Here is a 72,089-nt window from a genome sequence, read left to right as displayed (position 1 = left end):
ATGAGGCCAGTGGCAGGTTGTAGAGAATTTCAGTGGCTTTCTAACAACATAAAATTCACTAAATTTGGTTTAGCCAATTTGAAATGGTTGAATTTCAAAGTTTGGGCAGTATTGAATTTTATTTGAATTAATTAAACTCTGTTTGAATTAAAAGGGCCGGCGGGAAAACTAACTGGGCCGAAATGGTTTTAAACGGCCCAAGCCAGCCCACCACGCGTCTGTGCCCGCGTGGGCTGCCTGACAGGGTGGGGTCCGCCTGTCAGCGGGCGTTTAAACCCGAAACGGTATGGGCGAAGCTGGGGCGTTGGATTAGATCGCGGATCTACGGCCGTGGTTCATCGTCGTCTCCGACGAGAACCCGATGGTGCGGCGGCGGCAGTAGGGGGTGGGAGAGCTTACGGCGGCTCCAGCAAGGTATGGCAGTGTGCGCGAGGTAGATGTGGACGACGGCGGAGCAGCTGGTAGCAGTGGCGGAGCTCGAGGTGGCCTGGATCAATGGCGATTGCTCCAGGGCTTCCGCGGCTCCGATCTTGCAATTGGCCTTGCTCCGGCGATGATCGAGGTGGCTAATGGTGCGAGGCGAAGTGGTGAAGGGTGGGGAGTGAGGTGGTGTGCTCAGTTGCTTCCAAGGAACTCTCTATTTATAGGATTGAGCAAGGGTTGCGGGGCAGGGTGGTGGTCGACATGCTCACGGCGTCTCCGGCGAGCTAGCGAGCTAGGCGAGGGTGCGGCAGTGTTCTACGGTTCCTGGCGAAGCGAACGGTGGCGACAGCTTGGTCGGGCGGCGTCTGGATTGGTCGCGTTGCTTCCACGACTGCCGCGGCGTTCACGGGATGTGGTCGTCGTCTCCGGCGGCGGCGGTCACGGGTTGGTGCTGGGCGCGTGTCTGGCGCGGCTGAGGTGTCACAGCGGTGCGCTTGGTGAAGAAAGGGGGTCCAGGGCGTGAGCGAGGTGGCTGCGCGGCGCGTGGCCAGTGCGCGTCCATGGCGCGCATGGTCGCGACGCGAGCGGCATGCCGGGCGATTTTGGGCGCGCGATCTCCGGCGAGCTCACGGTGTCTACGGCGACAGGGCCATGCTAGGCGAGGTAGAGAGGTGAGGTGGCGAGTGTGGGCGCCAGGGCCAGGGCTGAGGTGCAAGGATGAGAGGGGGGAGAAGAACATGGCCGGCATGGGCCGGCAGGGCCATGTCTTGCTTGTTCTCTCTCTCTCCCTAGGGTTTCTATGCTGGTGTTAGTGAGAGAGGGAACCAGGGGACCAGTAGGGAGCTAATGGGGTAGTTAGGGTTAGGTTAGATCACTATTTCAAATAGTGTGTAATAGTGTCATATTTGGAAAATGTGAAAATTGTCCAAATTTGAATTAATTCAAAAGGTGAAAGTTTTTGAAATGTGAGTGTTGCTATTAGTTGTAAATGACCAGAGATGATTTGAGGTGGTGGTGGAAAAAGTAGAATTCAAGAATTGCAAAAATTGACAAGTGTGAGATTGTTCCACTTGTTAAAATGTTGCAACTTTGGATGAGCATAGCTAATGATCAAAGATGAATTTGGCAGGGGGATCTTCATCAAAGTTGTTCACCTTGATGTTGACTTTGAAATGGTGCAAAGAGTTAGCAAGAATTGGTTTGGGAAAATTGACTTGCAGGGGCTCAAAGTGGTGATCAGACTATAAATTTCAGTTTTGGCCATTATCATATGTGAGTGGGAGTTGTATTTGGATTTCATTTGATTGGTGATTCTTTGATTCCAAAAGTTGTAATAAGTGTTTATTAACATTACTCAACTAATGGTGAAGACCAAATAGGTCTAGGGTCAAAATTTATAAAAATGCCATAGAGCATATGTGGGGGTTTTTAGGGTTTTGCACTTTATTGGATTTTCTTCTTCTTTGATTTATTTGGTTGGTGATCTTCATATGATCACACTAGGGTTTTAGAGCATATCAAATACCAGTAAAAGCAATCATCATGGCATATCACTCAAATGCACAAGTCCTATGCATGGTACTATATGTAAATAGAAAAGTTTTTGTTGGTTTGAAATTTTGCTTTTCTGGAATTTTCTAACTTTCTTTTTATTGAAATTTGGGGTGTTACAAACCCTTCCCCCTTACAAAAGATCTCGTCCCGAGATCGAAAAGAAAGTTAGGTACTAAAGAGATCTGGGTACTCCTTCTTCATGAAGTCTTCGCGTTCCCATGTGGCTTCATCCTCGGTATGATTGCTCCATTGGATCTTCAGAAACTTGATGCTTCGGGTGCGGGTGGTTCGGTAAGCTTCTTCCAGGATGCGAATCGGCACTTCGCGGTAAGTCAGATCCTTGTTGATATCCACCGATCGGTGATCGATGTTCTTGAACACTTCGGTCTTCTCCGGGACTTCAAGGCATTTCCGGAGAAGTGAGATGTGAAAAACGTCGTGCACAGCCGACATTTCTTCGGGCAACTCCAGTTGATAAGATACTTCACCTCGGCGGCTGAGGACTTGGAAAGGTCCTACATAGCGAGGTGCAAGTTTTCCTTTCAGCTGAAACCTTTGCATTCCTTTCAAGGGGGATACTTTGAGATAGACGAAATCTCCGATCTCAAAGGTCATCTCCCGACGTCTCTTGTCGGCGTAGCTCTTCTGTCTGGATTGCGCCGTTTTGAGGTACTCGCGGATCTTGTGGACTTTCTCTTCGGTTTCACGAAGAACGTCTGGGCCGAAAACTTGGCTCTCTCCGACTTCTGACCAGTTCAGGGGGGTACGGCACTTCCTTCCGTACAAGGCTTCAAAGGGGGCCATCTGTAGGCTGGCTTGATAACTATTGTTGTAAGAGAATTCTGCGTAAGGTAGGCAGTCTTCCCACTTGGATCCGTATTCCAGTACGCATGCTCTAAGCATGTCTTCCAGTATCTGGTTTACTCTCTCAGTCTGTCCGTCGGTCTGAGGGTGATAGGCGGTGCTGAAATTTAGGCGGGTGCCTAGTCCTTCATGCACTTTCTGCCAGAACCTTGAGGTGAACTGTGATCCTCTATCTGACACTATCGATTTGGGGGTTCCGTGCAAAGCGACTATTCTGGAGATGTAGAGTTCAGCTAACTTGGGGCCTTGATAGGTAGTTTTGACGGCGATGAAATGGGCGACTTTGGTCAATCTATCGACCACTACCCATATGGAATCATTGCCTTTGCTGGATTTGGGCAGTCCGGTGATAAAGTCCATTCCTACGGAGTCCCATTTCCATTCCGGAATCTGAAGGGGTTGCAACAGTCCGGCGGGTCTTTGGTGTTCTGCCTTGACTCTCTGACAGATGTCACACTTAGCGATATAGCTACCGATCTCTCTCTTCATTCCGTGCCACCAAAATTGTTCTTTCAGGTCTTGGTACATCTTGGTACCTCCGGGGTGGATTGAGTAAAGTGTGTCATGGGCTTCTCGCAGGATGACTTGTTTCAAGTCAGAGTCCGATGGTACGCAGAGACGTTCTTTGTACCAAAGAACTCCGGCTCCGTCTATGGTGAATCCGGGGGCTTTTCCTGCGGCTATCTGTTTCTTGATTCCGTCAATGCTAGCGTTGTCTTTCTGGGCTTCCTTGATCTGACCAACCAAGGTGGGTTGCAGTTCTATGCTGGCTAGGAATCCTTCACTTACAAGTTCAAGTCTGAACTGTTCAAACTCTTGATGCAAGCTGGGCTGTTCGGTTGCGAGCATGGAGTTCAACTGGCACGGCAGTCGACTCAAAGCATCCGCTACCACATTGGCCTTGCCGGGGTGGTAGTGAATCTCCATGTCGTAATCCTTGATCAATTCGATCCATCGGCGTTGTCTCATGTTCAGCTCCTTCTGGGTGAATATATATTTGAGGCTTTTGTGGTCGGAGTAGATCTCGCATCGATTACCCATGAGGTAATGACGCCAAACTTTCAGGGCTAAGACCACGGCTGCAAGCTCGAGGTCGTGGGTTGGGTAGTTCTGTTCATGTTGCTTGAGTTGTCTTGAAAGGTAGGATACAACCTTGCCTTCTTGCATAAGTACGCATCCAAGTCCAGTCTTGGAGGCGTCGCAATATACGTCAAAGGGCTTTGCGATATCTGGCATGATCAGGATTGGGGCTGTTGTCAGTCTACTCTTGAGCTGTTGAAAGCTCTCTTCGCATTTGTCGGTCCACTCAAACTTTCTGTCCTTTTTCAGCAGTTGGGTCATTGGTCGAGCGATGCTCGAAAAACCTTCTACAAATCTGCGGTAGTATCCGGCTAATCCAAGAAAAGCGCGGACCTCGGTTTGTGTGGTTGGGGCTTTCCATTCCATAACAGTTTTGATTTTGGCGGGATCTACGGCAATTCCTCCTGCAGACAAGATATGTCCCAGGAATCCAACTTCTTCCAGCCAAAACTCGCACTTGCTAAACTTGGCATACAACTTGTGCTGTCTAAGGGTTTCTAGGACAATCTCCAAATGCTGTTCATGTTCCTCTTCGGACTTGGAGTAGACGAGGATGTCGTCGATGAAAACAACGACAAACTTGTCCAAAAAGTTCATGAAGATCTTATTCATGAGATTCATGAAATAAGCGGGGGCATTGGTCAGTCCAAACGACATGACGTTGTACTCATACAACCCATATCGGGTGGTAAAGGCAGTTTTTGGAATGTCGGTGGCTCGGATCTTCAGTTGGTGGTATCCAGTTCTAAGATCTATCTTGGAGAAAACTCGGGATCCGGTGAGTTGGTCGAACAAGTCTTCGATCTTGGGTAAGGGGTATTTGTTTTTGATGGTGACATCGTTAAGCTTACGATAGTCCGTGCATAAACGATTTGCACCATCTTTCTTGTCGACAAACAAGACGGGGGATCTCCAGGGGGATGCACTTGGTCTAATCAAACCTTTGGCTAACATGTCATCTATTTGCTTCTTCAGCTCCACAAGCTCTGTTGCGTTCATGCTGTAGGCTCTCTGGGCGATGGGTCCGATTCCGGGATTAACTCGATGATAAACTCGATATCCCGATCCGGGGCATACCGGGTAGATCATCTGGAAACACATCGGGTAGCGACAAACGACCCTGATTTGATCCGAGTTGGCTTGGATACACTTTGGTTGCAGGTAAATTTTCTGGGTAGTTTTTCAGAGACGTGCTCAACTACGATACCGGTGCTGCTAGTCATGGTTATGGCTTTCTTGGCGCAGTCTATCAATCCATTGTGCTTGGACATCCAGTCCATTCCTAGGACAACTTCCAAACCTTTGGTTCCAAGTATGATTAGATTTGCAAAGAAATCTACATCATGGATTTTGATTGGCACATTTTTGCAAAATTTTCTAGCTTTGGTGGTTGATCCGGGGATTTGAACTATCATAACATGCTTCAAACTGAGGGGTTGAATTTTACTTGTTGATGCAAAGTCTTCGGTGACAAAGGAATGAGATGCTCCGGAATCAAACAACACTCTAGCAGGGATGTGGTTGACAGAAAACATACCCAGCACAACATCTGGTGCTTCCTGGGCTTCTTCGGCGTTCATGTGGTAGAGGCGGCCGTTGCGGTTGTTGGGGTTGTTGGGGGCGAACTTCTTGCCGGTGGAGACACGGCGTTGCTGCTGAGCAGGTGCAGCGGTGTTGCCGGCGAGTTTGGCGAGACGCTTGGGACACTCGTTGGAGTAGTGCCCCACTACACCACACTCATAACAAGTGATAGTGCTCTTGTCCTGCTTGTTCGCAATGGGAACGGCATTGCTTCCGGTTCTGGGGGCGGTGTTGGTGTTGGTGTTGTTGTGGTTAGGGGCTCGGGGTGGAGCGCGGTTGTAGTTGTTGTTGTTGTAGTTGTTGTTGTAACCTCCTGGCTTGGAGTTTCCTCCGCTCCGGTTCTGATAACCGGGGCGAGAGTTCTGCATCTGGGGTTTGTTGTTTCTCGGAGTGAAACCTCCGCTTGAGCTAGGGCGAAACTTCTGTGGGTGGCTTGATCCACTCTGATTGGCCATGAGGCGCTTGCGGTTCTCATTAGCTTGGTTTAACTTGCCCTCCATCTGAATGGCGGAGTCAACAAGGGCTTCGAGGTCGGCGAAGGGGATGTTGACGAGGACAGTCTGCATCTCATCATGCAGTCCGTTCAGGAATCTCTCCTTCCTCTTCTCAACGGTGTCGGTCTCATCAGGGGCATACCTTGACAAGGTGAGAAACTTGTCGCGGTATTCAACCACCGTCATGCGACCTTGTTTCAACTCACGGAATTCATCCCTCATCTTCTTGATAAGACCCGGGGGTACATGGTACTTGCTGAACTTGAGTTTGAAATCCTCCCAAGTCATGAATTGACCTCCGTTCATGGCACGGGTGCTTGTCCACCAAGCGCGAGCTGGTCCAGCGAGATAGTGAGTGGCGAACAACACCTTCTCGTTGGCTTCCACTCCAGCTACCTCCAGATTGTTCTCCATAGTCTGGAGCCAATCGTCGGCGTCGAGGGGCTCCTCGGTCTTGCTAAACACTGGAGGGTTGGTGTTTTGGAAGTTCTTGAGCTTGGACCCGGGGTGGTCATGATTTCCATGGCCTTGGTTGGCGATGTTCTGCAAGGCGATGAGGTTGGCTTGGCGCTCGGCTCTTTCGGTTTCCCGGTCTGCAAGCATGGTTTGCAGAAGTTGCAGCATCACGTCGTTGGTGCGATTTGGAGGGGCCATCTGAAGATATAGAAGATCATGAGATAAGAGGGAACATTCTATGGTTCATTTTGGTTAAGTTTGAAAATCATTTGAAAACTTGTAATCTTTTCATGACGAACATAACATTCATTCATTCATGCAACACATAGTACAAACTACACACATACTTCATGGTTTTAGGAACCATTCTCATGCTACGATACAAGGGACGGGATACCACTCACACCTACTATAAGTGGAACTAGTGCAACTACTCCTCATCATCGATATCGATCGGGACGTAATCGTCGGGTCCTGCCTCCAGAAACTCATAGTCCTCCTCCTCGGTGTTCTCATCATCCTCAAAGTCGTTGTCGTCGCTCAGGAAGGCGTCTCCTCCCCGAATGTCGATGCCTCCATCGTCATCCTCCAGCTGACGAATCTGATCCTCCTGGGCCTTGACAGTGGCCTCAAGTGACGCGATCCGGGCGCGAAGGCGACGAATCGTAGCGTCCTTCTTGGCACGCTGCTGGCAAAGGCTCTTGCGGTCGTTGTTGAGTAGCTTGATCGCCTCACCCTGCTCGGTGATGTGAGCATGGGTCTGGTTCGCGTAAGCGCGAGAGGCGTCGAGGTCCTTCTGAGTCTGGTAGAGCATGAAGTCCAGGTGCTCAGCATGGTGCCTCAACTCCGGGTGCGGCTGCAGCTCCATGGGCACTCCCGCGGCATCACGCCTCACAAGGTGGGCGTAGCGAGAGGCGAGGATGCGCACCACGTTCTGTCCACAGAGGCGCGCAAGTGCCTCCTGTAGGCCACGTGCGAGTCCGTCGAGCCAGTTGCTCTCGCGGAAAGAGAAGAGGATCCTCTCAGAAGTGGGAGGTTCCGTCTTGCCCCTCAAGTCGGCAGTGATCACCCACTGCAACTCTCCTCCGGGCGTGTCGTCCAGCTGAACCCCGTGAAACTCGGGGTGTGGGCGCCCAAGGAAGTCAGAGACGGCGTTGAGGTCGTGCTCGAAGATCAAGCTTCCTCCGTTCCCAAGCTGGTAAAACTTGGTGTTGATGGGTTCATTCGGCTCCATCTGAAAGAGAATTGGATGAGTAAGTTAGAGAGTGCAAAGTGTGGCAAAATTTTAAGTTGATTCAAATAAGATTTACATGATTCATCAAATTTTGGCAAAGTCTCACAGACAAGAGTAGTAAATTTTCACAAATAGTTTCTTTCATTTGATTTCAAAGTTAAATTTTTCAGAACGCCCATTCTAACTAAGGTCTTCTAAGGTCAAACAATGGCTCTGATACCAACTTGTCAACACCCGGATTTTTAAGTCCGAATGCCTATTATGTCATACATCGCAATCCCAGGAATATTGTTGTTGCGAGGCATAATAGTTAAGTATCACAGTCATCATTCATTACAAACCATAAGTCTTACAAATTGGAATCACATGATCCATATTACACAAATAGTTGATCTATTGATCAACGACAAACACGAGTTTATAGTTCAACATAGCGGAAGCGTAAGATACAAGGACTCTCTAGTCCACAGGCCAACGCTTGACGTCGGAAGGCGCTTAATTGTCGTAGGCGTCCTGCTGGTCATCTCCTTGGTCTTCTTCATACTCTGGCCATTTGAATAGCCAGGGACAAAGCCGTGAGTACGTTGAGTACTCGCAAACTAGTACTAATGTAAGTGCTAGACATTCTAGTATGGTTTGCTAAGCTCTAGTTTATTTGCATAAAGCTAGTTTTAGTTCACAAAGTTTGAGAAAAGCCTGTTCAAGTGCTAACTAACTCAAGTAGGAACATTAGTGTCATTCCCACCATTCAAGTGGTGATTTCAATTCAATCCACCACAAGTCATTTCACCATCATCTTTAAACATCATTTTCAAAGATATGACATCGGAAACTGTATGGCCTTTCCAACCGTCCGTAACCGTGGACGCGGCTATTCGAATAGGTTTACACTCTGCAGAGGTTGCACACTTGTGCCACAACATTTGATTTCATGGTGTACCAACTGTTGTGACCCGGCATACCACTGCATGGTGTAGTATGCAAGTCTGATATAACACCAATGAAACACAGTTCCACGGGTATTATATCGCTCAGAGTGGTACAACAGAAACATATGCGGGTCCAAGGCATGTCTATAGAATTACAACATCGACTCTATACAAAAGATCCACACAGCCTCCTACTTTACAATGAGGTAAAACTGCAAATAAACTCCAGAAGAACGACTCGTGATCTAAGCCTATCACGAACTCTATTTGTAGAGTATTTCACTAACTGCAGAGGCTAAGGATAGACTCTAGCTAAATAGGAGCTAGGTTTAGGAAGCTAGTTCCCTTCTATGGCTAAACTAGGTTTTCTCCTTTAAAGGATGTGGTATTTGACTCCTCTGACAGGTTCCTGTATCTTGAAGTAGTTGTTGACTCCTCGTTCTTCGAGTGCACTGTAGATCCTCCTTCGATGCCTCCATATCTAAGCAGGGGATTTAAGAGTGGGATGAGTACGAGCGTACTCAACAAGTTCATTATAGGAAAGAGGTGTTTAATGCACTAGCTACAGCATTAGACCAGAAAGTCTAATACCAATGCAAGTTTTCATAACTATTTCTTCAAAAGGTTGCTTTTATTCAGAAGAACTATGTCCGTCAGCCTTCACCGGTTTACTAGAACTTCATGGAGCTCCTTTCCGGCCGCGTTCGCAGTTCCATATCCCGGAACAGGGAGTGACAGGTCACGGTTCTTTACACTCTGCAGAGGTGTGTTGCTTTACCCATAAGAGATCTTAACCTTGTTGCCAACCGAGCACGTTACCCGTCCACACTTCCTTTGGTGTGAGGCCCGGTATAAGGTCTAGCCAATCATGTTCCTCCGCTACCTCGAACACCCACCCTTTGTTGCATGCGCCGACCCTGGGTCCACGTCGGTCCCACTATTCCTGTAGATTTCAAGGTGGACCCCGACCACGACAATGATCTTTGGGCTCTACCATACACTCCTACGCCGGTAGCTGCAACCCATCCTAGACCGCAATACCGTGGGGACTTAGGACTCCCCAGCCTCACCATCTTGCTCCTTCGGGCGACAAGTGTACTACGGACTATGCCGTGGGGACTTAGGACTCCCCAGCCTCACCAGCTTGCCCCCTTGGATTACAAGTGTACTATGGTAAAGCGCATCCGTTGATGAACGAGAGGTGGAAACACTTTTGACTACTCCGTCCCACTCCGGATCTTATGGTTAACACGGGTATTACAGCACAAGAATCACTGGCGACATTTGTTGTTTAATCCTAGATGGATATAAACCCGTGCAATGGAACCTCCACCATATCAACACAATCCATGGTTCCATTGCCCACCACATAGTCATATTCATAGTTATGAAAGTAGTGGTTTTGATTTTTATGCAATAGTGATAACCATAATACTTTGCAAGTAATTTGATAGAAATACACAAATGACATGAGCAAGTGATGAACTTGCCTTTCTTGACTGCAAGATTATGCAGGCAAGGTCTTCGATACGCAATAACTCCAAATTCTGAAATAGCATCATCGTCCGGTAAGGACGATGTTTAAAAGATTGGCAAGGATGCAATAATGCATAAGAATGAGATGCAATCGCTCTAAGCGTGACCTAACCCCGATGATTTAGGATTAGTGAGTGGTAATGATCAATCAGGGTGTGTTGCACTTTTAGAGTGATTCACAAACAAGGTTCTTATTCAGGTGTGATTATTTGGTATTTTAAACATGAGCTGCAATATATCATAGCAATAACATTAATAGTACACAACAATAGCATTTGGTATAATGTTATCAAGTAAAGAACAGTGGTTAGTTTTAACACTATATGGCATGATTAATGATTAATTATCATATACTTCAAAAGAATAACTTTTGAAGAACATGTTCTTAATAAAGAACAAGTATGATAATTAGGTTGGTGGGTTCTATGGTTAACTATGGTTCCAATTGGTTCTGGAGTAGATATTAGATGGATCCAAACAAGGTTGGATTCATCAATACCAGGTGGAGTTATGCCTAGGCATCCTAAGCAATTAATTACACATGGGTGCTATCAAGATTGGTTTATCTTGCTAGTGATAGCTGGCTAGGGTTTATAGCTCCTTATAAGCAAGGTTGATGATGATTCCTTATTTTCTTCAAAAGAATAACTTTCGAAGAACATACTTCTTAAGTAATAAGAAGTATATCAGTTAGGTTTGAGGTTGTCTAGGTTTTGCTACTGGATCCACTAAGTAAGGTATGGTGGCTCCTTAAATAGGATGGTTGATTAATATCCAACACTAATAGGGTTTAGTGGAATTTGGTTAGGTAATGCTCAAGATTTGGCATAGTTGCTCCTGAGGTTCATCTCACTGGTGTGATGCTAAGCATGGTTAATTAAGGTTGAAATCTCTAAGGATAGGGACTAGGTTTTACACTTGGTTGATCCTAATTGATCAGCTAGTTGTATTTGGATGAGAACAGGGAATAGCAATTAACTAGTGCTATGGTTTCTACATTTTATGTGGTCATGGCAATTATTTAGTTGCTATTATTGTTCTATGTTTGAAAAGAAAGTATCATGGTCACATGTTAACTTGGTTTTAGGTTTTGAAATCATTTAGGGTTCACATGTAATAATGGATCTAGAGTTCCTAATGGAGTTAGGGTTTTAGGGTTCCACATGAGATGATGAGATTCTAGTTTTATTTCTTATGGAACTAGGGTTTACTAATTACCCTATAATTTTTGGATTAATAACTTCATTAATAAATTTGAAGTTATTAATAACTTGGAAATAGAAATGATATTGGATTTGGGATTTTATTAATTTTCAAGAATTAATAATTAAGGTAATTATTAATAAGGGTTTAAATCTCTCTAATAAAGATTTAACAAATTAACAAATAAAGAAAAAATAGCTTTAATGTTTTCTTTATTTTTCTTATTGGTTTTTATTTATTTTAGAAGGTTTTACTATTTATTGAATTTTAATTCAATTTAGAATTAAAGAAAAGGCTTATTTAATAAGTATTAAATAATGAATTTCTAGTTAAAAATATAAATTTCATTTTATATTTTTATTGGATAGATTTTTCTTTTATAAGAATTTTGATATCTTATTTGTATTTTTCTGAGCTTTTATGAATTTTCTACATTTTTTCAAAATTTCAGGTATTTTCTGTAATTTGAAATTAAACCGAAATACTAAACACACCCGAACTGGTCTACACCCAGTGGCTGACTGGTGGGCCTTAGGCCACGCCAGCTGCCACGCAGGCGTGGACCAAGTCCATCTACTGACGAGGCACAGGAGCACACTGCCGGCGAGGCAGTTGTTGCCGGCGACGGCGATTCCGGCCGGTAGGACACGGACGAATGGGCGAGCTAGACGCAGCACTACACGCTGAACAATTTGTAGGCGGCGCCCCCAGCGAATGGTCACCGGAGTAGCTCCGGCGAGCACATGCCGCGGCGGTGAACTCCGGCCAAGATGCAAGAACTTTCTACAGGCGGATATAGGATGCAATAATAGGCTCAGGCGAAGCGCAAGCTCACCAGGAACCTGTGGGTATGCTTGGTGATGCGCGGGGTTGTCGGAGTCGACGACACGGCCATGGATTCCGGCGAGGTGCTGCGGACGAAATCGGTGAAATTATCCCGGCTGAGATCATCCCGGACCAATTCCTCCCGTGGGCGTAACTTGTCGATGACGGCGGTCACGATGGTAAGCTTAGCTTGGCTCGGGAAGGCCTCTCACCGGCGGTAAGGGAGACTGGGGCGGCCATGGTTTCGGGTTGGAGAAAATTTAGCAGGGGAGGAAGAAAACTGGGGCTAGAGCTCGTCCCGGGGCTTTTATACGGCGTTCGGACGATCCTCGTCACGTCGTTGGTTGCGGAGAGGGTGCCAGCACGAAGGGGAAGACGATCACGACGTCGCCGTGGCCTCCAGCACGATGGAGAGGATGAGGATGAACTCGTCCTCGCTATTTTGGACGGAGGGGTACGGCTGGGTTTTGGGCCGTGCTGGGCTTGCGGTTGTTGGGCTGCTCTGCAGGCTTCTGCCGGGCTGCCACGGCCAGATGAGGTCTGGTAAGCCTCTGCTCCATTTTTTTCTCTGTTTTTCTTTTTCTTCTTATTTTCTGTTTTTGAATTCTGTTTTTAATTCAATTTTTTGAATGCTTTTGTATTTGCAGGTATTTCTTATTTGTACAATACAAGGATTAGCCTAAGATACTGCAAATACCTTGGTTATGTATTAGAAAATTTAATATGGGTTCTATAACATTGGTTTTATTGTTATTTTTAGGATTTGAATTCAGCTATCCATATGGGCATGAATTTGAATATTATTTTTGAAGAATGTTAAATTGTTTTACATATGATAGTTTTCTTACTTAGTGATATATAGAATTTTGTTGGTATTACTTGGCAAGAAACATTCTCAAGGTAATACTTATTAATGAATTTTAATAAGGGAGTGTCTTAATGACATGAGTTCATGTACTAAAATATGTCTAAGGACTTGACCTCTTATTTGGGAATGTTGTCACTTGCACATATTTCTATGTGAGCACTTGCTTGGTAAGGTTTTGTAGTTTTTATTATAACCATGTTTCAAAGGTATCACTAGGATTATATTTAAATAGCACCTTGAAGTACTTAGAGTAGGTATTACTCTCCTCATAGTTAGTTCTTAGTTATTAAGTCAAATGGTTGACATGAGTGGTTATTCACCTTACATGGGCTTTTAATTATGGAGCTTAGCATTAGATGTTTCTTATGTTTATAATTGAAGCATTGGATTTAATTAATGAACCATTAGAGTTCTAATGATATCTACCTAATGGCAATTAGTTTGAATAATAGTCATGGCCTAGGTTTATATTATGATCACCATAGTGATGCATAAACTAGGGTTGAGATGAAATTCTAATTTATAGAATTGGTATTACCTTATATTGCATGTGCTAGGTTTAATCTCCCCTAACCATGATAAGATGGTTACTTGCTTAATATTTTATGTGCTTCTCTTATTACTAAGGATTTGGGAATTGGTTTAATCTTCTACCAATTGGCTTCTATTATTAACCTCAATTTATCATTTAAGTAACTACATTGGTTATAGTTCTTTTTATAGTTAACTTTGGTCATTTGGGTATATGGTTTCTCACCAAATAAAGTATAGTGTTTAACTCTAAGGTTTTCTTATGTTTCTTAAATGAAGGATATGTGGAATGTAGATATGGTATAATTCTACTTATGATCACCAATTGAATCACAAGTTAAGGTTGGAATATAAGCCTAGGGTTGCCTACTAGTTACCTCCCTTTGATTTCATGTGGTGAATGAGATCTACTTATCCTATAAGGGTTTATTCTCCATACCTCAAGTTCTTAGGGTTTATGATCATCACTTAATTAATAATGATCAAGGTTTGGCTTCCTAAGGATCTCTCATTAAATGGGGTTCTCACTTCCATGATCAAGCATTGTCTAGATCAATCAAGGTATAGCACTTGTAATTTACCTTCTTGTATGGGTCTACTATGATTGTCTCTTTGGTTTATATCCCAGGAGAATGCCTGAGATATTATATTAGGGTTCTACTTAATCAATGATGATATTATCATCTGGGTATATGGGTAGTTCTCTCCCTTAAACTCAAGTGTTGCCTCAACTAACTTGAGTGTAACACCATATTTGATCTCTCTTATATAAGAATGGATTATTCTAGGTTATGGTGTACTCCTAGTACTCTAGTTCAATGGTTGTCCTTTATTCTTAAATAGATTAGGCTATGTTTTGTATGATGGGTCTCTCTCATTTTGGAAAAGGACTTTAATACTAACTTAGGGTTAGGCTCCATAGGGATTGATGTGATCATCAATATCTATGTTTAACATCAATGGTTTCTCTCTCTAGGAATGTCTTGAATAATATCCTAGAGTTCCTCTTAAAGATAATGATTTGAATACTTGGATGTATATCCAAGGTTTAGCTCAAGGTTGGTTATTGCCTCTCTAACAATCATTATAGAACTCTCACCTCTCTAGGTTTGGTGTATAATAATATAGGTTAGATAAGGATATATATTTTGAAAGTTGATCTCCTTGTCTTGTTTCTAAGATTAAGGTAGAATTAATACCATGAGGTTCATGGTAGGATCAAGGTTTAGTTTTGTACATGGAGAAGACAAGTCAATAATGGTTTCTCCATTTTATTGTTATTTGGTTTGTAATTGAATAGATGTTCATATGCTATGGCAAGGTTTACCATATTATGATCTGTTTTGAGATCAAGCAATTGATCATTGAGTAAAGTGTTGTTGTGTTGATTATTAGTTCCAGTTGATCTAACCCCTTAGATCAAATTATCTCTACCCAAGACAAGGTTTTAGCAAAGTCACATTGAGGTTTGTAGCGCTTGACTTGATGAGCTACTTCAATTCCACCAAGGTCAAGTGAAACTTCAGTTACTGTGACTGTTTTACTTTAAAGCGCGAAAATTCCCCAGATTTTCTATGCATGAATGCAATGCACACATCTGTTTCCTCTATTTTTGTAACCCCAATACCTGGGATATTACAGTCTCTACCCCTTAAACTAAACTTCGTCCTCGAAGTTTGATCTCTCTCACGTTTCGGAGTGTGGTTCTGACTTATGCAGACTTAAACTTTTCTCGAACTCCGTAGTGATTTCACTGGATATAATTGAATATACCCCTTATCCAGATTCTTCCTGGAATCCATTAGTGTTTGACATCAAACAACTATTACTTCCTTTACTTCCATGATTTCCTCCAATATTATAGGCTTGTTTCCTTTCTCATTGAAGAATCAATGATGGGATTTCTTCTTGTCCTGACAGTCTTAATTGAGGACTAATTGGATAACATTCTCCTAATTGATAAATAGGTCTTTGTTTTCCCTTACTACCAAAACTGCAATAATGGTACTAAGTAAGGTACTTACCGTGCGAATGTTCGTGATGGTTTATTTCCCTAGGAATGGATTAGACTCATTTAGTCCATCCAATCATGGCTTATTATTGATACCTATATCTATTTTGGTTTCTTTAGGTTCCATGAAAGGAATCATTCTATTAGTCTGTGGTTCTGGTATGGTCAATTTCCTTCGGTCTTTGGCTTTCTTGAGCTGTATTTGGTCTATGATATTTCCTTCGACCAACTTCATTAGACTTAGTTTACTTGAGCTTCCGTACTTCTGAGTAAATTTTACTCACTTTCTCAAGTTATAGTCCACTTCTTACTTCCTCGAGGTATGATCCTCGGCTTCTGGTCTGACATCTTTCTGAAAGAAATGTCCAATAATCTTATGAAAATAAGATAGAACTTCCTCTCAGTTCAGACCTTCTGCTTCTATCAAGCTTAAAGTATTGAGTCATTGTATATCCATCTTAATCTTTACTCTACCCCTTAGGGTTTTCTTATGGTCTTCAACTCCTTTTCTTCCAACCATTGGGTTTATGGTTAGAATATTTGTCTAGGTCTAATTTATGGTTTATATTTTTCTAAGGTCTCGCGAAGAATGTTTGTGGTGTATCCACTCAATTTGTGGACATCCAATGTAAATCCTTCGACTGAATGATTATAGGTCATTGTTATTTGGCTGACAAAATTTTATTTGTTTACAACTTCTTGGTAAAAATAATCCAATGGTGGACTACTTGATACCAATTATGGCTATTTGTTATTTAAAAATGAATTCTATTATAGGTTCTTATCAACTGGACGAGACCTCCTCTACTTTATCTTGTAGTATTGATACTATATCAATTGTGGTCTTCTAATATCAACTATGGTCTTCTTATATCTGCTATTGTTTCATAGGTCATCTTCCTTTCTTCGAGGGTTTATTGTTGCAAGAAAACCACTAGCTAACACTATGATTATAGTATTCAAAGTGATTTCCCATGCATTCCCTCTTCTATATTGACTATGGATCTGCTTGAGCTTCTCCATAATCACCATATTTCTCACCTTCATGCTTCTTTCGTACTTAAGTACTCCTCTGTTGAGGCAAAGCATGAGTTTTGGTTGATACTACCTCCTGAATGTTGTGGTTGCTTTCCACAACTTTGTTTCCTTTATCTGATGAACCTTCATCTTGTATTCAGAATCTTCAGAATTCGTCACTTCCTCACCCGAATACCATTACCCTCTAGATCTATAGCATCAATTAAGGGCTTGATATTGCAACATGCATTTGCATATCAACGTCAAACTTCATGTATGGATCTAGTCAAACAATGAAAATCCAATAAAATCCAAGAAAATTCAGCTTTGTGTTTATAGTACACACCATCATAAGCCTGAATATAATAGTTGAGTAAGACATCTCTAAACATCAGGCTCTGATGTGTAGTATATAACACCACATAAGATAGGTTTATATCATGATACTTAGCACGAATATTTGGGATTCTACTATTTGTCTCAACATTTACCTTAATTGCACATTTGCAGTGAGATAAACTTGAAACAAAGTGGTCTAGAATAGTTGAGGTTAACCTAATTTTGTTTGGAAGTACTACTTAACTTTTATTTTATTGAGGACTATCTCACATGATATGTCTAGGTTCTAACATTGCTACTCTAAACACATAACTATTGAAATATAGTTGCTATATTTCCAAATATTTCTATCATAAGACTATGGTAATGATGTGCTTGGCACACTTCCCATAGTTTTGGGAACACAATTCTTGCACTATTGTTTAGCACTTGGCTTCTTATTGTACACATTTTAATTATTTATGATGTTTTAGTCCATCACATAATGACTCTCAAGTGAATCATCTATGATTAACAATTCTACCATGTAAGTAGACATATTTTATTCCTATTTCTCTTCCTTACCTCTCATGATTGACTCATCATGGTCTATACTACTTCATATAACTCATATTTATCACTTACTATCAGTGGTTTTACAAGCTTGGATAATTTACTTACCCATTACTTGTATCAGTTTACACCTTCTAGTAGGCTATCTTTCTTATCTTTGTTACTTGATATCACTTCTATTACAGGTCTGAATAACTTTTACTTAACCATAATATGTGTTGGTATACATCTTCCACTAGGATATCTTCCTTATGGTTGTATCCTCTCTTTGGACTACCATGTATTGTATACCAACAGTGATCTACTAATCTATTGTTTTTAAGGATTTAATGATGTACTGCATGTTTGGGATTAGCTAACTAACTTTACTTAGGAAAGATAGATAAAAAGGTTGACTCAAGTGTGTCTGGATTATTCTCAAGTGAATATCCATCTCAAGTCATAAGAAGTATTTGGTTTACCTAGGACAACTTCCTATAGACACTACCAATCCTATAGGTCTCCTTTAAAGGGTTTTAATCCTAGGGTCAAAGCATTTGCTCTGATACCAACTGTTGTGACCTGGCATACCACTGCATGGTGTAGTATGCAAGTCTGATATAACACCAATGAAACACAGTTCCACGGGTATTATATCGCTCAGAGTGGTACAACAGAAACATATGCGGGTCCAAGGCATGTCTATAGAATTACAACATCGACTCTATACAAAAGATCCACACAGCCTCCTACTTTACAATGAGGTAAAACTGCAAATAAACTCCAGAAGAACGACTCGTGATCTAAGCCTATCACGAACTCTATTTGTAGAGTATTTCACTAACTGCAGAGGCTAAGGATAGACTCTAGCTAAATAGGAGCTAGGTTTAGGAAGCTAGTTCCCTTCTATGGCTAAACTAGGTTTTCTCCTTTAAAGGATGTGGTATTTGACTCCTCTGACAGGTTCCTGTATCTTGAAGTAGTTGTTGACTCCTCGTTCTTCGAGTGCACTGTAGATCCTCCTTCGATGCCTCCATATCTAAGCAGGGGATTTAAGAGTGGGATGAGTACGAGCGTACTCAACAAGTTCATTATAGGAAAGAGGTGTTTAATGCACTAGCTACAGCATTAGACCAGAAAGTCTAATACCAATGCAAGTTTTCATAACCATTTCTTCAAAAGGTTGCTTTTATTCAGAAGAACTATGTCCGTCAGCCTTCACCGGTTTACTAGAACTTGATGGAGCTCCTTTCCGGCCGCGTTCGCAGTTCCATATCCCGGAACAGGGAGTGACAGGTCACGGTTCTTTACACTCTGCAGAGGTGTGTTGCTTTACCCATAAGAGATCTTAACCTTGTTGCCAACCGAGCACGTTACCCGTCCACACTTCCTTTGGTGTGAGGCCCGGTATAAGGTCTAGCCAATCATGTTCCTCCGCTACCTCGAACACCCACCCTTTGTTGCATGCGCCGACCCTGGGTCCACGTCGGTCCCATTATTCCTGTAGATTTCAAGGTGGACCCCGACCACGACAACGGTCTTTGGGCTCTACCATACACTCCTACGCCGGTAGCTGCAACCCATCCTAGACCGCAATACCGTGGGGACTTAGGACTCCCAGCCTCACCATCTTGCTCCTTCGGGCGACAAGTGTACTACGGACTATGCCGTGGGGACTTAGGACTCCCCAGCCTCACCAGCTTGCCCCCTTGGATTACAAGTGTACTACGGTAAAGCGCATCCGTTGATGAACGAGAGGTGGAAACACTTTTGACTACTCCGTCCCACTCCGGATCTTATGGTTAACACGGGTATTACGGCACAAGAATCACTGGCGACATTTGTTGTTTAATCCTAGATGGATATAAACCCGTGCAATGGAACCTCCACCATATCAACACAATCCATGGTTCCATTGCCCACCACATAGTCATATTCATAGTTATGAAAGTAGTGGTTTTGATTTTTATGCAATAGTGATAACCATAATACTTTGCAAGTAATTTGATAGAAATACACAAATGACATGAGCAAGTGATGAACTTGCCTTTCTTGACTGCAAGATTATGCAGGCAAGGTCTTCGATACGCAATAACTCCAAATTCTGAAATAGCATCATCGTCCGGTAAGGACGATGTTTAAAAGATTGGCAAGGATGCAATAATGCATAAGAATGAGATGCAATCGCTCTAAGCGTGACCTAACTTGATGATTTAGGATTAGTGAGTGGTAATGATCAATCAGGGTGTGTTGCACTTTTAGAGTGATTCACAAACAAGGTTCTTATTCAGGTGTGATTATTTGGTATTTTAAACATGAGCTGCAATATATCATAGCAATAACATTAATAGTACACAACAATAGCATTTGGTATAATGTTATCAAGTAAAGAACAGTGGTTAGTTTTAACACTATATGGCATGATTAATGATTAATTATCATATACTTCAAAAGAATAACTTTTGAAGAACATGTTCTTAATAAAGAACAAGTATGATAATTAGGTTGGTGGGTTCTATGGTTAACTATGGTTCCAATTGGTTCTGGAGTAGATATTAGATGGATCCAAACAAGGTTGGATTCATCAATACCAGGTGGAGTTATGCCTAGGCATCCTAAGCAATTAATTACACATGGGTGCTATCAAGATTGGTTTATCTTGCTAGTGATAGCTGGCTAGGGTTTATAGCTCCTTATAAGCAAGGTTGATGATGATTCCTTATTTTCTTCAAAAGAATAACTTTCGAAGAACATACTTCTTAAGTAATAAGAAGTATATCAGTTAGGTTTGAGGTTGTCTAGGTTTTGCTACTGGATCCACTAAGTAAGGTATGGTGGCTCCTTAAATAGGATGGTTGATTAATATCCAACACTAATAGGGTTTAGTGGAATTTGGTTAGGTAATGCTCAAGATTTGGCATAGTTGCTCCTGAGGTTCATCTCACTGGTGTGATGCTAAGCATGGTTAATTAAGGTTGAAATCTCTAAGGATAGGGACTAGGTTTTACACTTGGTTGATCCTAATTGATCAGCTAGTTGTATTTGGATGAGAACAGGGAATAGCAATTAACTAGTGCTATGGTTTCTACATTTTATGTGGTCATGGCAATTATTTAGTTGCTATTATTGTTCTATGTTTGAAAAGAAAGTATCATGGTCACATGTTAACTTGGTTTTAGGTTTTGAAATCATTTAGGGTTCACATGTAATAATGGATCTAGAGTTCCTAATGGAGTTAGGGTTTTAGGGTTCCACATGAGATGATGAGATTCTAGTTTTATTTCTTATGGAACTAGGGTTTACTAATTACCCTATAATTTTTGGATTAATAACTTCATTAATAAGTTTGAAGTTATTAATAACTTGGAAATAGAAATGATATTGGATTTGGGATTTTATTAATTTTCAAGAATTAATAATTAAGGTAATTATTAATAAGGGTTTAAATCTCTCTAATAAAGATTTAACAAATTAACAAATAAAGAAAAAATAGCTTTAATGTTTTCTTTATTTTTCTTATTGGTTTTTATTTATTTTAGAAGGTTTTACTATTTATTGAATTTTAATTCAATTTAGAATTAAAGAAAAGGCTTATTTAATAAGTATTAAATAATGAATTTCTAGTTAAAAATATAAATTTCATTTTATATTTTTATTGGATAGATTTTTCTTTTATAAGAATTTTGATATCTTATTTGTATTTTTCTGAGCTTTTATGAATTTTCTACATTTTTTCAAAATTTCAGGTATTTTACGTAATTTGAAATTAAACCGAAATACTAAACACACCCGAACTGGTCTACACCCGGTGGCTGGTGGTGGGCCTTAGGCCACGCCAGCTGCTACGCAGGCGTGGACCAAGTCCATCTGCGACGAGGCACGGGAGCACCGCCGGCGAGGCGGTTGTTGCGGCGACAGCGATTCCGGCCGTGAGACACGGACGAATGGGCGAGCTAGACGCAGCACTACACGCTGAACAATTTGTAGGCGGCGCCCCCAGCGAATGGTCACCGGAGTAGCTCCGGCGAGCACATGCCGCGGCGGTGAACTCCGGCCAAGATGCAAGAACTTTCTACAGGCGGATATAGGATGCAATAATAGGCTCAGGCGAAGCGCAAGCTCACCAGGAACCTGTGGGTATGCTTGGTGATGCGCGGGGTTGTCGGAGTCGACGACACGGCCATGGATTCCGGCGAGGTGCTGCAGACGAAATCGGTGAAATTATCCCGGCTGAGATCATCCCGGACCAATTCCTCCCGTGGGCGTAACTTGTCGATGACGGCGGTCACGATGGTAAGCTTAGCTTGGCTCGGGAAGGCCTCTCTCACCGGTGGTAAGGGAGACTGGGGCGGCCATGGTTTCGGGTTGGAGAAAATTTAGCAGGGGAGGAAGAAAACTGGGGCTAGAGCTCGTCCCGGGGCTTTTATACGGCGTTCGGACGATCCTCGTCACGTCGTTGGTCGCGGAGAGGGTGCCAGCACGAAGGGGAAGACGATCACGACGTCGCCGTGGCCTCCAGCACGATGGAGAGGATGAGGATGAACTCGTCCTCGCTATTTTGGACGGAGGGGTACGGCTGGGTTTTGGGCCGTCTTTGGGCTTGCGGTTGTTGGGCTGCTGCGAGCTTCGCTGAGCTGCCACGGCAGGATGAGGTCAGTAAGCCTACTGCTCCATTTTTTTCTCTGTTTTTCTTTTTCTTCTTATTTTCTGTTTTTGAATTCTGTTTTTAATTCAATTTTTTGAATGCTTTTGTATTTGCAGGTATTTCTTATTTGTACAATACAAGGATTAGCCTAAGATACTGCAAATACCTTGGTTATGTATTAGAAAATTTAATATGGGTTCTATAACATTGGTTTTATTGTTATTTTTAGGATTTGAATTCAGCTATCCATATGGGCATGAATTTGAATATTATTTTTGAAGAATGTTAAATTGTTTTACATATGATAGTTTTCTTACTTAGTGATATATAGAATTTTGTTGGTATTACTTGGCAAGAAACATTCTCAAGGTAATAATTATTAATGAATTTTAATAAGGGAGTGTCTTAATGACATGAGTTCATGTACTAAAATATGTCTAAGGACTTGACCTCTTATTTGGGAATGTTGTCACTTGCACATATTTCTATGTGAGCACTTGCTTGGTAAGGTTTTGTAGTTTTTATTATAACCATGTTTCAAAGGTATCACTAGGATTATATTTAAATAGCACCTTGAAGTACTTAGAGTAGGTATTACTCTCCTCATAGTTAGTTCTTAGTTATTAAGTCAAATGGTTGACATGAGTGGTTATTCACCTTACATGGGCTTTTAATTATGGAGCTTAGCATTAGATGTTTCTTATGTTTATAATTGAAGCATTGGATTTAATTAATGAACCATTAGAGTTCTAATGATATCTACCTAATGGCAATTAGTTTGAATCATAGTCATGGCCTAGGTTTATATTATGATCACCATAGTGATGCATAAACTAGGGTTGAGATGAAATTCTAATTTATAGAATTGGTATTACCTTATATTGCATGTGCTAGGTTTAATCTCCCCTAACCATGATAAGATGGTTACTTGCTTAATATTTTATGTGCTTCTCTTATTACTAAGGATTTGGGAATTGGTTTAATCTTCTACCAATTGGCTTCTATTATTAACCTCAATTTATCATTTAAGTAACTACATTGGTTATAGTTCTTTTTATAGTTAACTTTGGTCATTTGGGTATATGGTTTCTCACCAAATAAAGTATAGTGTTTAACTCTAAGGTTTTCTTATGTTTCTTAAATGAAGGATATGTGGAATGTAGATATGGTATAATTCTACTTATGATCACCAATTGAATCACAAGTTAAGGTTGGAATATAAGCCTAGGGTTGCCTACTAGTTACCTCCCTTTGATTTCATGTGGTGAATGAGATCTACTTATCCTATAAGGGTTTATTCTCCATACCTCAAGTTCTTAGGGTTTATGATCATCACTTAATTAATAATGATCAAGGTTTGGCTTCCTAAGGATCTCTCATTAAATGGGGTTCTCACTTCCATGATCAAGCATTGTCTAGATCAATCAAGGTATAGCACTTGTAATTTACCTTCTTGTATGGGTCTACTATGATTGTCTCTTTGGTTTATATCCCAGGAGAATGCCTGAGATATTATATTAGGGTTCTACTTAATCAATGATGATATTATCATCTGGGTATATGGGTAGTTCTCTCCCTTAAACTCAAGTGTTGCCTCAACTAACTTGAGTGTAACACCATATTTGATCTCTCTTATATAAGAATGGATTATTCTAGGTTATGGTGTACTCCTAGTACTCTAGTTCAATGGTTGTCCTTTATTCTTAAATAGATTAGGCTATGTTTTGTATGATGGGTCTCTCTCATTTTGGAAAGGACTTTAATACTAACTTAGGGTTAGGCTCCATAGGGATTGATGTGATCATCAATATCTATGTTTAACATCAATGGTTTCTCTCTCTAGGAATGTCTTGAATAATATCCTAGAGTTCCTCTTAAAGATAATGATTTGAATATTTGGATGTATATCCAAGGTTTAGCTCAAGGTTGGTTATTGCCTCTCTAACAATCATTATAGAACTCTCACCTCTCTAGGTTTGGTGTATAATAATATAGGTTAGATAAGGATATATATTTTGAAAGTTGATCTCCTTGTCTTGTTTCTAAGATTAAGGTAGAATGAATACCATGAGGTTCATGGTAGGATCAAGGTTTAGTTTTGTACATGGAGAAGACAAGTCAATAATGGTTTCTCCATTTTATTGTTATTTGGTTTGTAATTGAATAGATGTTCATATGCTATGGCAAGGTTTACCATATTATGATCTGTTTTGAGATCAAGCAATTGATCATTGAGTAAAGTGTTGTTGTGTTGATTATTAGTTCCAGTTGATCTAACCCCTTAGATCAAATTATCTCTACCCAAGACAAGGTTTTAGCAAAGTCACATTGAGGTTTGTAGCGCTTGACTTGATGAGCTACTTCAATTCCACCAAGGTCAAGTGAAACTTCAGTTACTGTGACTGTTTTACTTTAAAGCGCGAAAATTCCCCAGATTTTCTATGCATGAATGCAATGCACACATCTGTTTCCTCTATTTTTGTAACCCCAATACCTGGGATATTACAATTCACCTCCTTTCGCATCATATCATATCGTTTCTTTTGTGGTAGAGGCAGCTTTCGGCATAACCCCGATGACGCTTGTTTAGAGGGAACACATACTAAGACGCATAAACTTCCAGTTAAGCCCTACCCATAATCAGGTATTGTGGGGGTACTTAATAATTGGAAAGGTATCGCATTCAAACCAGCATCATGTTTTATCCAAAAATCACTATCTTCTCTTGGTCATATTCACCTTCAAAAAATCATTCAATGGAATGCATCTTCATTCCAAGGTTTAAAAATCATTTCAACATCACATTGTTCCCATCTAGAGTAGTCAAGTTTAGTTCATTAGCACTAGCTCTAATTCATGAGGGGTGCTATCTTGCTTTGCTTGGGAAAGACTAACTCACTACTCTAGTAATCAACTTGTACTTTGACCAAAGTTAACTATAAAAGTAAATCATTTAGAAAACAAGTAAAAACTGGTAAGGTAAAAACTTGGGATGGGTTCATATAAGAAAAGATAAGAAACATGGTGCCTTGCCCCAAGGGGCTTTGCACTTTTGCAAGAATATTAGCTTGCATTGGTAGTAGCTTGCCTTGGTAGTTCTCAAACTGTTCCTCCTCCTCCTCTTGGTAGCAACCTTCTTCTTCGGCGTACTCTCCGGTGCTACCGTCTAAATTGGAATACGAGTATAATTACTCACTAGTTCAATGGCTATTCCATACATCACATACAACACACAAACTAGTCTATGCACACAAATAAATTAACTAGAGTGCATGGGTTGTGGAATTTAAATCGAATTCACTCCTTTGTATGTCATAGGTAAATGATAGTTTCCATAGGGTTCTTGAGAAATAATTTCCTCTCATTGAAATCTTCTTAAGATTTAATTTCTCCAACAATCATGTATGAACTCATCTTGACCCAAGTCAAATGTTCATCATCATCATTTGGGAAAAATGATTTAAATGAGGTGGATCACCTCATACTATTTAAATAACACTACATTTGATTTTAATCTCAAGTAATTCATATAAGAGAGTTTGGAACCAGGGGTCCAAGCATCCCATGAATCCATGTGAGACAAGTTTAAATGAAGTGTAAGACTTCACACAATTTAACTTTAATAGTTTTGGACAATATCAACTAGTTAAACTAGTCAAAATATCCATTCATTAAACCATGGCATGATCATGCAAAGTGACCACACCATTTTATTGCATAAACAATTAGTGTAAGTCAAATGTGAGCTATTAGAGTTGGAATTAACCTTATATCTATTTTGGTTGATTTTTAAGAATTATTTGAATAGGGAAAAGTCCCTGCCTTGTTATTTTTGTCACATTAATTCTACAAAGAATTTGACCATGAGGCCAGTGGCAGGTTGTAGAGAATTTCAGTGGCTTTCTAACAACATAAAATTCACTAAATTTGGTTTAGCCAATTTGAAATGGTTGAATTTCAAAGTTTGGGCAGTATTGAATTTTATTTGAATTAATTAAACTCTGTTTGAATTAAAAGGGCCGGCGGGAAAACTAACTGGGCCGAAATGGTTTTAAACGGCCCAAGCCAGCCCACCACGCGTCTGTGCCCGCGTGGGCTGCCTGACAGGGTGGGGTCCGCCTGTCAGCGGGCGTTTAAACCCGAAACGGTATGGGCGAAGCTGGGGCGTTGGATTAGATCGCGGATCTACGGCCGTGGTTCATCGTCGTCTCCGACGAGAACCCGACGGTGCGGCGGCGGCGGCAGTAGGGGGTGGGAGAGCTTACGGCGGCTCCAGCAAGGTATGGCAGTGTGCGCGAGGTAGATGTGGACGACGGCGGAGCAGCTGGTAGCAGTGGCGGAGCTCGAGGTGGCCTGGATCAATGGCGATTGCTCCAGGGCTTCCGCGGCTCCGATCTTGCAATTGGCCTTGCTCCGGCGACGATCGAGGTGGCTAATGGTGCGAGGCGAAGTGGTGAAGGGTGGGGAGTGAGGTGGTGTGCTCAGTTGCTTCCAGGGAACTCTCTATTTATAGGATTGAGCAAGGGTTGCGGGGCAGGGTGGTGGTCGACATGCTCGCGGCGTCTCCGGCGAGCTAGCGAGCTAGGCAAGGGTGCGGCAGTGTTCTACGGTTCCTGGCGAAGCGAACAGTGGCGACAGCTTGGTCGGGCGGCGTCTGGATTGGTCGCGTTGCTTCCACGACTGCCGCGGCGTTCACGGGATGTGGTCATCGTCTCCGGCGGCGGCGGTCACGGGTTGGTGCTGGGCGCGTGTCTGGCGCGGCTGAGGTGTCACAGCGGTGCGCTTGGTGAAGAAAGGGGGTCCAGGGCGTGAGCGAGGTGGCTGCGCGGCGCGTGGCCAGTGCGCGTCCATGGCGCGCATGGTCGCGACGCGAGCGGAATGCCGGGCGATTTTGGGCGCGCGATCTCCGGCGAGCTCACGGCGTCTACGGCGACAGGGCCATGCTAGGCGAGGTAGAGAGGTGAGGTGGCGAGTGTGGGCGCCAGGGCCAGGGCTGAGGTGCAAGGATGAGAGGGGGGAGAAGAACATGGCCGGCATGGGCCGGCAGGGCCATGTCTTGCTTGTTCTCTCTCTCTCCCTAGGGTTTCTATGCTGGTGTTAGTGAGAGAGGGAACCAGGGGACCAGTAGGGAGCTAATGGGGTAGTTAGGGTTAGGTTAGATCACTATTTCAAATAGTGTGTAATAGTGTCATATTTGGAAAATGTGAAAATTGTCCAAATTTGAATTAATTCAAAAGGTGAAAGTTTTTGAAATGTGAGTGTTGCTATTAGTTGTAAATGACCAGAGATGATTTGAGGTGGTGGTGGAAAAAGTAGAATTCAAGAATTGCAAAAATTGACAAGTGTGAGATTGTTCCACTTGTTAAAATGTTGCAACTTTGGATGAGCATAGCTAATGATCAAAGATGAATTTGGCAGGGGGATCTTCATCAAAGTTGTTCACCTTGATGTTGACTTTGAAATGGTGCAAAGAGTTAGCAAGAATTGGTTTGGGAAAATTGACTTGCAGGGGCTCAAAGTGGTGATCAGACTATAAATTTCAGTTTTGGCTATTATCATATGTGAGTGGGAGTTGTATTTGGATTTCATTTGATTGGTGATTCTTTGATTCCAAAAGTTGTAATAAGTGTTTATTAACATTACTCAACTAATGGTGAAGACCAAATAGGTCTAGGGTCAAAATTTATAAAAATGCCATAGAGCATATGTGGGGGTTTTTAGGGTTTTGCACTTTATTGGATTTTCTTCTTCTTTGATTTATTTGGTTGGTGATCTTCATATGATCACACTAGGGTTTTAGAGCATATCAAATACCAGTAAAAGCAATCATCATGGCATATCACTCAAATGCACAAGTCCTATGCATGGTACTATATGTAAATAGAAAAGTTTTTGTTGGTTTGAAATTTTGCTTTTCTAGAATTTTCTAACTTTCTTTTTATTGAAATTTGGGGTGTTACACTCTCTCTCAGGTTATATGGAGCCCCCTGAGAGCCACGTCATAGTTGCTTATTACATAGCTAACTGCACTTAAGGTGCTTAACACAGGTTTTTTAACTTACAACTGAACCTTACATCTCAACCACTGAAATGTTAAACCCCCTCGGACGGTCAGGAAAGGCAACAGCCTGTGCTGTTGACTGGCGATGGAAAGGATCCTGACACACGCGGCGCTGGCCTGCTCCACACGCGCCAGGCCCAAGCTCGGCGCTGGCCTTCTCCTCTGCTCCGCTCGCGCCACGCTGCTCCTTGACCACGAGCTCGAGGCGCTTGCCTCGCTCGCCGCTAGCTGCTCTCTGCTCCGCGTGCACCCAAGCTCGCCGCTGGCCTCCTCCTCTGCTCTGTGCATGCCTCGCCGTCGCCGCTGCTCCTCAGCCTCGTCCATGCTCCGCTGCTCCACGCGCTCACCTGCTACAACGCTGCTCCGTTGAGTGGCTCTTCCTCGACAGGGCGCCGCCGCAGGGCGACTGCTCCTCCTAGACTTTGGTCGTCTTCTACGTCGCCACCATCCTGAACTCTTCGTCGTCCTCCCCTGAAGAAGAAGGTGCTGCTCCCGTTTCTCTGAAGAATAAGGTACAGATTCTTTTTGTTGTGCAATGTTGAGTGACTAGCTGGTAGCCGGAGATAAAAAAGCAAATAATCACCATGAAGTAAAGCTCAGAAGATGCCTGTTCCTTCAGGTTGAAAAAAACCCCACACAGAAAGCTTACACCATGGGCCTCATCTTAGGTTAGCCATCAAATCTCGTCACTGCACAGCAAATAAAATGTTCAGCAAGTAAAGCAACAACTCTGGAAACTTATTCCTCTGGTAACAAATAATGCACTGCCAGGAACCAGATCTTTTTATTTATATATATTATTGTTAAATTATTATGAAGTTGGATTGGTGAAGTTTTCTGAAGCTATCTTCAGCCATGAGAGTAGAGAACAAAATTACAAGGCTCGTAGTTTAGCTAGTTTTATGCTACTACTCTTGAAGTAGGTAGATTTTTTCGGTCTGGCTTATTCATGTATCGCTTCCTAAACGGACTCAAAAAAAGAAAAGCTCCAGCCATATGTCCTGAATGGGGAAAAATAGATCGATCGAGACAAAACAAAAAAACAGCCATAAGCTGGAGAAAAAAAAGTGCATCACTTCCTAAACGGACTTTAATTCCTGCCCTGGACGGAAGTAAACCATGTTTTAAAGGCTAGCTCAATCGATTGAGTTTGTTCATGGGTCTCCAGCCGCAACAAAATCTGAGAAAAAAGCCGCAGCAAAATCTGTGGAAAAAAAACCACCTACACAGTCCGAGCTGGGTGACTAGCTGCTGCATAAACCTTGTGTGTATAGGGAACCTGTGTATAGGTATGCACCTATAACTTTTACCTTCCCGAGTGCTCTCTTTTAAGGATGTTATTCTGAAATCTATTGCTACAGTTGGGTATCACCGGAAGTTGTCTTCATCATTGTCCCACATGCAGGACATGGCTCGCAATCAAACTGGTTCTTCAATTCGTGACACATTCACGTTGTCAACACGAATAAGCAACATTGCCCCAACTCAAATTACTCCCACATCAGATAAAGCCATAACACAACCTGAGAGCTCAGCGGCAGGTGGAAAGTATCCCCATATATTACCAAGATTCTACGAATATCTTTACTATAACAACTTCTAGTAATGTCCATTCAGATTGACCGTAGGTGCAGATAGTTCAGGTTATGCCAATAACTACGCTAACATGAATAAAGGCGGACAAGGGTGGATCGTGATAGCAAAAGACAACAAAGTATGACCATCAAAGAGGCAGTGGATGCTTGCTGAAGAGCAGCTACGAGAAATAAATCAATTGAGCAATAAGTGCTGGCCAAAGAGCAAGGAGGCAGAACATGCTGGCAGAGTGTCACGGTATGCCAACAACTAAGCTAGCATGACTCCAAATAAAGGCAGCCAAGTGATGATCGTGCTAGAGAAAGGCGACAAAGCATGGCAATAGAACAAAAGGATGCAATGAATGCTCGCTGCAGAATTGAGAAATAAATTTAGGAATGCTATCCTATCTCCCCTTCAGGCAAACCATCTAGACTGTCCGCGTGTACCAGCCGGAACAAGTATTCTCTCCTGGTCAACTGTAGGTCACTCAGGGCGCAACATTAATATTCTCGCCATCAAGGACAATGGATAGGCATAACCAAAAATTCGAAGAAGCGAACAGTCTCAAGGAAGTCCTTACCACTTGAACTTCTGGACCAGATTTGAGCAGCTTCCTTGATGATCATATTATATACCTCCGATTAGATGTGTCTTTCAAAATGTAATGGTTGCTAACATATTTAATATTTTAATACTACTTGCATATCTTCCCTATATGCGTGAATAGTGTATAATTCATTTTTTACAAGTAGGATATGTCTGATGATAGAACAAACTTAAGGGGCCACGGTAATGCACGGGCATTCAACTTATGTGTGATGATAGCACAATTAACCGACAAACGTTGGTTAGATTCCTTAGTTCAACATCTACACTTCATTTGGCCTACAACTTCAAATATGCTACTCCAGGCCTTACCACAACTTTCGATTAACCTCCCAATCTTTTTTTGGAAACTGTACTCACGTTTCATCAAAATTTATGTTTAGAGCAACAGTGAGTCATGCCCCCATGTAACCGTCTTTAACTGTCAGTTTGAAACACGCATGGATTTGGCATATGCAACGACTAGTAACAACAACTATCTTCAAGAGGTAATCTTAATCAGACCATGAGTACTGTCTAAAAGAGGAGCATGTCAACAATGTTTTTACAACAGATAATCTTAATGAGACCATGACTATTGTCTAAAAGATGAGCATGTCAACAACGTTTTTACCTCAAGGTGTTTGCTGACGCTGGTGATTGCTGCCAAGATGTACCACTAGGCCACTGCTCTTGGTAGTTTCCATAGCCTGTGTATGCGCCATATGCAAATGGGCTATGGGCAGAAAGTTGTTGTGGATACCCATGGTAGTTGTTCAAACATGTCTGGGATGCCTGAAGTTATAGGCAACAAACAGCTTATAATAAGATGAGGGGGGAACGGGCGTCAAAAGTAGCACAACACAGCATAGCAGAAATAGATAATTTCATCTCTGTTACTTACAATGACCTCAATAATGAATTTACTGTAACAGTTTAGTTGCTTTTAGACATTTTTTTAAACTATATGATGGTAGACAAAAGTGAAACATAGTATATGGAATACAACATACCTGATTGTTTTCACAGAGCCGCGATGGATACACAGGGGGCACACATACCAGACTGTTTCCATGGAGTTGCGATGGATACACAGGGGCGGCACATACCTGATTGTTGTCCTGGGGACACAATGGATACACAGGGGTCGCACCCCACTTTTGCTGTTGTGGCTGGAAATGGTGCACTCTAATTAATCTTGCTGAACGATGATGGAAAAATGGATTGGAAACAGGGCATATGGAATACAACATACCAGATAGTTTTTAACAGGATGAACCTGGCAAATATGATGATTCTGTATACTCTTCTGATGATCTCGTATACGCTTGAGTTCCTCAGAGATTTCTGATAGCCTGAGGAATAGAAAGTTAATTAAAGAAAATATAGCAAATATAAGGCAAAACAAATTAGTGAATAGCTATCAAATTATAGAATGAATTGATCTAAATCGAATCACAAGTGCCCATGCCTTAGCAGAACAGAGTTTCCATAGAGAAAAGGAAACTTGCCTTTGGATTTTGCTCCTTGGTTTGCAGGAACTGGCCTCACTGACACGGATCTATGCACAGAAGAGAGTGCAAGTTAGTTGGCAGCAAGCAATTCATTTTTTTGAAATAATAATAAAAAGTGAGGAGAAATACTAACTGAGGTGTTGCTTGGATGATTTGCAGAGCTGCTAGCCTCTGGGATCTTGCAACACGCCGAGACTTCAACGCCTACAGAAGCCGCAAAATTCATAAGCAACACCAATATCTTTTTTTTAGGGAACCAGCAAACAAAGATGCAGACGCAAACAAACAAGGCAGTCACAAGAAGAAGATAACTACTAAGAACATAAGGATTAGCATACCTGGAATGATATCCAGATGGCGGGACAATGTAGAGGCACGGAAAGGGTGTTCAGGGTCATAGCGACGGTGGTAATAAAAATCATCCGGAAGATAATACTGCCCAATTGCTTTGAGTTCCTTGTTTCCAATGTCAATAGCAGCCACCCATCCATCCCCATCACTGGGTTCCACCATAGATTTGAGATAAATAATATCATCACCATCCTCCGGGCTGAGGATGGGGAAAGCTGAGTAGCGTTCCCTGAATGCCGCCAACGATGGTGTGTCCATCTTTAAATCAGCAACATGAGCAGCACATGCCTTGCGCCAAAAGTTAGATGACGGCAGCAGCGGCCAAACTAGTTTCCTAGTCCATGTCACAGCCCTCCAAGCATCCCTAAAGGACGAGAGCTGCATACTGACATCCCTTTCGAATGGTTTGCACTTGATCGACATGATCAAGTCTGCATCGTAAATAATATTATCCTCGTTGTTTTGAGGATGAGGAGCGGGATGAATCTCCATCTCAACAAACTTGAGCACGCCATTGACACACACGAGATCCCTAAACCAGCTTGGCGAGAGGGATTCTTCGTCCGATGAAGGGCGTTTGTTTATCTTGTGGGTGTGGGCAAAAGGAAAATTGAGCTTGTACCTGTTTCCAGGCAACGGCTCAGGCAACGGGATGAAGCAGCTTACAGGAGCACCAGCAGGAGCAGGATCTTGATGTTGAAGAAGAAGAAGCAAGTCGCAGACGAGAAGGCCGTGTGACAAATCAACCCAGGCTAGTAAGCCTTCTTGTCCAAGCGTGATCACCTTGTCGGGTATAACCCTATCGAGCCCAGGACATGGATTGTGCAGTGTCCTAGTGCTCCATGATTTTGTCTTGGACGAATAGATTCGAAGCTGATAGCCGTCACGGAGAGCGGCCAGGAGACGGTGGCCGGCGTCCGACTCCGACGACGGTGCGTCACGGAGAGCGGCCAGGAGATAGTGGCCGTCGCCCCCGTGGCCGAGGATGCCCCACTCCCTGACCCCGCTCAGATCATCCAACTCGTCGGGAGAAAGAATAATCCGATCGAGAGACGGGGGAGAACCGGCCTTGTACAGGAAATATTCGTGCATGCTGGTGGCGTAGAAACAGGCGCGGAGGAGGACGAAAGGGCCGTCCGCGCCGACCACGAGTGGTGTAACTGAGAAATTGAGGTTTCGCGACAAATCATGGGGGGGCTTGGTACAGTGGATGGAGAAGAGGGACAAGTCCGGCGGGTTTTCCATCCAGAAGGAGACCGCCATGGTGTAGCCATCTTGTGATTTGGCTGTGGCCGTCGTATCGTTCCGGCTGTCGGTGAAGCGCGGCTTCCGGGCGAGCAGAATCGAGGGCAGCCGGCCTCCATTGGGGATGTCGGCCATGGATTTTGAGGAAAGATTGAAAGAAGAATCAGGGGATTGGATTCGGTAAGCAATCGAGGGGTGGAAGGACCTGATGAAATAATCGATTTTGATTTGGGGACTAGGGCATCTCCAACGCGTCCGATTTGGCGTTTGGGTGGGCTCGTGTCCGTATTTGTTCATGGAAGTATTCATAGCTTCAGCGCCAGAATATGGACCCCTGTCAATGCATCTTGCTCAATGATCAACCATCCATCAACGAGCATCTTGTCCTCTTGCGCGGTGTAGTTAGTGGTTCTTTTGCTAACATGGCGACCTCGAGCTTGTGCAGCTACGGCTTGTGTGAGCTCATCAGCGAACTACGTCTCCTGGTCGATGTTCATGCTGTCGGGATGGCCAGTGTTGTCCTCCTCTATGTCAATGGGAGGTAGCTGGGGAGCCTGGTCCGTCAAAGGATATGACACGGTGGTCGGCATTATCGGCGGGTAAGACGGAAGGGCCTGTACGGTGGATGGTGCCTGCATCGATGGCGGCGCGCGCTCGGCCGACAAATCGTTGAGCAGGTTGCGTGCATCGGTCATCGCTGCTGCTCCCAGGTGCTTGGGGGCCTTGGAGTTCGCCGACGCACGGTTGAGGTCAATGGACGAAGGCGATAGCCCCGTCATGAACTCACCCACCTCCGGTGACCCATCCCGTGACGGGTACGTGTACCGCCCCGACGGCACCACCTTTTCCTGCGCGCGGGGCGTGTACCCAAGCGAGGCAGTCGGCGGGGCTGTTGACCTTGGAGGAAGGGGTCGGGTCACGGATGAGGCCGAGCTGCCCCCCCCCCCCCCCCCCCGAGGCCGTGCCGGCTCCCTGGACGATCATGTGCTGAGCGACCGTTGCGTGGCCGTAAAAGAGCATGGCATGCTCTTTCATGTCATTCGCCTTCGCCAGCGTTTGGAGTTGGAGGAGGTGCTCCGCCCCCCGCTGCCGCTCCTCCGTGGTAGCGACATCCTTCTTCCGTTGCTCGTGCGCCCTGCGCCGGTTGCCCCGCTTCTTGCTCTCGATCGCCCTCTGCTCCGCGGAGAACTCGGGCTTCGCCTTCGTCGCCGGCCCGGGCTCCACGACCACCGGAGCGTCCAGTTCAGGAGCCGCCTCCACGGGAGGAGCGGCAACGGCCGCGAGATGGGCCTCGTCTCCGATGGTGGCGGTGGCGGCGGCAGGAACTTCGTCGGCCATCTCTAGGTTTTGGGACTGGAGTGGAGTGAGTGTGTTTGGGAGGCAGACAGGCGGTCCAGGGGCGGACAAGGGGAGGACGCGAGCGGCCAGCGATTCGCGGCCACGCAAACTCGGCCCAGATTTGGGCCGGCTTTGGGTCGTCCCGGACGGCGCGACCATCCGTTTTTCGGATGGGTCCGCGCGCTGGGCCGCATTTTTGTCCGGTTTGACCCATCCGGACGCGCGGGCGCGGGATGGGTCGCCGGCGTTGGAGATGCCCTTAGGGTTACCTTTTCTCCTCTCACAGCACGGCACGGCCCCTCTCTCTCTCCAATATATAGTATTTTTTTTGTTTTGATTGAAGGAGACTCTATCTCCAATATACAGTATAATGGCATCTGCCCATCTACGAAGAAAAATTGCCGACGCGTTAAAATTTGATTAGATGAAAAGCTACCGTCTACAGTATCTAAAATGCCAAGATTTTAGCAAAGGGGTCAACTTTAATATAGGTAATAATAATGTCAGATCTAGACAAATGAAGTTTGTAGGTTTCGTATGCAAGTATTTACAAGATTATTTACGCCATGTAGGTATGTGTTGCGTCAAGTGACACCACAAAAATCATTGCAATTCTAGCAGTCCAAATCGCCCACAAAATCACCAAAACCTTGATGAACTAGAAGATTTCCCGCGCGTTGTTGCGGAAGAGCGTGGAAAATAAAGAAATTACAAATTTATGAGTAATGAACTTCATGTGAAAAATCCTCTTGCACCTTAGGTTCAAACATACACCACAGAATAGCATTAAACTTTTCGCATCAACGAAGTTTAAGTAGATAAACCGAACATCTCACTCTTTACATAGTCCAAATAAGCTACTTTTGCAATACAGAGCAAGCGCAAAGATCTGAACTGACTTCGATCAACTATGATTTATGTTTCTCACAATACAGAAAACCTTACGCAGATGTAACAGCACACTAAATTAAGGCTACTTTTCTATTTCCTTGCATTTTGGCATATGGAGAACACCAGCAAGTATGAAAAGAAATCCGCATATATATTCAAAGTAGCTTGAACTTTTTCCCTGTAATCACATCATCCATTTGAACATCTTCACATGATCTAGTTCAGTCCTCTTAACATTATGGCACGCATATATTGTCTTGAAACCAGCTTCGCACCCATATATATTTACTGAAGCATGATACGGGAAAAGCTTCCTTGAAAAACTTGTAGCATCCTTCATTTGCAGGTAGAGACTTTAGCAATGAAGTATCATATATGTGGGTTAAAAACAACAACAACCTAGTCACTTCCAGTAACACGTAAAACCTTCCTTTGGTAATATCAGATTCATAAATGCAATAGAAAATTATCGTGCCTTAGAAGCAACACCAAGTTGCTCAAAAAGATGTTACGAAATGGCACGGTTGGTAATGAATCAAAAATGGATTAACTGAATTTAGAAGTTACTGACCTGAGCTAACCTATGGTTATGAATATGACGAAATCCATTTGCAGCTTTGAAGGGTAAAAGGATGAATGAAGGTTGAAACTATTACTGCAATCTTGTCGTGTACATTTATCAAGACAGGTTATATGCATATGATCCTTTCTTGTATCAACCTATATCTCCCGGTAGCAGCACGAACACAAACCATAATTCACATCAAAATAAATCAAGCCCAAATGCTTGGAAGCCGTTGAAACTTACCACCTAAATCAAGGAGTGAATCACATTAAGGTACCAATCCCACAGAACCTAGGAACAGCAAAGAAATCCCTGCACCAAAAAAGATTAAGCATGAAAGCATCCATGATCCATGTGACATGAGAAACCAAAGTGCTAGCAGGTGGCGCTTAGAATCTGGTCGATGCATCAGAGGTTGTCAGGACTCGGAACTGTGTTGGTCTCATGGCCGTCACCGCGTGATCTACGGAAGGGAGAACAGGGGCAAGGTGGAGTGAGGAAACGGGCACAAATGAAGCGGTTCCCAGAAGAATAAGAAGAAGGACGGCCGGCTGGCCGGCGACTGTTTAGTTACCTAGCCAGTTATTTCACATGATTCATATCCACCACTAACACCACAGGGGCGTAAGGCCAAAAGTTTCCAACGAAACGTTGGCTATTTGGTGAGGAGTCTAACTCAAATATGCAAAAAACAAAACTAAAGAAAAACTGTTATTTGGTGAGGTGGCATCTTGATGAGGTGGCATGCTTGCATGTTGAGAGAATTACCCTAAGTGGATTGCTCCAATTTAGATATTATAGATTCTTCATGAGACAAGAACTCCATCATCTTGAAAATCTAGCATTTAGCACTTGGTTCAGTCGTAGAACACATGTGCTCGACAGTCTCCTCGTCTAAAAGGGCACAAACACACCTAGCCATTCTACACTCAATTAAAGAGTGGGCGGATCCAGGAATTTGTGAAAGCCTGGGCGCATCGCAAGGTGATGGGATTCGTAGCATAGAAAACAAAAAATTTCCTACCGCAAGAACGAATAACAAGCCAAGATCCAATCTAGAAGATGGTAGCAACGAGAAGATCATGAGACTAACCCTCGAAGATTTCCAAAGCCTACGAGATTAGATCTCGTTGTTGTTGTAGTCCATCACTTGCCGCTTTCAAAAGCGCGTAGAAGATCTTGACGGTGCCACAGTCGGGCAGCACCTCCGTGTTCGGTCACACGTTCGGTGTTGATGACGACGTCCTTCTCCCCGTTCCAGCGGGCAGCGGTTGTAGTAGATCCTCCTCGGAATCCCGCCAGCACGACGGCGTGGTGACAGTGGTGGTGGAGATCTCCGGCAGGGCTTCGCCGTAAGCGCTGCGGGAGAAGAAGGAGGAGAGAGTAGCTAGGGTTTGGGAGAGGGGGAGCTAGGGCTGCGACTTGTGGAGCTCTTGGGGCTCCCCTTGCCCTCCTTTTATAGGTGGAAAAGGTCCTTGGGTCATCCAAGACCTGCCCCCAAAGTTTGGGAAAGTTTCGGTAGGTTTCTGTCTTAGGGGAAACTTCTTTTGCCAAATCCGAATCTGCCTTAGGGGAAACTTCTTAACCTTTAAGGAAAACATGGATACACCTATTATGGAAGCCTCTGGACTTCCTTAGAGAGTCCGGGTTGTCCCGGACACTTCCGGAACCTTCCAAATATTCTAGACTATTCCGGTCCTTCCAAAATCTTCTAGAAGCTCCAGTCAAAACACCGGACTTTTTTTGAACCCCGGAAAATGACTTCCCATATATGAATCTTATTCTCCGGACCATTCTGAACCTCCTCGTGATGTCTTGGATCCCATCCGAGACTCCGAACAACATTCGAGCTCCATTCCATATTCCATATCTACTTAAAATGACATCAAACCTTAAGTGTGTCACCCTACGGTTCGTGAACTATGCAGACATGGCTGAGACTTCTCTCCGACCAATAACCAGTAGCGGGATCTGGAGATTCATAATGGCTCCCACATATTCAACGATAACTTAGTGATCGATTGAACCATTTACATACGATACCGATTCCCTTTGTCACGCGATACTCTACTTGTCCGAGGTTCGATCATCGGTATCACGATACCTTGTTCAACCTCGTCACCGACAAGTACTCTTTACTCGTACCGTGGCATATCATCTCTTGTGAACCAGTCACATGCTTGCAAGCTAATCAGACGACATTCCACCGAGAGGGCCCAGAGTATATCTATCCGTCATCGGGATGGACAAATCCCACGCTTGATCCATATGCCTCAACTCACACTTTCCGAATACTTAATCTCATCTTTATAACCACCCATTTACGCAGTGGAGTTTGATGTAATCAAAGTACCCTTCCGGTATAAGTGATTTACATGATCTCATGGTCGAAGGACTAGGTAACTATGTATCGGAAGGTAATAGCAAGTTGAACTTAATGACGTGATCTTATGCTACGCTTATTTGGGTGTGTGTCCATTATATCATTCATCTAATGACATAACCTTGTTATTAATAACATCTAATGTTCATGATCACGAAACCATGATCATCTATTAATCAACAAGCTAGTTATACAAGAGGCTTACTAGGGACTCCTTGTTGTTTACATAACACACATGTATCAATGTTTCGGTTAATACAATTATAGCATGGTATGCAAATATTTATCATAAACACAAAGATATATTATAATAATCATTTTATTATTGCCTCTTGGGCATATCTCCAACAGTCTCCCACTTGCACTAGATTCAATAATCTAGTTTACATTTGTAAAGATATAACACCCTGGCCTTCTGGTGCTTTATCATGTTTTGCTCATGGGAGAGGTTTTAGTCAACGGATCTGACACGCTCAGAAACGTATATATTTTGTAATTCATTTGCGTCTCAACGCATCACTCATTTTCCAAATGAGTCGGCATTTATCGTATATGTTCGGTCTTCTGGTGGAACCTTAATTCCGCGGTCTGAAATATGTCACTAATATTGTCACGCACAATATAGTTTCAAAGTTCTGACACTATCGGAACTACACCAAGTTCTCAAAGAACTCCTCGACTTAAACATCCTCATTCATTGTCAAAACAACTCATCTAAATCTAGCATAGATTTCTTCTAGCTCATTGTGCTACCTTTTAATCAACACTTATCATAAATGAGATTGAAATTTATTTTTACATGTGACCAAACTAATATCGGGGCAACACCTTACAGCGATTTGTTTTTCATTACCCCATACAAAATTATATATATATCCTTGGTTCTTATAAAGTACTCAAGGGTATTCCTATTGTTGTCCAATAATCATCACATGAATCATTCTGGTATATGCTCCTAACTCTTTAGAGCACAGGACATCTGATTATGTACATATTATTCATGATCTAAAATCACTCATGTGGTTTTACTCATTGAGTGTCAAATACACTCAAGTCTTGTTAAACCTTCTCATGAAAAGAACACCTTCTTAATATTTTTATATTGAACTACTTCAATATTCATTCTATGTACTTTTAACTTAAACTTATTATGTGTTTCAATCTATCTTCATAGATCTTGACACTAAATATGTTTCAGTCCATATCCTTTCATTGAAGTTAATTCTCAATGAAACCTTTTATTCACATCAATTATATAATTACATCATTTATAATCAACGATATGTCATCTACATAAAGTATTATAAATATGTCTCAACGCTCCCACTTAATTTCTTGCAAATTCAAGCATCTTCATCGTTTCCGATGAAATCAAAAACTCTTTGACTATTTCATCCGGTGAAGATTCCAACTCCACGATACTCACTTCATAAAATTGAAGTTTGTATACTTATCTAGTATTCCACGGACTAGCAAAACTCTTTGGTTTGTATCTAGTATACATCCTTCATACACACTTCTGGTAAGGAATATATTTTTTCCATCCTACTATCATATCTCATAAAAGAAATATGTAGCAATTACTAGAATAATCCACATAGACTATAAGCATTGCTACGGAAGATCTAATCTTATCGTAGTCAACTCTTTGAAATTTGTCGTAAACAACTTTTCGACAAGTCGAGCTTCTTCAAGGATATTTGATACGTCTCAAACGTATCTATAATTTCTTATGTTCCATGCTACTTTTATGATGATACTCACATGTTTTATACACATTATATGTCATTATTATGCATTTTCCGGCACTAACCTATTGACGAGATGCCGAAGAGCCCGTTGCTGTTTTCTGTTGTTTTTGGTTTCAGAAATCCTACAAAGAAAATATTCTCGGAATTGGACGAAATCAACGCCCAGGGTCTTATTTTTTCACGAAGCTTCCAGAAGACCGAAAGGATTACGAAGTGGGGCGACGAGGCGCCGCCACGCCAGGGCCGCACGGCCAGGGCTGGGCCCGCGCCGCCCTGGTGTGTGGGGCCCTCGCGCCGCCCCTAAATCTACCCTTCCGCCTACTTAAAGCCTTCGTCGCGAAACCCCCAGTACCGAGAGCCACGATACGAAAAACCTTCTAGAGACGCCGCCGCCGCCAATCCCATCTCGGGGGATTCAGGGGATCGCCTCCGGCACCCTGCCGGAGAGGGGAATCATCTCCCGGAGGTCTCTTCATCACCATGATCGCCTCCGGACCGATGTGTGAGTAGTTCACCCCTGGACTATGGGTCCATAGCAGTAGCTAGATGGTTGTCTTCTCCTCATTGTGCTATCATGTTAGATCTTGTGAGCTGCCTATCATGATCAAGATCATCTATTTGTAATGCTACATGTTGTGTTTGTTGGGATCCGATGAATATTGAATACTATGTCAAGTTGATTATCAATCTATCATATATGTTGTTTATGTTCTTGCATGCTCTCCGTTGCTAGTAGAGGCTCTGGCCAAGTTGATACTTGTAACTCCAAGAGGGAGTATTTATGCTCGATAGTGGGTTCATGCCTCCATTGAATGCAGGACATGTGAGAAAGTTCTAAGGTTGTGGATGTGCTGTTGCCACTAGGGATAAAACATCAATGCTTTGTCTAAGGATATTTGTGTTGATTACATTACGCACCATACTTAATGCAATTGTCTGTTGTTTGCAACTTAATACTGGAAGGGGTTCGAATGATAACTTGAAGGTGGACTTTTTAGGCATAGATGCATGCTGGATAGCGGTCTATGTACTTTGTCGTAATGCCCTGATTAAATCTCATAGTACTCATCATGATATATGTATGTGCATTGTTATGCCTTCTTTATTTGTCAATTGCCCAACTGTAATTTATTCACCCAACATGCTATTTATCTTATGGGAGAGACACCACTAGTGAACTGTGGACCCCGGTCCATTCTTTACATCTGAAATACAATCTACTGCAATTATCCTTTACTGTTCTTCGCAACCAAACATCATCATCCACACTATACATTTAATCCTTTGCTTACAGCAAGCCGGTGAGATTGACAACCTCACTGTTACGTTGTGGCAAAGTACTTTGATTGTGTTGTGCAGGTTCCACGTTGGTGCCGGAATCCCTGGTGTTGCGCCGCACTACATTCCGTCACCAACGACCTTCACGTGATCCTTGACTCCTACTGGTTCAATAAACCTTGGTTTCTTACTGAGGGAAACTTGCTGCTATACGCATCACACCTTCCACTTGGGGTTCCCAACGGGCGTGTGCTTTACGCGTATCAAGCTAAATTTCTGGCGCCGTTGCCGGGGAGATCAAGACACGCTGCAAGGGGAGTCTCCCACATCCAATCTCTTTACTTTGTTTTTGGCTTGCTTTACTTTATTTTATTTACTGCTTTGTTTACTCTTTATATCAAAAATACAAAAAAAATTAGTTGCTAGTTTCACTTTATTTACTGTCTTCTTCTCCATATTAAAAACACAAAAAAATTAGCTACTTGCATTTACTTTATTTAGTTTGCTTTATTTACTACTGCTAAAATGGGTACTGTTGAGAATACTAAGTTGTGTGACTTCACTAGCACAAATAATAATGATTTCCTATGCACACCTATTGCTCCACCTGCTACTACAGCAGAATTTTTTGAAATTAAACCTGCTTTACTAAATCTTGTTATGAGAGAGCAATTTTCTGGTGTTAGTTCTGATGATGCTGCTGCCCACCTTAATTATTTTGTTGAACTTTGTGAAATGCAAAAATATAAGGATGTAGATGGTGACATTATAAAATTAAAATTGTTTCCTTTCTCCTTAAGAGGAAGAGCTAAAGATTGGTTGCTATCTTTGCCTAGAAATAGTATTGATTCATGGACTAAATGTAAGGATGCTTTTATTGGTAGATATTATCCTCCCGCTAAAATTATATCTTTGAGAAGTAGCATAATGAATTTTAAGCAATTAGATAATGAACATGTTGCTCAAGCATGGGAGAGAATGAAATCTTTGGTGAAGAATTGCCCTACCCATGGACTAACTACTTGGATGATCATCCAAACCTTCTATGCAGGATTGAATTTTTCTTCGCGGAACCTATTGGATTCAGCTGCTGGAGGTACCTTTATGTCCATTACTTTAGGGGCGGCAACCAAGCTTCTTGATAATATGATGATCAATTGCTCCGAATGGCACACTGAAAGGGCTCCACAAGGTAAGAAGGTAAATTCTGTTGAAGAAACCTCCTCCTTGAGTGATAAGATTGATGTTATTATGTCTATGCTTGTGAATGGTAGATCTAATGTTGATCCTAATAATGTTCCTTTAGCTTCATTGGTTGCCCAAGAAGAACATGTTGATGTGAACTTCATTAAAAGTAATAATTTCAACAACAATGCTTATAGGAATAATTCTGGTAACAACTATAGGCCATATCCTTCTGCTAATAGTAATGGTTATGGTAATTCTTATGGGAATTCTTACAACAATAATAGGAGTGTACCCCCTGGTCTTGAAGCCATGCTTAAAGAATTTATTAGTATACAAACTGCTTTTAATAAATCTGTTGAGAAAAAGCTTGATAAAATTGATATTCTTGCTTCTAAGGTTGATAGACTTGCCTCTGATGTTGATCTTTTAAAATTGAAAGTGATGCCTAATAAGGATAATTATAATAAAATTGTTACTACAGCAAACGCCATCCAAGTTCGAATTAATGAAAATATTAGATTGATGGCTGAATTGCATGCTAGGTGGAAAAGAGAAGAAAATGAAAAACTTGCTAAAGAGAATAATGTAGCTAAAGTTTGGACTATTACCACCACTAGTAATGATAATGCTTCACATGTTGCTACACTTCCTACTATCAATGGTAAAATAATTGGTGTTGGCAATGTTTCTACTCCTAGTGCAAAGCGTGCAAAATTGGCTGAAACTGCTAAAACTGCTGAAACTGTTTGTGATAAAACTGCTGAAATTTTTCAAAATATTGGGGACAATGATCCCATTGCTGTAGATCATAATGGTTTAGATTTTGATGATTGTCACATCTCTGAAGTTATAAAGTTTTTACAAAAACTTGCTAAAAGTCCCAATGCTAGTGCTATAAATTTGGCATTTACAAAACATATTACAAATGCTCTCATAAAAGCTAGAGAAGAGAAACTAAAACTTGAAACTTCTATTCCTAGGAAGTTAGAAGATGGTTGGGAGCCCATCATTAAGATGAGGGTCAATGATTTTGATTGTAATGCTTTATGTGATCTTGGTGCAAGTATTTCTGTTATGCCTAAGAAAATCTATGATATGCTTGACTTGCCTCAATTGAAAAATTGTTATTTGGATGTTAATCTTGCTGATAATGCTATAAAGAAACCTTTGGGGAGGATTGATAATGTTCGTATTATGGTTAACAATAACCTTGTCCCCGTTGATTTTGTTGTCTTGGATATTGAATGCAATGCATCTTGTCCCATTATATTGGGAAGACCTTTTCTTCGAACTGTTGGTGCTACCATTGATATGAAGGAAGGTAATATTAAATATCAATTTCCTCTCAAGAAAGGTATGGAACACTTCCCTAGAAAGATAATGAAGTTACCTTATGATTATATTATTAGAACAAATTATGATGTTGATGCTTCGTCTCTTGACAATACTTGATTCACACTTTCTGCGCCTAGCTGAAAGGCGTTAAAGAAAAGCGCTTATGGGAGACAACCCATTATTTTACTTCTGCAATTTTATTTTAAATTTGAGTCTTGGAAGTTGTTACTACTGTAGCAACCTCTACTTATATTTATTTTATTGCATTGTTGTGCCAAGTAAAGTCTTTGATAGTAAAGTCAATACTAGATTTGGATTACTGCGCAGGAACAGATTTCTTGCTGTCACGAAATTGAGCCGCCCCTGCTGTAGAAAATTTAGAAAAATCTGCCAATTTACGTGCAATATCCTCAGATATGTACGCAACTTTCATTAAATTTGGGAATTTTCATCTGAGCAAGTTAAGTGCCCCAGAAAAATTCATCTTTACGGACTGTTCTGTTTTGACAGATTCTGCCTTTTATTTCGCATTGCCTGTTTTGCTATGTTTGATGGATTTCTTTGCTCCATTAACCTTCAGTAGCTTTGTGCAATATCCAGAAGTGTTAAGAATTATTATGTCACCTCTGAATATATGAATTTTCAATTATGCACTAACCCTCTAATGAATTTGTTTTGAGTTTGGTGTGGAGGAAATTTTCAAGGGTCAAGAGAGGAGGAGGATACAATATGATCAAGAAGAGTGAAAAATCTAAGCTTGGGGATGCCCCCGTGGTTCATCCCTGCATATTTTAAGAAGACTCAAGCATCTAAGCTTGGGGATGCCCAAGGCATCCCTTCTTCATCGACAACTTATCAGGTCACCTCTAGTGAAACTATATTTTTATTTCATCACATCTTATGTGCTTTACTTGGAGCGTCTGTTTGTTTTTATTTTTATTTTTGTTTGAATAAAATCGGATCCTAGCATTCCTTGTTTGGGAGAGAGACACGCTCCGCTGTTTCGAATGAACACATATGTTCTTAGCTTTATTCTTAATGTTCATGGCGAAGGTTGAACTACTTCGTTCATTGTTATATGGTTGGAAACAGAAAATGCTGCATATGGTAATTGGTATAATGTCTTGAATAATTTGATACTTGGCAATTGTTGTGCTCATATAGATCATGTTTAAGCTCTTGCATCATGTACTTTGCACCTATTAATGAAGAACTACATAGAGCTTGTTAAAATTTGGTTTGCATGATTAGTTTCTCTAGAGTCTAGATATTTTCTGGTTAAGGTGTTTGAACAACAAGGAATACGATGTAAAGTCTTATAATGCTTACAATATGTTCATATGTGAGTCTTGCTGCACCGCTTTATACTTGAGTTTGCTTCAAACAACCTTGCTAGCCTAGCCTTGTATTGAGAGGGAATTCTTCTCGTGCATCCAAATCCTTGAGCCAAAAACTATGCCATTTGTGTCCACCATACATACCTACTACATGGTATTTCTCTGCCATTCCAAAGTAAATTACTTGAGTGCTACCTTTAAAATTCTATTCTTTGTCTTTGCAATATATAGCTCGTGGGAAAATAGCCTTAAAAACTATTGTGGTGAAGAATATATATGTACTTATGTATCTTATTTCTTAATAAGTTGCTTGTTGAGCGGTAACCATGTTTCTGGGGACGCCATCAACTATTACCTTTGTTGAATATCATGTGAGTTGCTATGCATGTTCGTCTTGTCTGAAGTAAGGGTGATTTTCATGATCAAATGGTTTAAGTATGCATATTGTTAGAGAAGAACATTGGGCCGGTAACTAAAGCCATGATCCATGGTGGAAGATTCAGTTTGGACAATTAATCCTCAATCTCTTATGAGAATTTTATCTGTTTTTGAATGCTTATGCATTAAAGAGGAGTCCATTATCTGTTGTCTATGTTGTCCCGGTATGGATGTCTAAGTTGAGAATAATCAAAAGCGAGAAATCCAATGCGAGCTTTCTCCTTAGACCTTTGTACAGGCGGCATAGAGGTACCCCTTTGTGACACTTGGTTGAAACATATGCTATGCAATGATAATCCATGTTAATCCAAGCTAATTAGGACAAGGAGCGAGCACTATTGGTATACTATGCATGAGGCTTGCAACTTATAGGATATCTCATACATAACACATATGATTTATTACTACCGTTGACAAAATTGTTTCTATGTTTTCAAAACGAAAAGCTCTAGCACAAATATAGTAATCCATGCTTCCCTCTGCGAAGGGCCTATCTTCTACTTTATTGTTGAGTCAGTTTACCTACTTCTTTCTATCTCAGAAGCAAACACTTGTGTAAACTGTGTGCATTGATTCCTACATGTTTACCTATTGCACGTGTTATATTACTTTGTGTTGACAATTATCCATGAGATATATATGTTGAAGTTGAAAGCAAACGCTGAAACTTATATCTTCCTTTGTGTTGTTTCAAAGCTTTCTACTAAGAATTTATTGCTTTATGAGTAACTCTTATGCAAGTCCTATTGATGCTTGTCTTGAAAGTATTATTCATGAAAAGTCTTTGCTATATGATTCATTTGTTTACTCATTGTCTTCACCATTGCTTCGAATCGCTGCATTCATCTCATATGCTTTACAATAGTATTGATCAAGATTATGATAGCATGTCACTTCAGAAATTATCTTTGTTATCGTTTACCTACTCGAGGGCGAGTAGGAACTAAGCTTGGGGATGCTTGATACGTCTCAAACGTATCTATAATTTCTTATGTTTCATGCTACTTTTATGATGATACTCACATGTTTTATACACATTATATGTCATTATTATGCATTTTCCGGCACTAACCTATTGACGAGATGCCGAAGAGCCAGTTGCTGTTTTCTGCTGTTTTTGGTTTCAGAAATCCTACAAAGGAAATATTCTCGGAATTGGACGAAATCAACGCCCAGGGTCTTATTTTTCCACGAAGCTTCCAGAAGACCGAAAGGATTACGAAGTGGGGCGACGAGGCGCCGCCACGCCAGGGCCGCACGGCCAGGGCTGGGCCCGCGCCGCCCTGGTGTGTGGGGCCCTCGCGCCGCCCCTAAACCTACCCTTCCGCCTACTTAAAGCCTTCGTCGCGAAACCCCCAGTACCGAGAGCCACGATACGGAAAACCTTCCAGAGACGCCGCCGCCGCCAATCCCATCTCAGGGGATTCAGGAGATCGCCTCCGGCACCCTGCCGGAGAGGGGAATCATCTCCCGGAGGTCTCTTCATCACCATGATCGCCTCCGGATCGATGTGTGAGTAGTTCACCCCTGGACTATGAGCAGTAGCTAGATGGTTGTCTTCTCCTCATTGTGCTATCATGTTAGATCTTGTGAGCTGCCTATCATGATCAAGATCATCTATTTGTAATGCTACATGTTGTGTTTGTTGGGATCCGATGAATATTGAATACTATGTCAAGTTGATTATCAATCTATCATATATGTTGTTTATGTTCTTGCATGCTCTCCGTTGCTAGTAGAGGCTCTGGCCAAGTTGATACTTGTAACTCCAAGAGGGAGTATTTATGCTCGATAGTGGGTTCATGCCTCCATTGAATCTGGGACAGTGATAGAAAGTTCTAAGGTCGTGGATGTGTTGTTGCCACTAGGGATAAAACATCAATGCTTTGTCTAAGGATATTTGTGTTGATTACATTATGCACCATACTTAATGCAATTGTCTGTTGTTTGCAACTTAATACTGGAAGGGGTTCGGATGATAACTTGAAGGTGGACTTTTTAGGCATAGATGCATGCTGGATAGCGGTCTATGTACTTTGTCGTAATGCCCTGATTAAATCTCATAGTACTCATCATGATATATGTATGTGCATTGTTATGCCTTCTTTATTTGTCAATTGCCCAACTGTAATTTGTTCACCCAACATGATATTTATCTTATGGGAGAGACACCACTAGTGAACTGTGGACCCCGGTCCATTCTTTACATCTGAAATACAATCTACTGCAATTGTTCTTTACTGTTCTTCGCAACCAAACATCATCATCCACACTATACATTTAATCCTTTGTTTACAGCAAGCCGGTGAGATTGACAACCTCACTGTTACGTTGGGGCAAAGTACTTTGATTGTGTTGTGCAGGTTCCACGTTGGCGCCGGAATCTCTGGTGTTGCGCCGCACTACACTCCGTCACCAACGACCTTCACGTGATCCTTGACTCCTACTGGTTCGATAAACCTTGGTTTCTTACTGAGGGAAACTTGCTGCTATACGCATCACACCTTCCACTTGGGGTTCCCAACGGGCGTGTGCTTTACGCGTATCAATGTTCCATCCAAGTCTATCAATTTTATAGATCCATTTACTTTCAAAAAGTATTCACCTATCTTGGATTTCATGGCGCATAGCCATTTTAACGGAGTCAGGGCCCATCATAACTTCTTTGTATGTAGTTGGTTTATCATTGTTTAAAATCAATCCTTTGTCCACAAATCATTTATTTGATCATAAAGTAAACCATACCTACAAGGTTCAATAGGTACTTCGATCTCCATAGCTAAAATACTTTGTAGTCATGGGAGCCATGATCGTCGTGGCCGCTTCCGGAACCATTTCCGATGCTGCGCTAATCTTATCATTATGCTCAGGTTCATCAACCTTATCAAGTTCTATTGTCCTCCCACTCAAATACTTCGCTAGAAACAATTTCTTGGAAATAAGAAACATTGACAAACACTTTTGTCTTTATCTCCATAGTGGAAAGAATTCCCAATAAAATCTCTGAGATAACCAACAAAGACATTCATCCGATTTTGGTTGTAAACTTATTTACGTATGCTATGCATACCAAAATTTAAGAAAGGACTATTAGGGTTCATACCCATGCCATAACTCGTATGGTGTCATTTCAACGGATCATGATGATGCTCTATTCAGTGTAAAAGCGGTAGTCTCTAAAGCATAATCCACAAAAATATAATGGTGTCATATTATCTCATCATTAACCCAACAAGGTTTGGATACGTTTCTCGGATACTCCATCATCACTATGATACTCCAAGGAACATGAGTTGTAGAACAATTTCATAACTCTCTTACATGTTCGCTAAAACTCGTAATTCAAATATTTCCACCATGATCCAATCATAGATATTTGACCTTTCTATTACGATGATTTCCACTTCATGCTGAAATTTATTTAAATCCATTCAAATGTTTCAAACTTCTTCCTTATCGAATAAATATATCCACATATATATACTCAATTCATTGTTGGAAATTTTCATGAAGTAGAAGAATCTTACACACACAACTATGCCTAGTGAACCATACACATCATCATGTATGTTTCCACTAAATTAGTTGCCCGTTCAACTCTTGGCCTATGAACGGTATTTCAGTCATTCTTTTTAGAAAAGATTTGCAAGCGCCAAATGATTCAAAAAACAAATGACTCCAAAAATTCATTTGCATGGAGTTTCTTCATGCGTTCCTTTCTAACATGACCTAAATGGCGGTTCCACAAATAAGTGGAATTCAAATCATTTTCCTTATGGCATTTTAGTGTCAGTGTTATGCATGTATGTTTTACCATAAAGATTTATAATAACTTATCCATCGTACATGGAATACTGTCAAAATTTGAACAACTCATTGTTTTCATTTGACCACAAAACAATAATTATGAAGTTCTTTATTATAAATCTGAAGGGCCAGATAGAATGCCAACGACGAACATAATAACACTTTATTTTTGTTCCAGACGTGCATTCCTATGATATTCCTTGTCAGTCACTTAGGCCATTGTATTCTTGTATTGCGTTGTTTTGTATGACACTTCATACCAACCAATATGGTACAAATACCCAAGAATTTCATTGTGTGACCAAACAAGGAATACATTCATAACATGTATATCATCTATATACACCTGAGCTAGACTTTCTAATCTTTTCTTTATTTTTGCCAAAAATCTTTTGTAGTTTCTCTTTTAGCTTTCCTCATTATTCAGAAAAACACTTCAACATCAATAACTTGTAGGTTTGTTGGTAAAATACCAATAACCTTGAGGTTCTTACTTTGAAGTTGATCATCATATGACAAGTGTTCCGAATTTCACTATTAGTAACCTTTTAATGTGATGAACAATTTCACTCATAATTTTTATCCATCCAATCATGACGACTTTCTGAGACCATGTCTGTACATGCTAGGCTCATAAAGTTTAACCTCAGTATTCGCATGTGCAAATCTGGCTTGCACCCGTTGTATGCACACGTAGAATCTATAACACCCGATCATCACGTGATGCTTCGAAACGACGAGTCTTAGCAACGGTGCATACTAAGGACGATCATTTCATGGATATGCGAATATCGTTAGTGCCCAACTAGTTGGAGGATCGGGACGCCTAGCGTCTTCAACCTTCGTACATCCCCATAAAAATTATGAGTTTATGTAGTCTCACTAGATTATATTCTATCATCTTGCAATAAGGTCTTAGATATCACATATATCTCATACCTCGCTTATTTCTGAAAACAAAATTTCCAGCTCCTTACTTTTCAAACGGATTTGAACTTCAAGTTTCACGGAGACAAGATGATTTTAGGTACTAATTGAAACCATTGTTCTTTGAATCAGCAATGTGAGGTTTACGAAAAGTTTGCAATAGGACTTAATCATTTCTTGATTCTTTAACAATACGGTACCAGTCCGTAAAGTTTCTTGTCAGACTTAACAATATTTCTATCTCAATTACAAGACTAGCACATGGTAGATAACGGATGCCAATTCTACAAATTTAATTCAAAATACTATTCAGACTATGTTCATGATAATTAGTTCATGTCTTAATCTAATTACTAATGAACTCCCACTTAATACAACATCCCTCATAGTTGTTTAGTGGTACACGATCCATATCCAGTACACCAAAACCGATCATCACGTGAGATGATGTAGCTTCAATGGTGAACATCAACATGTTGATCATATCATCCATATGACTCGTGTTCAACCTTTCGGTTTCATGTGTTTCGAGGCCATGTCTGTACATGCTAGGCTCGTCAAGCAAACCCAAGTATTTCTGCGTGTGCAACATGGCTTACACCCGTTGTATGTGAACGTAGAATCTATCACATCCGATCATCACGAGATGCTTCAAAACGACGAACTGTAGCAACGGTGCATACGAGGGGAGAACACTTTATTATCTTGATATTAAAGTGAGGGATCATCTTATAATGCTACCGTCGCGATCTAAGCAAGATAAGATGCATAAAGGATTAACATCACATGCAATTCATATGTGATATGATATGGCCCTTTAGTCTTTGCGCCTTTGATCTTCATCTCCAAAGCACGGACACGATCTCCATCATCAACGGGCATGATCTCCATCATCGTCGGTGTAGCGTCAAGGTCCATGGCGCCGTCTTCATGGTTGTTCTCCACATGTAGCAACTATTACAACTACTTTAAAATAATACTACTACATGAAATATAAAGACAACCATAAGGCTCTTGCCGGTTGCCATAATACAATAATGATAATCTCATACATATTCATCATCACATCATGGCCATATCACATCACCAAACCCTGCAAAAACAAGTTAGACGCCTCTAATTTGGTTTGCATATTTTACGTGGTTTAGGGTTTTCGAGCAAGATCCAATCTACCTACGAACATGAACCACAACGGTGATACTAGTATTGTCAATAGAAAGAGTAGATTGAATCTTCACTATGGTGGGAGAGACAGACACCCGCAAAGCCACTTATGCAATACAAGTTGCATGTCAAGCGTGGAGCAAATCTCATGAACGCGGTCATGTAAAGTTAGCCCGAGCCGCTTCATCCCACCATCCCGCAAGATGCAAAGTACACGAACTAAAGACAACAAAAGCATCAACGCCCACAAAACTATTGTGTTCTACTCATGCACCCAATCTATGCATAGACACGGCTCTGATACCACTGATGGGATTCGTAGCATAGAAAACAAAAAATTTCCTACCGCAAGAACGAATAACAAGCCAAGATCCAATCTAGAAGATGGTAGCAACGAGAAGATCATGAGACTAACCCTCGAAGATTTCCAAAGCCTACGAGATTAGATCTCGTTGTTGCTGTAGTCGATCACTTGTCGCTTTCAAAAGCGCGTAGAAGATCTTGACGGTGCCACAGTCGGGCAGCACCTCCGTACACGGTCACACGTTCGGTGTTGATGACGACGTCCTTCTCCCCGTTCCAGCAGGCAGTGGTTGTAGTAGATCCTCCTCGGAATCCCGCCAGCACGACGGTGTGGTGACGGTGGTGGTGGAGATCTCCGGCAGGGCTTCGCCGTAAGCGCTGCGGGAGAAGAAGGAGGAGGGAGTAGCTAGGGTTTGGGAGAGGGGGAGCTAGGGCTGCGACTTGTGGAGCTCTTGGGGCTCCCCTTGCCCTCCTTTTATAGGTGGAAAAGGTCCTTGGGTCGTCCAAGACCTGCCCCCAAAGTTTGGGAGAGTTTCGGTAGGTTTCTGTCAGCCGAAACCTACTAGAACTAGGACTCTTTTGCCAAATCCGAATCTGCCTTAGGGGAAACTTCTTAACCTTTAAGGAAAATGTGGATACACCTATTATGGAAGCCTCCAGACTTCCTTAGAGAGCCTGGGTCGTCCCGGACACTTCCGGAACCTTCCACAATATTCCGGACTATTCCGGTCCTTCCAAAACCTTCTAGAAGCTCCGGTCAAAACATCGGACTTTTTCTGAACCCCGGAAAATGACTTCCCATATATGAATCTTATTCTCCAGACCATTCCGAACCTCCTCGTGATGTCTTGGATCCCATCCGAGACTCCGAACAACATTCGAGCTCCATTCCATATTCCATATCTATTTAAAATGACATCAAACCTTAAGTGTGTCACCCTACGGTTCGTGAACTATGCAGACATAGCTGAGACTTCTCTCTGACCAATAACCAGTAGCGGGATCTGGAGATCCATAATGGCTCCCACATATTCAACGATAACTTAGTGATCGATTGAACCATTTACATACGATACCGATTTCCTTTGTCACGCGATACTCTACTTGTCCGAGGTTCGATCATCGGTATCACCATACCTTGTTCAACCTCGTCACCGACAAGTACTCTTTACTCGTACCGTGGCATATCATCTCTTGTGAACCAGTCACATGCTTGCAAGCTAATCAGACGACATTCCACCGAGAGGGCCCAGAGTATATCTATCCGTCATCGGGATGGACAAATCCCACTCTTGATCCATATGCCTCAACTCATACTTTCCGAATACTTAATCTCATCTTTATAACCACCCATTTACGTAGTGGAGTTTGATGTAATCAAAGTACCCTTCCGGTATAAGTGATTTACATGATCTCATGGTCGAAGGACTAGGTAACTATGTATCGGAAGCTAATAGCAAGTTGAACTTAATGACGTGTGTGTCCATTATATCATTCATCTAATGACATAACCTTGTTATTAATAACATCCAATGTTCATGATCACGAAACCATGATCATCTATTAATCAACAAGCTAGTTATACAAGAGGCTTACTAGGGACTCCTTGTTGTTTACATAACACATATGTATCAATGTTTCGGTTAATACAATTATAGCATGGTATGCAAACATTTATCATAAACACAAAGATATATTATAATAACCATTTTATTATTGCCTCTTGGGCATATCTCCAACACAAGGCAATACTAAAAAAAATCTCGGGCAACTATAAGCATCACATGGACCTTGCCGAAGACGGGATCGAGGAGGCATACATTTTTGGATGCAGTCGGGTACGTGTGAGTGGTGATCGTCTTCTTCGTCTTTGGTGGCTGACAGGATTAGGGTTGAGGTTGCTGGTGTGGGTGGCTCACGAAGATGGAGAAGGTTTATATGGAGAGGCGGGCGTGACAAACTAGCGGAGGTGGGCGAGGTGGGGCAGCGAGGTGACGACACATTTCCATGGTAACACCGGTGTGGCCCCGGATGGAGCTCGCGCCATCGTCCATGGTAGATCCCGTAAGAGCACCAGGATCTTGAATTACAATGCGGTGTGCTCCCAAAGTTGGGGTGATGCGGCGGCGAACGACTATTCATAGGGAACAACAACATCCGAGGAGACCAAAGTTAGTTATCCACTAGTGATAGTGGTGGTAGGGGCGGGAGGCTGGGCAAATGTGGAGAAACTCTTTTTACTTTTGTGCGTACGGAAAAAGGAGCGGCTCGGATTACAAATTTATACAACAATGTACATATTTTACGAAAACCTCTAGTAGCACCCGAGCTCCAGTGATCCTTACAATTCATATTTTTCAAAAACACATTTCTAGGATTCCAAAAAATCAAAAACAAAATATGGCAGTGTGAAGGAGTGCACTCCAAAGGCACGAAAAAAATTCGGGAGAAAATAAATTTTATTCTGGGCCACATAAAAAGGACAAATTTCTGACAGTTCCTTTGGTTACGTAGCCCCTATATACAGCCAGAAATTTGTCTTTTTTACGTCCCTCCTCATCTTAGTTTCGACCAGCATACGATACGCAGACCTAAGTGAAAATGTCTCGTTTCTCAAAATTTCTGGACCAAATATACTTAATATTGTGTGTACAAATGGGGAGACCCAAGATAAGATCAGCACCAACCTTCACAAGAAACTTCTGAATCTTCTCCCGATCCCAGGATGCAGTAGTTGCATCGATTAGTTCGCTGACCCTGGTGGGTAGATCAGCTGCAAGACACGCCAAAGACCTCATCATCTCATCTCTTGGGATCCAATTTTGAGTTTGCTGACAATGTTATTTTTTATTAAGAAGGAGACAGAGGATGTGCATGCGTATGGCCGGCCCAGAGAGGCAGGCTTTCTAGCCAATTTGGTACATGTATTGGGCTGTTTGGCCCAGTCCAGGCCTGCCACTGGCAGCGTCTTCTTGCGTAATCGAGAGGAGGAGGCCGAAGGTGCTGCCCTCGATTTCGATTTCCGAGTTCGACTCCCGCTCGGTCACTCTCCGGAGAACAAAAGCTTCCGCCTTTATAATCTCCAGACTACACCAGATCCTCCACCCACAATTCCAGACCTAGGTTTCCACCAATCTACCCCAAATCATTTCGGCTCACGGTGAACAAGAGGGGCAAGAGATCAGATCAAACCGTGTCTGCTGAGGAGGATTTGTTCAATCAGCGCACCGCCAGAAGCATGGCGGCAAACAAGAGGGCGGCGAACGCAGGTGCGGCAGCCGGCGAGGAGTGTCGGATGGAGAAGCGCAAAAGGAAGGCGGCGGAGCTGGCAGCAGGCGACGAGTCTGCCCCGAAGAGGAAGATGACGCGGCTACATCGGGAGGAGGTAGATTCCATCCTTGCCACGGTGATGGACGACGACCGTCTCCCTCGCGACTTCAGGGCCCTGAAGCGCCACAACCCTGAGCTGATTCCTTCGCCAGAAGAGGAGACGGATGAGGAAATAGTGAGCTTCTACGACCTTGTACACGAGTTCTACGCAGTGGGAGAGGAATTCAGGGAGTTCCAGGCTTGGGTCCGCAGCGAGCACACCCAGAAGGGCTACGTCGAGGTCGACGACGAATTCCTCGCAAGAAGGGCCGAGGGTCAAGTCATCATCGAAGAAGCACGGAAGGAGGCTCTCAAAGGCTTCGATTTTTCAGCCTTCATTATGGACTGAAAAAGGCAGGATGGTTCTGAAATCTGAATGATGATCTTTGACCGATCACAGTTTCTTCCTTCTTGTTATGATGATCCATCGAGGTTGTGTTTCACTATGTAAATCTACTAGTATCAGTTTTGCAGTTTTATAAATGTGTGTGTTTGCAGTTTTAAGGCTGCTGTATTTACCTTAGTTACGCGATTTTATTTTTCTTCATCGGTTGCTTGATTCTGAACAGACGTTATTATACTCGTTGCAGTCAGAAATTAGAGTTACTCTTGACCAAGGTTTTTTTCTTTCTCGGTGACATATTTTTACCGGCGGACACCAGAAATTCGGTTACCGCGAAATCTCGGAAATCTCGAAAAAAAATCGTACGAGTTTATTCAAACGAAATTTAAATTCTAATAAACTTTATGATAAAACAAAGTAATTTATATTTTAGCACCTTATTTATCTGGTTTGTGAGTGGTCGAAGGGATGCAAAGTTGCATTAAATTTCCCCTCCTTTTTTACAGTTCTAGAAAGGATAAAACTCACCATTTTTACTCCATACTCCTCGAAACCTCTCCTTTCTTCCACCACCTTGAGAGTCGTTCCCGGATGGCCGGGCCGATCTGATGTCCCGCTCGGCGGCGTAGCCGGCCGGAGATGGACTAGGAAAGGCGCTGGATTTATGCATGTATATAGTAGTCTGAATAAAGTTAGTTTTAGATGTGTTCGGCTTTATGCTGGTCTTCAGCCTTGTGCTGGGAGTTTGTTACTGGATTTTGCGGGCCGAATCCGGTGTCATCTACTGGTTTTCCTTGTCGTCGCGGTGCTCCTTTGGCAGGAGCCGGAGGTGACGATGAGGGGAAGCGCTAGAGGCTCCATCAATAAGGCCCCTTGTGGCTGTGGCGATCTCTGCCTCCAAGATGCGGTTTCTCTTCCTCCTCTTACTCGATGTGGTAGCGATAGGAAAAGGAAGATCGATGGCCGACTAGGCGACGGAGCTCTGCTGCGGCGGGGAAAGTGCGGTGCGAATGTTCTCAACAGGAGCTCACAATCAGTGGTCCTCTGCCGACCATCGAACTCGGAAGCCGACAGGCGGCTGCTCTCGGTGCCGGTTAATCGGCATCAATCTCTCAACCTCCAGAGGAGGCCCTGTGTAGGAGAGGTTTTTTATGGTACAATTTACTAGTCATTCGGGGTAGTAGTATTTGAGGGGTATTCCATGGACGCGGCTTGCCTGTTGCCTCTTGGTGCGACCATCTGTGCAACCTTTCCTTCATTCAGGATCGTGCGGCTGCTCCCAGTTTTTCCATCTGACGAAAAAGAAAAAAACAAACTACTTCCGTATTTTATTCTTCTTCCCATACGGTCGTACCCCGTATGTCCTCTCGATTAGAGCAGGAGCACAGCCCAGATAACCGCCCTACCCCCACGGGAGTGTGCATGTTCATCGTCTTCCTCCTCGTGACCACTGGGTGAGCGCGACGGAGACAGACCGGACCTGGTAGACATGGCCATGACGGCGGCTATTTCTGGAACCAGACGGCGGAGTCGCGACCTCGGCAGTTCCTCCGCCGCAGCGGCCTCGTTGGGGACACACGATGCATACGCCGAGTAAGGTGGAGTTGGTGGCCTTGCGCCGTTGGCCGAGCCGAGGTAGTTTTGCGAGAGGTAATCTCCAGCGGCAGCGAAGCAAATCGATGACGAGGATTGGGAGACATGCCAATGTATACACGAGAGAGAATCGAGTCAGCTGGGCTAGTGCTGCGGTGGCCGCCATTTATCACTCCATCTTCAGGACCACGTACATCGTTGTGGCCGCCGCCACGGCCATGGATCTAGTTCATCTACGACGTGTGGACGCTGACATATGCTTCTTGCGGCCTCGGGTTGCCGACCTATACGGCCGTGCCCCTACCGCCGTCTTTCCGTTGTCCGGTGCGAAAAATTTGATCTGACTGGGCTCTATAGAGACTGCGATGCGAGATGGCATCGGTACCCAGTCGCGAGTATATTTGCCCGTATTTCTATTTTCCTTTTCGTGGAAAAAACCAGCGAAGAGAGTTGCAACACGGATAACCGTGGGATGATTCGGTCGCACAGATGGTCGCACCAAGAGGCAACAGGCAAGCCGCGTCCGTATTCCATGCAATTCACAAGGCAAGAAAATCATAACGCAGATATGAATTGATTTGTTTCCAGGTAATGCGCAATCGTACTACATCACAACCTGGACATTTCGATGCATACCAAGCATACCTATATGATTCGATTGAGTCCATGACCTTTTTTTGTCCACAAGATTTCATGTAAATTTTGGATACATTAAAAAAATACCGAAATCAGAAATGTTTTCTGAAACTAACAAAATTTTGGCAATTTTGTAGGGTACCAAAATATCTCGTTACGAAATATTTTTCGCACCTAATAGCATACCAGCCTCAGATCCGATCCGACGCTGCAGGAGTGCTAACCATAAGCCGCCGCCGCCGCCACATCGTTTACTGAAAGATGAGCCATCCATGTAATTGGGACAACCGCTGGTGAACTTTGACTAATGCGGTGGTGGTTCCCCAGGCGGCCGTAGGCGAGGTGTTCGGCAATCGCTGGGCCTTCCTCGTGTGGTGACATTAATATGCACCACCGCCTCCTCGCGTTTAATTATGCCCCCTCCCACCCCTGCCACAACCCAAATCCTAGTGATGCCGACGATGTCTCAAGGCGGTAATGGAAGCGGTTGCCGTACGCAGCGGTGGTGCAGTAGGTAGCGGCTCCAGCCCACAATTTGAGGGTCAACAAGGTGTGGGCGCTCTACGTCGGCAACGTCAACAACTCATGAGGAGGAGGCGTAGACACAAAGTGCCGGCCCTAGCGGTATCAAGGACGGGGATGAAGAGAAGTTCGACTACAGCTGGTACAGGCTTTAGTTTAGTTTAGTTTAGTTTAAATTTAGGTTGAATTTTATTCAAATTTATAAAATATAACAAAACATGAATGAAAATTAAGTTCATGTTTGAATTTTAAAAACTTATTAGGGGCATGGCTCGGGAGGGGCACCCCCATACACGGCTAATAGTCACGGCGCCTCCGTACGCTTGATCAGACGATGTGTGGGGGTGACTAGAGTTGCTCTAAGAGATGTATAGATATGATATAACAAGCAATATGTGTGAGCGGAGAAATAAATAAAATATCACATGATTTTAATTTAATTTTAAAAAAATTGGATATACAATAACCGGCAAAATGAATAGGGTGGCCCGATCGAAAAACCATCTGATCTAAAGTCGGCGACACTTTGCCACTGCTATTTAGATAGAACTGCATATTGGTGCAATGGAGTTTTAACCCAAATCCTCTTTTGCGCGGCAGCGCTCGCGCCATGCGCGAAATCAATTCTCTTTTTGTCTTGTAGTGTTTAATTACGTTCACATGTAGCTTTGTGTTCACACTAACAGCTCACGTTACCACTTGCAAGTTGCATACAACCAAGAGCGTTCACACTACATGCATGCATAAAGTATCTCATAGGTTTGTATTTAATGAGCCAACTTTTCAGCACGAGGCTAGCTCTCACAAGTTGTTGCATGCATGCACAGAGCATCTCGCTCTTTTTTTTCAGCACGACGCATACTTTCAATTCTCTTTATTTGCAATTCCCTTTTGACAATTCTTTTTTTTTGCAATTCCCTTTATATTGTTATTTCGTACGGTAATTCATGTTTTTTTGGATTAATTTTTTTAATTCCCTTTTTCGGACCAGTGGTTTTTAAGGGGGGAAATAACGGGTGGGAAGATCCACTTGCAACTCAAATGAACTACCACTTGCTACTCAAATTAAGTACTGTTTTTAAGTTGTAAGCTAACAAAAGTTGCTAAAATTTCTAAATGAAATTTACTTTTTAGGGTTGCTAGGTATTTATATTTACCGTTGATAAATAACGGGGCACCGGGTTGATAACTTGTAAACAAAAAAAGAGTCGCTACATATTTGAAATTAAATAAAAAAATTAGGGTTGATATTTATTTATATTTACCATTGATAAATAGCGGGTCACCGGGTTGATTGCTTGTAAACTAAAAGAGAGTCGCTAAAATATACTAAATGAAATACTTTTTAGGGGTATTATTTATTTATTTTTACAGTTGATAAATAACGAGGCACCAGGTTGATAGCTTGTAAAATAAAAAAATGTTCGCTAAAATATTCTAAATGAAATACTTTTTAGGGTTGGTAGTTTTTTTATAATTACCATTGATAAATAACGGAGCACCGGGTTGATAACTTGTAAACTAAAAAGAGTCTCCAAAATATTCGAAATGAAGTTAGATTTTTAGGGTTGGTAGTTATTATTTTTACTGTTGATAAATAACAGGACATCGGGTTGATACCTTCTAAACTAAAAAATATTCGCTAAAATGTTTAAAATAAAATTAACTTTGGGGTTGATAATTTTGTACATTTACCGTTGATCACTCAAGTACGGAGGGGCTGATTATTCAAAACAGAGAGGCTTGATAACTTTTATCCCGAAAAAAAGTTTCTCAAAACATATCAACATGGGTGCTAGTTTTGAAGATCTCGTCGAGACGGATTTATTGGTGAAAGCGAATCTTAATTTGGAGTTGTCATTTGAAAGTTAAAACGTTTTGAATTTTCAAATTTGGAAAAGATTCCGCTGACATCAGCAGATTCGTCTTTTTTGCGCATGCATGCAGAACTTTCACTCAATACCCTGCACCAGGTTGATAATTTTATACATTTACCGTTGATCACTCCAATACGAAGGGGTTGATTATTCAAATAGAGAGGCTTGATAACTTTTAGCCAGAAAAAAAGTTTCTCGAAACATATTAACATGGGTGCTAGTTTTGAAGATCTCGTCGAGACGGATTTATTGGTGAAAGCGGATCTTAATTTGGAGTTGTCGTTTGAAAGCTAAAACATTTTGAATTTTGAAATTTGGAAAAGATTCCGCTGACATCAGCAGATTCGTCTATTTGTGCTTGCATGCGGAACTTTCCCTCAATACCCTGCACCAGGTTGATAATTTTATACATTTACCGTTGATCACTCCAGTACGGAGGGGTTGATTATTCAAATAGAGAGGCTTGATAACTTTTAGCCATAAAAAAAGTTTCTCGAAACATATTAACATGGGTGCTAGTTTTGAAGATCTCGTCGAGACGGATTTATTGGTGAAAGCGGATCTTAATTTGGAGTTGTCGTTTGAAAGTTAAAACGTTTTGAAGTTTGAAATTTGGAAAAGATTCCGCTGACATCAGCAGATTCGTCTATTTGTGCTTGCATGCAGAACTTTTTCTCAATACCCTGCACCAGGTTGATAATTTTATATATTTACCGTTGATCACTCCAGTACGGAGGGGTTGATTATTCAAATAGAGAGGCTTGATAACTTTTAGCAAGAAAAAAAGTTTCTCGAAACATATTAAAATGGGTGCTAGTTTTGAAGATCTCGTCGAGACGGATTTATTGGTGAAAACGGATCTTAATTTGAAGTTGTCGTTTGAAAGATAAATCATTTTAAACAATGGTTTCTGCTACATATATTCATGGGTGACCCTAAATTTGCATGCGGTGATTAGCCAGGCTAATTAGGAATGCACGTGACGTGAGGAGAGAGAAGAAAAGGTGGTCCATCCCTTGCATGTCTTCTACTTAAGCTGTCGGAAACCGATCGCTCAATAAAAACCTGGCGACCGAGCGCCAGCTAGGGCCGCCCGTTTTAACCTATTTTACACTTTGTTTTTAACGATCAATCAAGTGAGGATTTCTAAAATTTTAGATCCTCAGGCGACACCCAAAACCACCGAACAGGTCCGCGCAAAAAAAAAATTCTAAAAGCAAGCAGTACATTGTTTCACTATGTGAGAAAATTATCGTTCTGATTATTTCTTAGTCACATATAAACAAATTTGTAAAGTTGAACAAATTGTCAGTCGAGATTTGGCCACTCCATTTAAATTTCCTCCATCCCGTTCGTGAGAGATAAACAAACATAGTAATATAAGTTTTTCCTCTACGAACGCCAAGAGATCCTAATTCTATGGCCACTTACACGGGTTGCTTATATATAAAGAAATAAAATAAGGTAACGAACTTTTATAAACAATGTTAAGGAAAGGAAAGTTTTCATTATTAGATGGGTCGATCTATGTCTTTGCGCCTTCCAAATCTGTTCTTTGGCGAAAAAATACTACTCTTAAAATCAACTAGTATGGACTAAAGTGGACCATTAGATCTGCTGATTGGACGGTTCATATTTTCCGGTCCCTACCATAAAAAGCCTCTAGGAGGAACAGCGGCGGCTATCCACGGCGTCATCGACCCAAGTGGCAGGTTCCCCGGCGATGGTGACGACGGCCGGCGGCAGTTTCCTTTCAACCGAAGCAGTGGTTAGGGACCCGTCCGTTGTGCTAATTTACAGGACGAGGTTGTATCTTTCTGTATTCTGAGGGTCCTGCTTGTAAATCATTGCTATAATCAATGCACTGTCTAGGCCCTTCGTGGCCTTTCCCTGGTTCAAAAAAAAAAACTTACCATTTCTATTTTCAATAAAGCATCGTCATTAGAGGTCTACAAACTGAACGTCACAAAGTAATACGTAGTAACATCTTCAGAAGCTTGCTCACCTTCAGAACATGGCTGGTAGCTGAGCTAGCCACCGGATCGTCCAACATGTGGCGTTCGTTTGTGCACAAGAGTATATTCATGGACGCGTTTTCATTTTGCCCAACTATTGTCACACCATGTAAGGATTCTGCTTGGTTCCAAAGTAAAGTGGCGTGCTGTCTCCTGAATTTGCTTCGATCGTTGACTTTTGGCTACCACCGCCGGGCACATCGATTTTCCAGCCGCGTCTACTGCGTAAAATATCGACAGAAGCAAACAGACTAAAATCATTTACTTCAGATAAAAGGTCAAAACGCAGCGTTTACTTAATGATGGATACCCTGAGAAGGCAAGGCGGAGGTTGCGAGGGATGGATATAAAGCTCGAAACTCGGAAAGCTTAATGAGCACTCGTTTGCTTGACTTGTCTAGCTCCGGTCGTTTTACGAACGAACCGAGCCGATCAACACGTTTTGTTCGTTAAGGTTAACAATCTAAATGAGCAAACTCGTGAATCTCACGTAGGGATGGACTAACGAGCTGATCGGATCATTAAGGCTTGTCTCGTTAAGCTCGTGATCATTAAGGCTTGGATCGTTAAACACGTTAAGAATGATGATCTAAAATTACGGTTTGCTCGGCTCGTTATGTTCATTAAGGATTGTTAAGAAATAGACATGCACATTTAGCTAAGCTTATATCTACCTCATCAGGATTCAGATACACACGATAAAATAGACATGCACATGCAACTAAACAACCTCTAGGTCATGCAAAGACCTTCGTCTTTAAAGGAATCTTCATAGACCATATCAGATTGGATCAAAGCATTAGATATAGAATCAAAAGAGAATTTGCCACTCTCATTAATATCCCAACGTATCTCATCAGATCCTTGCGATAACTGGACCATGTCCTGATGCTGAAGCAAAGCATTTAAAGATAGCTAGCCTAGGACCAACAAGAACACATTTGAACGTCACCTCCGGTTGTGAATTTTGCATCACCATTCCAAGAGTGTCGGATTTGTGATGGACAATTGTATAATGCAGGATATTATTCCCGGAGAGTGGCATTATCTAATCACGTATCTTTCAAGAACCTTACCTGAGATCCATTCTTAATAGAGAAAGAAGTGTATGGGAAGAAAATTTTCTTTATCGCCATAAGTTCAGCCCAGAAGTGTGAGTCATCAGGTTTCCAAATAACCTCGGACAAAGCCCTTGAGCCAACATACTTTCTCTTAAAAATGATTGACATATTCCTTCTTCCGAAATAAGTTTGAATAACCATTTACCAAGTAGGGCTTACTTCTTGACCTCAAGATCATGAATCCCAAGTCCTCCTTGGTCCTTGTGGCGGCAAATAACACTCTATTTAGCCAGTTGACATTTATTTTTCTCACTATCTCCTTGCCAAAAGAATGAATGTAGATCGGAAGTAATCCAATCTAATGCAAGATTCCTTTAGGCAACTAGAAGAAGGAAATCATGTACAATACCATATTACCGAGTATTGAATTAATGAGAACCAAACGTCTACCAAGAGATAGTAACTTGTCTCTCCAACTCGATAAACATCTCTGAAATCTTTCCTCGACATGTTTTCATTCAGCTAGTGTTATGCATCGATTATGAATGGGAATACTTAAATAACTAATAGGAAACTAACCTATCCCACAACCAAAAAAAATCAACATACTGGGAGGCCTCATCGTGAGCTTAGCCAAAACAAAACGATTCACTTTTGTGGAAGTTACTTTTAAGACCCGAAAGCTTCTCAAAAACTGATAAGATCAACTTAAGATTTCTTGCTTTCTCAAAGTCATGTTTCATAAAAAGAATTGTATCATTAGCATATTGAAGGATAGATAAACTACCATCAACAAGACGCGGTACTATCCCTTCAATATGACCATCAACTTTTGCATGCTCAATGATAATAGCAAGCATATTCGCCAATATGTTAAACTACATGGGTGATAATGGATCGTCTTGCCATAATCCTTTTTTCGTTTGAAAGTATCTGCCCACGTTATCATTGACTTTCATGGAGACACTTTCACCGGAAGTCTGGAAGCAATATTATGAATTAGGGCATGCCACTCATAAGAAAAATCTTTAATTTTGAGCGCCTATTGAAGGAAAGAATATTTGACTTTATCATACGCTTTTTCAAAATAATTTTTAGAATAACACCATTCAATTTTTTCTACGAAGCTCATGCACCATCTCATGCAGGGTTGTTACTACTCCATCAAGGATATTCCCCCCCTTGCATGAAGGCCGTCTGAAACGGTCACACCACTCCAATCTACTTGGATTGGGGATTAACCGAACAATACCTAAAGCGGCATATAAGAGAACCCACTGAAATCCAGGGGTTGCCCTAAAAATAAGAACTAAAACCGGGAGGCAAAAATCATCATCGGCTCAATCACCAGTTCACCGCTGTACAGTTACGTGTGCACGAGGACATGAACGTGACACCGTGATAAATTGTTGTTGCGCTGCGTAGATACGGCCCCACACCATATGATCGCATGTTCAGCCGCAAATGGAATGCGAAATTTGCGCATCTCGGATGCCCGGCCCTCTTTTATCAAAGCCCTCGCGATTTTGAGCGGTGACATACAATATGTATCTACGCGATAGCAGCCTCCCGCACGACCCCCAACCCTAGCCCCCACTGCACCCCTCCTCCCGCCGCCGCCGGCCTAGACTTTGCTTTGTGTGCTGGGACGGCGTCGAGATGGTGGAGGCGACATCGCGTCGGAGTAAGGATGCTGGAGCTCGATCCCCATCCCATCAAGGCCACTTGTGGAGGCACCGGCGAGCTTCTGGCCTGGTTTCCTCTCAGATCTACGGATCGGGGAGGGTGGATTCCCTGGGCACGGTCGAATTTCGACCCTACCGTGGAGTTTGCGGAGTCTGTTCTGGAGTCGGAGGAGTGCTGATGCTGTTGCCTTCTCCTCGGCCGGCCGTGGTGGCGAGGGATAGGAAGGAGATGGCACCATTGTCTTCCTTTTTTAGGGTTTGTGTTCTTCTCGTGGTTTGCGGCTTTCACGTTTTGCAGTTTCTTCCGGCCGACCTTGGTGGCGAGGGGAGGAGGTGGTTTGAAGCGTCGACGCCAAAATCGGCCAGATGGCCGAGCGCTCTGTTGGTGAGAGGAAGACCCTTCTTCCTCCTTGTCGGTATGATTTGCTGCTGTTGTTCTTCTTCTTCCTCTGCGCTGATGCTGGAGGGAGTTCCTGGTTTGCCCGGGCGGATGGCCCGGCCGCGGTGCTGGACCGGTCGGTTGACTCGAGTTCCCGTCCTTCCGGAAGGGACACTTTTCGCGGTACTCAAAGCCAAAGATGGCGACGGCTGCTGCAGGCGTGTTGGATTGGTGTCCATGCCTTCTCGGTGCTGGTGTCAAGGAAGGAAGGAAGCAGCATGGTGGCAATTGTACCGTGGTCGAAGATGATGATCTGCTTGCGCTTGGTTGCAGTTCTTTCTGCTGCAGGGGTATTCTCTCAAGATTATGGGATGATGATACAGGGCTCCGGAGATCTTCATGGGTTATGGTTGTCTTAGGGTGTTCTGGGTGTTCTTGGTCCTTTGTGTTTGTGTTTCTACAACATTTATCTTTCCGTGATATGAATGCAGAGAAATTCTCAAAAGAAAAAGCTCTCGCGATTTTAGTTCTGGCGCGCCCGCGCATGAATTTGTGATGATGCCTTGTGCTTTTCGTGCAACGGCCCCGTGATCGACTAGCAGCTCTCTGAAGATCGCCAAAACATGTAGGCCACTCGATCCGCAGCAGAGACACTCGTAGAACTGTAGCGCAGTCCTGTCTCTTACCTACGCCTGTGTGCTTGGCAGCTCCACCGTTGCGCTTGCCGTTCTGGTCGATTTGTGACACAAACTTAATTGATTTTTCCCGATCGACTTTGGCTCCATCCGGACCTGTTCCTCTAACAGGTCACGTTTACAGGAGGAAATCAAGATGCGCTCAAGAAACAGAAAAAAAAAAGAGGAGATCAACAGAATGTACCGGAGTTTTCAGTGTGTCCGAAAAACGTTCGCCCTGTTTTTATGTTTTATAAAAAAACGTTCGCCCTGTTTAAACTAAAAAATCTCAGTTGCTGTTACCATGCGAGTAGAGCTAGCTAGCCAAGTACACATGTGATGAGGCTGTGACATGTTCTCTCATTTACACTGTTTAGAACATGTTCGGAACAGAGGAAAAATATAGGAATATTGGAGGATAGGATTCCTATAGGAAAAAAAATCCTATGACGTCATTTGGAAAAAGGAATAGAAATCCAAGATTCCTTTGAAATTTCATCGGAATTTTGGAGGAAAACTAACATTAGGTCTTACCTCATGTTTTCATCTTCTTGTATCCAAGATTTATGTGCTTTTCCTGTGTAACATCCAACAAACAACGTTTTTGAAGTTTTCATGTGGTTTTGGTTCCTTGTAGGAATCAAGAATACATGGCATCTTAATTTCTGCATTTTTTCTATTCCTATGTTTTTAAGTTCCTGTGTTCCAAACGGGGCCTTTATTGGTTACTTGCATCTGACAGACATCACAATTTTTGAGCTTAGACTACCCACAATGGGAGTATCATAGGTAGTATCATGCATTCCATGCATGCAAAATGCTGATGTGGCATTGCAATTAAAGATGTGAGAGAGTGTACTAGTATCATAGGTAGATACCGTATCATAGCACATACTACTAGAAAAAATAATGTCAAGTAAATCTTGTACACATATTTGCATTGAGATTCTACAAAACAATTAATATATGGAGACTATGATACTAGTATATGATATCATGCATTGTGGAGATAGTAACATGTAGTAGTATCATACGCATGATACTTCTATATGATACTATGCATTGTGACTAGTCTTAGATCAATTTACTGCAAGTAATCTTGGAGTTTTCTCTCTAATAACACCTGATGACAAGTTGACAACACGAGTGTAATGTTCACAGCTCATGCATGCATATAACAGTGTATTGTAAATCCGAGGTAGATTTGCATCAACATTTCTCGCTGGCTGTAGACATCTATGCATGCACACAAAACTACTCAATTCATGTACACCTTTTTTTTAGATTAATCAGAAGCTTTGAGCAACTTCCTGCATGTGTGACATTGACATCCTGCTCTTCAAAGAAAATACATACTGGTATCCATCATATAGTATATACTTACCATTAATTCCTAAATATATATTTACACGTAACTCATGTTACTCATGCAAATACTTCAGTATAAGTACGTACCCTAGGAAGGAGACGTCCTCCATGTGGTAGTTATTTCATTTACGAATTGGGATTCTACTAGGATGCGAGCTCTAGATCAAGCCATACATACACCTACCGAAACACCAGTAAACATTCAATTCAGGGAATCCAGTGAAGCTGCATGCCGGTGTTCGCGGAGAAGCTGTCGACAGACGAAGCGCTGGCGTTCGACGTGGACGAGGAACCCAGGATGGCGTCCATGAAGTCCGCCACCGGGCCCATGGCCGGATCGACGACGGCGCCCTTCGGCTCGACAAACGTCGGGATGCAGCTCCGATCGCCGGCGGCGGCGCCGGCGACTTCCTGAGCCAAGAGGCCGGCGTCGTTCTCGGGGCCGTAAGGGTTCTCCGCCGCGCGGCACAGCCTGATGAACTCCCCGTCGACGGCGTACTGGAGGTCGGCGCCGTGGCTGGGGAGGAACATCGGCTGAGAGGCGAAGCTGAGCCATGACGTAGAGTTGTGCGCCGAAGATGGAGGGGACTGCGCGACGGCTCCTGCCTGAGCTGCATTGTGAATGTGATCCAGCGCGCTCAACGACGCGCACCCGGGTGGAGCTGCCATGCCTTGTCCTGCCGCTCCGTCAAGAATGCTGTAGTACAAGTCTGTACCAAAGTGACGTAACTCGAGTTTCTTAGTACTAGTAGAGTACAGTGGTACCACACCACTACAAGTTCAGTGCCAACTTGAAAGTTGAAACGCAGGATGATTCAGTTACCTGCAGGGGAAGGGATGTTACCGGCGTGAAGGCTGCCCACGGCCTGGGATATGAGCTTCTTCTTGATGGTGGAGTTCCAAAAGTTCTTCACCTCGTTGTCCGTCCTGCCAGGGAGGTGCTTGGCTATCTGGGCCCACCTGCGCAGCAAAGCACAACGCACATTTGGTATTAGCTCGATCTATTGCTGTTTGTGTCGTCCCTTTCATTCCTTGCGTCGAGCAAGCTAATGAGATTGTGCATTACTCGCGTGTAGGCCACGCACACGCACAGTACAAGTACAGGGGAATGACGATCACATGCACATCTGATTTCCATGTTCGAGGATTTTTACCTGTTCCCTAAAACCCTGTGGAGCTCAACGATGAGCGCCTCCTCCTCCTGCGAGAAGCTCCCCCTCTTGAGGTCCGGCCTCAGGTAGTTGATCCACCGCAGCCTGCAGCTCTTGCCGCACCTCTGCAACCCTGCACTCCCACACAAGAATGTACCAAGCTGAAGAACGCTGAAATGAAACTAACATGTCAGAAACTCAGAATTCGCAGTTCTATTTGTAGGACGTACCAGCTTGTCTGGGGACGGAACTCCAGCAGCCATGGCCATGCGTGGAGATGTACTTGACGAGCTTCTCATCCTCCTCTGGCGACCACAGGCCCCTCCTGACCTTCTGCTTGTTGCAGCAGGAGTGGTGCCCCATATCTCTGCTCTGCAGCCGGACCCTCTCTCACTCACTGAACTTCACACTGCAGGCTGCTCGAGCTGTCCTGGTAGTTGTACATGGTTATAAAGAAGATGAGAGAGAGGGGTAAGCCGAGCGAGTGCATGCGGTGGCCACATCTAAGGGCAGGCAGATCAAAAGGCACGGAGATGAAAAGCTGGACCTAAACATCCTGTTGAGTAGCTAGCTAGGACCCCCCGTCTAACCTACTCGTGATGAGCAGCATGTTACGTAGGTTACCTCAAAAGTGAGTGGCTCGAGCGAGGACCTAAGGCGATGAGGCGTGACTGGACTGCTGGGAGGAAGAAGGGCAGTTTGGTACTTTCACCCTGCATTATATCAGAGAAACTTGTGCGATGGGGCTCTGCCCCTATGCCTGGTTAGTTTGGGGAACTCCTGAACTAGGGATCAATAACCCTGTGACTCTGAATGAATGTGCGCGTGTGAATTTCGCGTGTCAGTATAATTGCTCGCTTTCTCCAGATTACATCCATGGCGGCAGCTACCATTTAGACTAGTATCAATTCATCAAGATATAGTATGTAATGGCCCATCTGCGCGTTCTCGGCCGCCATCTATTTGTGTACCGCTCGACCCTCAAATAGCCTGATCTCTGTCTTCAATTAGCATGCTGTTCTTACAGGCCATTATCGCCCCTGAAGCCATATGCGCCCTTCAGGAAACAAAATTACTCCCTCTGCAGTGACTGCCCGTAGAGCTTCACATATGCAGAAAGCAGCGCGTGCATTCATTCACCTTTGACAAAAGATCAACATTTAGCCCGGATCGCCAGAGAGGAAGACAAGGAGCAGCAGGCCGCAGGTCTGCAGTTCGGAGCGTTCTTGAGGCTTCTTCTGTGGATGGATAGGTTATAGGTAGCTTCCCTCAAAAGATTGCGGTTGTAATTTATTCAGAGTAGGTGGCCTTTCCGTATTTACCAACGTCCAACAAAGCTTTGTGGCAAATTAAGGATGCGCCTGTGATCTGAAAAAAGAGCTGCATGTGGCTCGCTTCCTGCTTCGAGCCAATTGTGTGGTAATGCAGCTACACGTTTCAACTTGCAGCTGAGATTTGCAGCAGCTCGATGCGGTCAAATGGAATAGTAGTACTACATTGATCAAGGCTAGTTAGAGCATCTCTAAGGGGGCTTGCCAAACCCGCCCCATCTGCCCGAAATGATCCTCCCTGGCCCACCTGGCAGCCTCTCCATCGCCCACCGCTCTTCCTTCTTCACCGCACGCTATTTCTATCTACCTCGTCCAAACCCTAGCGCACACCCCGCGACCGCTCGCCGCTCTACCCACCGCGTCAGTCGACTACCCATATGTCGCCTTGGCCGAACGCTAGCACCGCCGTAGGTGGGGATAATTTGTACATGCGCCAACGAGAGGAGTGCGGGCCACCAATTGGGATAATTTGTCTCGGTAGGAGGCCGCCGCCCTGAGCAGCGTTGACGGGAGGTGTGCCATCAGGAGCAGCGCCGCCGGGGGTCATCTACCCCGACTCTGACTAGAATTACGGAGTAGCGTCGAAGGGATGTAGGGTTCTACCATTGGTCTAGTTTGTTCTAGTTTAATTCTAATTTGTTTTCATTTTTCAAGTCTGTAAAATTATGTCGAATGTTGGTCTGAGCCAAAATTAAGTTTAAACTTTTCGTACCACCCAAATCTGTTGTCCTCGCGGAAAAGCGTATGAACGGCCCCCAAATCTTTTCTGCGGAGAAAAAAATCAGAAAAAATGAGGGCTTCCCTTGAAGATGCTCTTAAAAGGGTTCGAGCAGTTTAACTTTTTTAGAGCAACCACTCACGTATTTATTAATAGAAAATCAAGTTATATGAATAAACAAACATGCAAACTAACAGAATCAGGTGTCCTGAAAACTTTAGAGAAAACTATCCATAGGGTTTCCTGCACCCATCGATGCCATTGGCCACCGCCAAACTCCAACGTCGCCTAGACACGCGTTGGAAGAGACGTGGAGCCGCCACATTGCTGGATCCAAAAGAGCACCATCGCCAACGAGATTTTATGAGTCGATGATCAAACCTGCTACAAGCAGCGAGGCACATGTCGTTGTGGCACGTCTATCGGGGAGTGTCCCCATGCTATCTTGGACCAAGATCGGCCACATCCCGTCGACGAAGTCGAGGAATAACTACAAATGAAAAATTCACCACCTCCGGACCAACATCGTTACTCGAGAGCATCTACCTTGCCCTAGCCCCTAGCGCCATCATGACTAACGACACGCTAGCAACACTCCGAGAAACAGATCTCGCGAGATTAGAGATTAGCGAGAAGACCAAGCCGCCGATCTCAAGAATTGGTAAGCACACGATGCTATCAATAATTCACATAGGATTAAACATCAAACAGACTATTGATGAATATAAATATATTGCCTAATCTTTTTCCATCAGTGCGGACTTTCGAATTATTTGACTAGTGCAATGATCTAACTGCCACATTTTTGTTGTTGTTGAATGACCTGCAACATAATAATGCAATGCATGGGCCATGCAGATGGTCGAATGGAGGTAACGCGACAACACATAGCATGCATGCCCCGTACGTACGTGACACACCCGATCGACCGGGATCCCTTGTCCCTGATGGCCTGATCGACCGATCGAAGCGTGCACCACACGCGGGCCATGCACATGTGCACGTCCGTTCCCTGTACGTGCCATTAATGGGGCGGGCCCCGCGCGACATGTCACGGCATGCAAGTACACGTACAACTACTACACCAGAAATGAAAAAGGAGAGAACAATCATGTACCGCGTACACGTCCGTCCGGCCGGTCCGGCCGGTTGGGTAATGTAGCAGATGTGAAGAACGTAATGAGAGAGACATAGGCCTCTACGTACA

General features: G+C 42.9%; 2 protein-coding genes across 3 annotated transcripts; both read right to left on the bottom strand.

Annotated features, from left to right (window-relative positions):
• Nucleotides 1-28,548: 28,548 nt before the first annotated feature.
• On the bottom strand, nt 28,549-33,590 carry LOC127343558 (uncharacterized). Its single transcript, XM_051369686.2, has 8 exons — nt 32,198-33,590; nt 31,993-32,063; nt 31,857-31,906; nt 31,601-31,700; nt 31,359-31,517; nt 30,980-31,140; nt 28,766-28,871; nt 28,549-28,682 (listed from the first exon to the last, which is right to left on the bottom strand). Exons 1-7 carry the CDS (start codon nt 33,588-33,590, stop codon nt 28,859-28,861), a joined length of 1,947 nt encoding a protein of 648 aa, XP_051225646.1. The 3' UTR covers nt 28,549-28,682; nt 28,766-28,858.
• A 34,062-nt stretch (nt 33,591-67,652) lies between these two features.
• Nucleotides 67,653-69,313, bottom strand: LOC127343557 (uncharacterized). Of its 2 annotated transcripts, none has more exons than XM_051369685.2 (4): nt 69,064-69,313; nt 68,837-68,966; nt 68,527-68,642; nt 67,653-68,392 (listed from the first exon to the last, which is right to left on the bottom strand). In XM_051369685.2, the coding sequence occupies exons 1-4, from the start codon at nt 69,194-69,196 to the stop codon at nt 67,890-67,892; spliced, it is 882 nt and encodes a 293-aa protein (XP_051225645.1). In that variant the 5' UTR covers nt 69,197-69,313; the 3' UTR covers nt 67,653-67,889. The 2 variants fall into 2 exon arrangements, with proteins under 2 accessions (XP_051225645.1, XP_051225644.1); XM_051369684.2 differs by having other exon boundaries at nt 67,683-68,392; nt 68,506-68,642; nt 69,064-69,309.
• Nucleotides 69,314-72,089: the final 2,776 nt, after the last annotated feature.

This window comes from Lolium perenne, chromosome 3 (assembly GCF_019359855.2).
Source record: "Lolium perenne isolate Kyuss_39 chromosome 3, Kyuss_2.0, whole genome shotgun sequence".
Taxonomy (NCBI): Eukaryota; Viridiplantae; Streptophyta; class Magnoliopsida; order Poales; family Poaceae; genus Lolium; species Lolium perenne.
The sequence above is the reverse complement of the archived record's forward strand: the minus strand, read 5'-3'. Positions and strand labels throughout refer to the sequence as shown.

Bases quoted from the DNA above. Each gene is read 5' to 3' on its own strand.
- LOC127343557 (XM_051369684.2), bottom strand. From the start codon at position 69,196: ATGGGGCACCACTCCTGCTGCAACAAGCAGAAGGTCAGGAGGGGCCTG. The intron at 68,643-68,836 runs GTAAAAATCCTC...TTTGCTGCGCAG, and splicing joins CACAGGGTTTTAGGGAACAG to GTGGGCCCAGATAGCCAAGC. The intron at 68,393-68,505 runs GTAACTGAATCA...ACTTTGGTACAG, and splicing joins TAACATCCCTTCCCCTGCAG to ACTTGTACTACAGCATTCTT.
- LOC127343558 (XM_051369686.2), bottom strand. From the start codon at position 33,590: ATGGCCGACATCCCCAATGGAGGCCGGCTGCCCTCGATTCTGCTCGCC. The intron at 31,701-31,856 runs GCAAGTTTCCTT...TCTATTCCTCAG, and splicing joins CCAAGGAGCAAAATCCAAAG to GCTATCAGAAATCTCTGAGG. The intron at 31,141-31,358 runs GTATGTTGTATT...CTATAACTTCAG, and splicing joins GGCTCTGTGAAAACAATCAG to GCATCCCAGACATGTTTGAA.